The sequence below is a fragment of the Salvia splendens genome, chromosome 21, assembly GCF_004379255.2.
Source record: "Salvia splendens isolate huo1 chromosome 21, SspV2, whole genome shotgun sequence".
Classification (NCBI taxonomy): domain Eukaryota; kingdom Viridiplantae; phylum Streptophyta; class Magnoliopsida; order Lamiales; family Lamiaceae; genus Salvia; species Salvia splendens.
The window spans coordinates 23069391-23137376 of NC_056052.1; the positions used below are offsets into that span (position 1 = coordinate 23069391).

General features: G+C 39.5%; 10 protein-coding genes across 17 annotated transcripts; 8 read left to right on the plus strand and 2 right to left on the minus strand.

Moving 5' to 3' along the window:
* Positions 1–2944: 2944 nt before the first annotated feature.
* On the plus strand, positions 2945–5767 carry LOC121783754 (4-coumarate--CoA ligase-like 6). 3 transcript variants are annotated; one of them, XM_042181926.1, is made up of 7 exons: positions 2945–3808; positions 4091–4227; positions 4314–4503; positions 4577–4722; positions 4802–4869; positions 5372–5474; positions 5552–5767. In XM_042181926.1, the coding sequence occupies exons 1-7, from the start codon at positions 3136–3138 to the stop codon at positions 5663–5665; spliced, it is 1431 nt and encodes a 476-aa protein (XP_042037860.1). In that variant the 5' UTR covers positions 2945–3135; the 3' UTR covers positions 5666–5767. The 3 variants fall into 3 exon arrangements, with proteins under 3 accessions (XP_042037860.1, XP_042037861.1, XP_042037859.1); XM_042181927.1 differs by having other exon boundaries at positions 2945–3448; XM_042181925.1 differs by having other exon boundaries at positions 2945–4227.
* A 2827-nt stretch (positions 5768–8594) lies between these two features.
* Positions 8595–10466, plus strand: LOC121783920 (putative F-box/LRR-repeat protein At4g00320). 3 transcript variants are annotated; one of them, XM_042182107.1, is made up of 2 exons: positions 8595–10099; positions 10299–10466. In XM_042182107.1, exon 1 carries the CDS (start codon positions 8699–8701, stop codon positions 10097–10099), a length of 1401 nt encoding a protein of 466 aa, XP_042038041.1. In that variant the 5' UTR covers positions 8595–8698; the 3' UTR covers positions 10299–10466. The 3 variants fall into 3 exon arrangements, with proteins under 3 accessions (XP_042038041.1, XP_042038042.1, XP_042038043.1); XM_042182108.1 differs by having other exon boundaries at positions 8595–9211; XM_042182109.1 differs by lacking the exon at positions 10299–10466 and having other exon boundaries at positions 8595–9211; positions 9534–9607.
* Positions 10467–13325: 2859 nt separating this feature from the next.
* Positions 13326–14829, plus strand: LOC121784392. The gene is made up of 4 exons (XM_042182538.1): positions 13326–13835; positions 14144–14328; positions 14544–14616; positions 14809–14829. Exons 1-4 carry the CDS (start codon positions 13326–13328, stop codon positions 14827–14829), a joined length of 789 nt encoding a protein of 262 aa, XP_042038472.1.
* Positions 14830–19275: 4446 nt separating this feature from the next.
* LOC121784393 lies at positions 19276–20135 on the plus strand. Its single transcript, XM_042182539.1, has 3 exons — positions 19276–19467; positions 19549–19965; positions 20127–20135. The coding sequence occupies exons 1-3, from the start codon at positions 19369–19371 to the stop codon at positions 20133–20135; spliced, it is 525 nt and encodes a 174-aa protein (XP_042038473.1). The 5' UTR covers positions 19276–19368.
* Positions 20136–25793: 5658 nt separating this feature from the next.
* Positions 25794–28739, plus strand: LOC121785259. 2 transcript variants are annotated; one of them, XM_042183648.1, is made up of 4 exons: positions 26265–26396; positions 26489–26571; positions 27188–28134; positions 28211–28739. In XM_042183648.1, exons 2-4 carry the CDS (start codon positions 26564–26566, stop codon positions 28555–28557), a joined length of 1302 nt encoding a protein of 433 aa, XP_042039582.1. In that variant the 5' UTR covers positions 26265–26396; positions 26489–26563; the 3' UTR covers positions 28558–28739. The 2 variants fall into 2 exon arrangements, with proteins under 2 accessions (XP_042039581.1, XP_042039582.1); XM_042183647.1 differs by having other exon boundaries at positions 25794–26571.
* A 162-nt stretch (positions 28740–28901) lies between these two features.
* Positions 28902–31940, minus strand: LOC121785261. Its single transcript, XM_042183649.1, has 4 exons — positions 31638–31940; positions 30956–31068; positions 30774–30858; positions 28902–29310 (listed from the first exon to the last, which is right to left on the minus strand). Exons 1-4 carry the CDS (start codon positions 31857–31859, stop codon positions 29221–29223), a joined length of 510 nt encoding a protein of 169 aa, XP_042039583.1. The 5' UTR covers positions 31860–31940; the 3' UTR covers positions 28902–29220.
* Positions 31941–34644: 2704 nt separating this feature from the next.
* On the plus strand, positions 34645–43201 carry LOC121784674 (protein TOPLESS-RELATED PROTEIN 2-like). The gene is made up of 25 exons (XM_042182874.1): positions 34645–35409; positions 35794–35973; positions 36063–36176; positions 36286–36444; positions 36601–36781; positions 36873–36999; positions 37095–37204; positions 37350–37488; positions 37664–37773; positions 37889–37958; positions 38065–38138; positions 38221–38316; positions 38389–38484; positions 38634–38761; positions 39553–39787; positions 39880–40047; positions 40143–40250; positions 40350–40493; positions 40766–40876; positions 40960–41142; positions 41270–41398; positions 42025–42120; positions 42232–42417; positions 42545–42717; positions 42806–43201. The coding sequence occupies exons 1-25, from the start codon at positions 35330–35332 to the stop codon at positions 42990–42992; spliced, it is 3384 nt and encodes a 1127-aa protein (XP_042038808.1). The 5' UTR covers positions 34645–35329; the 3' UTR covers positions 42993–43201.
* A 223-nt stretch (positions 43202–43424) lies between these two features.
* LOC121783613 lies at positions 43425–46433 on the plus strand. The gene is made up of 5 exons (XM_042181740.1): positions 43425–43874; positions 44541–44863; positions 45469–45548; positions 45632–45690; positions 45946–46433. The coding sequence occupies exons 2-5, from the start codon at positions 44552–44554 to the stop codon at positions 46248–46250; spliced, it is 756 nt and encodes a 251-aa protein (XP_042037674.1). The 5' UTR covers positions 43425–43874; positions 44541–44551; the 3' UTR covers positions 46251–46433.
* A 704-nt stretch (positions 46434–47137) lies between these two features.
* On the plus strand, positions 47138–49070 carry LOC121783475 (myb family transcription factor PHL11-like). The gene is made up of 6 exons (XM_042181560.1): positions 47138–47593; positions 47978–48054; positions 48117–48168; positions 48383–48440; positions 48520–48589; positions 48680–49070. Exons 1-6 carry the CDS (start codon positions 47470–47472, stop codon positions 48980–48982), a joined length of 684 nt encoding a protein of 227 aa, XP_042037494.1. The 5' UTR covers positions 47138–47469; the 3' UTR covers positions 48983–49070.
* A 333-nt stretch (positions 49071–49403) lies between these two features.
* Positions 49404–58291, minus strand: LOC121784731 (protein ENHANCED DISEASE RESISTANCE 2-like). Of its 3 annotated transcripts, none has more exons than XM_042182949.1 (24): positions 58051–58291; positions 57578–57679; positions 57128–57484; positions 56784–56858; positions 55902–55955; positions 55096–55161; positions 54859–54962; positions 54504–54571; positions 54302–54418; positions 54085–54125; positions 53870–53970; positions 53347–53442; positions 52720–52784; positions 52561–52632; positions 52271–52426; positions 51789–52015; positions 51651–51690; positions 51395–51549; positions 51183–51284; positions 50982–51026; positions 50760–50900; positions 50386–50481; positions 49900–50001; positions 49404–49682 (listed from the first exon to the last, which is right to left on the minus strand). In XM_042182949.1, the coding sequence occupies exons 3-24, from the start codon at positions 57269–57271 to the stop codon at positions 49545–49547; spliced, it is 2205 nt and encodes a 734-aa protein (XP_042038883.1). In that variant the 5' UTR covers positions 57272–57484; positions 57578–57679; positions 58051–58291; the 3' UTR covers positions 49404–49544. The 3 variants fall into 3 exon arrangements, with proteins under 3 accessions (XP_042038883.1, XP_042038882.1, XP_042038881.1); XM_042182948.1 differs by having other exon boundaries at positions 57882–58291; XM_042182947.1 differs by having other exon boundaries at positions 57128–57769; positions 57882–58291.
* Positions 58292–67986: the final 9695 nt, after the last annotated feature.

Below are 67986 nucleotides of genomic sequence, written 5' to 3' on the forward strand. Positions count from 1 at the left end.
ATATATATAAAATAATTTAAAATTTATAAAATACAAAAATTCAAACACTCTTTGATAAATTGTAAACCATCTTTAAGACTTCCGATTATTTATTAGTAAATTTAAAATTTTCAATTATTTTCTTAATAACTTATATTATATTAATAAAAGGAATATAGTATGTACAAATTGAATGATTACTTTTATTATATTTTTATATATTACTTATTCATTTTATCAAATTATTATTAAATGAGATGGAGAAATAGAATTCCTAGCATTAACTTATCATTTTTATTATTAACCTAACTTATCATTTGTCAAAAATTAAATGGTTGAGTAAACCATCTCATAATGACACTTTAGCGTGGAAGATTCACTAAATATTTTCTCATAAATTAGGACAGCTCTACTAGAGCTTGTGGAGTAAATTGGATGCGGAATTAGGCTAACCGATATGTGGTGTCGTATCTAAGTCCAACTGCTGGCATTAACTTATCATTTTTATTATTAACCTAACTTAGTACTTATGAGTAAATCAATGCTTACTAGTATATTGTATGGGTGATTATTATTTTTATTTTATTTTATTTTATTTTATTTTTATTTCTGGTCAATACTATAATTTTTAAAATAGGAATATATAATCACATTTTAATTTATTTAAAAATTATTATATGATGGTCAAAATCGGTTCTTATGTGGCAAAATCAAGTATGATTTGACGACAAAATCACATTGATTCGTATAAATCGGTGTTGTTTTCATAAATACATGATGCCCTTTTTTTCAAATCGTCGTTTTACCGTCACATCATACTTGATTCCGTCATATTAGTTTTTTGATTTTGACCACTGAGAAACAATTTCAAAAAATTAAAATGTTATAATTTTATATTTAAGTTTTTAAAATTATGAGCCTGACCAGAATTAATTTTTTAATTTAAATAATGCTAATAATTATCTTTGTATTATATAGAGTTTGAATTTAAAGAAAAGTTTTTCACTTATGTCATTTTCAGTTCTCAAATTGTGAAATCTCTAATGGGCAAAAAATTAAAAATATTATTGTCGATCTTCATGATAAAAAAGTTAAAAAAGTTATTTGTTCTTATTTTAAATAAATATTCTTATTTTAAATAAATATTCTTATTTGAAGTTTATCATTTATAGAGAGAGGGCTGAGAGGCACAGCTAAAATTGTTCTTATAGTAAAAATAAATACTAAGTACTCCATCTGTCTCATAATAGATGTCACACTTTCTTTTTTAGTTTGTTCCATAAAAGATGTCACATTTTCTTTTTTGAAAAAGATCTATATCACATTAATATAAATATACTATTCTCTCTTTCCACTTAACACACAAAACAACTTCTCCTAAAATACCATGTCATTCCTCAAGTGTACCATCTATTATAGGACGGAGGGAGTAATATATTCTAAGCTATTTGCTAGTAAAAATCGATTGTGGATATATTTCCTCAGCTTAATGAATAGAGATCTGGGTTCAGACCTTAGAAGTGGTAAAAAAATTACTCCATCAGTCCCATAAAAATATGTGCACTTTCCATTTTTGTCTGTCTCATAAAAACATGTGCAATCCATTTTGACATTGACTTATTTACAACTTATACCATCATTAAACACCACTAATAATGTAGGTCTCATTATCCACTAATATTTATTTAACTATCATTCTCATTTTTTCTTACTTTATCAGTTTTGTCTTATTTCTCGTGTCATGTTAATTGTCCATATTTTAATAGATAGGAAAGAGTAGTATTAATAAAAAGAGGGAACATCTTTTTTGGTCCATAAACTTTGTCAAAGTATCATTTTAGGTCCGTGAACTTTGAAAATATCATTTTAGGTCCGTCAACTATGAGTTAATATCATTCTAAGTACATTTTTACTATTTCCAAGTTTTTCTGGATCCTCAATTCCTTGAAGGGTATATATTTTTAATAAAATTATCATATACTCATTTTTTTATGAATATCTTTACTATATATTTTTTATGAATTTCTAAATATTATTTAACCTTCAATATTATCACTTAATTTTATGACATGCAAGAAATGTTCTTTATACAACTTTTAATAATTAAAGAATTTCAAAATATTTTTAAAATATGTATACTCCTAAAATTAATGTCCTAGTCAATAAACGATACTTGAATACTGATATATTGATATTATTTTTAAATAATATATTAATATTCAAGTATGCCTATTGACTATGACATTAGTTTTACGAGTATACATATCTTAAAAATATTTTGAAATTCTTTAATTATAAAAAGTTGAATAAGGAACATTTCTTACATGTCACAAAATTAAATGATAATATTGAAGGCCAAATTATATTTAGAAGATTCGTTAAAAAATATGAGTATGTGATAAATTAATTAAAAATATATATCCTTCAAGGTATTCAGGGTATTTTCATCCATAAAAACTTTGAAATAGTAAAAAAGTACTTCGAATGATATTAACTTATAGTTGACGGACCTCAAATGATATTTTCAAAGTTCACGGACCTAAAATGATATTTTGACAAAGTTCGTGGACCAAAAAAGATGTTCCCACAGCTTAATGAATAGAGATCTAGGTTCAGACCTTAGAAGTGGTAAAAAAATTACTCCATCAATCCCATAAAAATATGTGCACTTTCCATTTTTGTATGTCCTACAAAAACATGTGCATTCCATTTTGACATTGACTTATTTACAACTTATACCACCATTAAACACCACTAATAATGTGGATCTCATTATCCACTAATATTTATTTAACTATCATTCTCATTTTTTTCTTACTTTATCAATTTTGTCTTATTTCTCGTGTCATATTAATTGCCTATATTTTTATGGATAGGATGGAATATTATTTATAAAAAAACTGAACAATATATGTTGGTTTTTACTTTTTAGAATGAGCACTCCATACTTTGGCATCAATGCAATTTTCTGATTTGAATCCTAATTTGCTCTTTTTTGGTTTGTTCTGACTCTCGCGAATTTAAGGAAACACAAATTTATATCGAACTTATCTTGTGCTGCTTTCCGAACACTTCTTTGTTTACTAAAATTGGCCAAGAACAAAAACGGTTGCCACAATTTAAGCATTTTGGGCTTTGATTCTCTCTCTTCCTCCAATGGCTGCATTGTCGAAAGCCCTCGTCGAGTTGCAGAGCACAGAAGAAGAACATGGTGGGATCAATGAATCATCCAAATCAAGAAAGTTTCCTTTGTATTCCCCTCAAACAGGGGTGTATTCCAGCAAATACCCGTCTATCAACCTGCCTTCTGACCCTCTTCTTGATGTTGTTTCCTTCATTTTCTCACATAAACATGATGGCCAGCATGCACTCGTTGATTCACCATCTGGGCTTTCTGTTCCATACTCAAAGCTCTCACCTTTGGTGAAATCCATGGCTGCCGGTCTTCATCATTTGGGCGTGAAGCAAGGTGATGTAGTCTTGATTTTGCTCCCCAATTCTGTTTGCTTCCCTTTAGTTACCTTGGGTGCTATGAGTCTTGGTGCAGTTGTGACCCCCATGAATCCTTTAAGCAATTTGTTAGAGTTAAAACAAGTTCTTGATTGTAATCCAACTTTAGCGTTTGCTGCAAATGATAAGGTTGATGAGTTAGTTGATGCCTTAGCTGGATGCCCTGTAGTCGGGGTGCCCGAAGCTTTAGACTTGAACTCTCTGTCTACTGATGATTCTGTTTTTCATAAGCTGATTTCTAGTGATCCTGCAATGGCACCAAGGCCTAGAATTAAGCAGCAGGACACTGCTGCGATTTTGTACTCGTCGGGCACTACTGGTAGGTCTAAAGGTGTTATGTTGAGTCATGGGAACTTCATAGCCATGATTGAACATTTTGTGAGATTTGAAGCAACTCTTTATGATTATCCCAGTTCAGAGAATGTCTACTTGGCTGTTATCCCAATGTTTCATGTGTATGGACTGTCGTTATTCGTTTTGGGATTGTTGTCGTTGGGGGTTACTATTGTTACTATGAAAAGATTTAATGCTGATGAAATGGAGAGAGCTATTGTTAGATATGGTGTCACTCACCTTCATTGTGTTCCACCTATACTGGTAGAGTTGACAAAGAGAGCTAGGAGAGGTGGTGGTAGTAGTTTTCGGAGATTGAAGCAGGTTTGTTGTGGGGCTGCTCCTGCGACCGAGAAAAGCATAACTGATATGATTGAGACACTCCCCCATGTCGATTTCATTCAGGTATTTCCTTCGATGGCCTTGTCTTTCTTAGTTTACTAAAGTTGTTTGTGCAAAATTAGTACTAATGATAATGAATTTTTGTTCAGGGTTATGGCCTGACAGAATCAGCTGCTTTGGGAGCTCGAGGATACAATGCAGTTGGAGCTCATAAATATACGTCTGCAGGACTTCTTTCGCCTAATGTTCAAGCTAAAGTGGTAGACTGGGTCACAGGTGCTCACTTGCCCCCAGGATCCGCTGGCGAGCTTTGGTTGCGTTCACCTGGAAACACGAAAGGTAATCCTTATCTCTTTTTTGGCATTATTGTTATAAACTCAAAGAAGTTCTATGATGTCAATGTTCGATCCAGGGTACTTGAATAACAACGATGCAACCATGGTTGCACTCGACAAAAATGGTTGGTTACATACTGGGGACATCGTTTATTTTGATCAAGACGGATACTTATTTGTGATTGACCGCTTGAAAGAGGTCATCAAGTACAAAGGCTTCCAGGTTTGCTTCCATTTATGCAACTCGAGTCACCATTAACTTTGATATAGAGTTACTGTAATGTCCACTCTGTTATATTCAGATTGCTCCAGCTGATTTAGAGTCAGTTCTGATGTCACACCCGGAAATACTTGATGCGGCCGTTACAGGGTAAGTTCAAGCTGTTGAATAACACGAATCTCAAAGTGATGAAACTGCCTAATATGGTGTTTTCCCTACTCATTTTATGTTTGAATTTGATGATGTTATCTGTTTTGGGATGCTAATCCCGTTCGGGTCAGAATAAATTCATTTATGTTGAGTATCACGCGCATTTTGGTAATTTTCCCTACCAAATCTTGCTTTTGAAACCTGATGAAGTTTGCATATGCAACAGCTGCTGTGATTCTGAAATGTTTGATTCATTTGTTTGAGGGATCCTTGCTAGTTTATGTTATGCTCTGAAACAAACCTCACAAGGCCAGATGATTTAAATGGATCTCACATAGATCAGTGTGGTTCAGTGAAGTTCTTTTTTCGCTATTTCGCAACGCCTAGCCATCAAATTCTCAGACATGTACAAGATGAAAGTGCAATAGTTATCTCAACTGCTCTAAGACATAGTAGCTCCTTAATTTCTGCTAGTAACATTCTGATCCTTTGTATGAAACAGAGGCCGGGATGAAGAAGCTGGAGAGATCCCTGTGGCATTTGTTGTCCCCAGAGAAGGGAGTATTCTCTCTGAAGCAGCTGTGATGAACTACGTCGCTAAGCAGGTCACCATTTACTGATAATGTTATAGCTTTTGTTGTTGTTGTTGTCGTCGTCACAATTGAGTATTTTTTTTATGCAGGTTGCACCATATAAGAAAGTGAGAAAGGTCTACTTTCGGTCATCTATACCGCGATCACCAGCCGGAAAAATACTCCGGAGGGAGCTCAAGAACTTGTTAGTTTCGAAGCTTTAGGTCTATTCATGAAGCAGGAGATGATAATGGAATGTTTATTCATGTGCTGATTGAGATCAGCCTCACATTTCATTAATAAAATAGGTGCATTGTTTTTTTCAATTGACATTGCAATGAAGTTAAGACTCACATTATAGTTAAATCAACAATTGGAAATTTATGAAGATTAAGAGTATTTAGAATTATTCAAAATGTAGCTTGATTTGTTCCGGTTTCAGACTATACACCGACTAATCGGGATACAAGCTAAATAATAAAATTAATTTATTACTCCATATTTTTAACTCCAAAGCATCCTATATTATATAAATATATACAAAAGTTAAAGACATTAATTACCTTCATAGGAAATAGTTGCACGTAGTCACGGGCGGACACATATATGATTAAGGAGGGGCTTAAGCCCTTCCCCAACTAATTTTTTTTCATTATTTTAGTTATATAATATTATGATTTTGTTGGTATTTTGTGTAAAATTAAGTGTAAAAGCTCCTACCAAAACAACAAAATATAGGAAAATTATTATCTCATACAAAATTTGAATATATAGCCCATACTGTAACATTTTTCTGTATCCGCCCATGTATGTAGTGTTAACCCATCAATACCTAATCATGTTTCTATTGAAACATAAGTAGAACTGACTTTATTGAAATTTTATTGAGCTATAAATTTCTAAACTTTAATCCTGAGCAAATTGGATTCATGTGTATCTTAAGCAATTCATATGTGTCCTAATTACAGCTTATTACATGGCATGACAAAATAAAAACTAAAATAAAATTAAAAGAAAAGTTTAAATCTGAAAAATCATCTAATTATTGTCCGAGTATCCCATATTCATGGAATGAAAGTGTACATAGAACTACATGATGATAAAAATGTTCAAGTGTAATGAAAGATAAACAGACTACTTTTGTTTTTTAAGTTTTATTTAAATTTTATCGTGGTATTCAGGCCACCCGCAATGGGGCGCCCGATGGCGTCCATCGTCCTCGGGCGCGGACGATTCCCTCATTGTGGGTGGCCGTCATCGTCCGCGCCCTACGTCCGCGGCCAATGCATAGGGCACGCCCTACGTCGTGGACGATGGCCTATCGCCCGCACCATCGTCCGCGCCATTGTGGGATCGGCGGACGATGGTCGCGGACGATGACACGCGTTTTTCATGGCTATTTAAACATCGTTTCTCATTCACTTGTTCGTACGAACAACGCACCTCTCTCATTTCGCTCATCTATCACATTTCTACCTCTCTCAAATACCAAAATGAACCACGACGATGACACCACTAGTTCTAGCTCATCGGAGTCGGGTAGTTCGACCTTTGCCACCTCGGAAGCCTTAGATGCAGCCGCTGAAGAGGCAATGGCGGAATGCTTAGCCCAACTACAGCGCGATGCGGCGGCAGCGGAGCAGATCCACAGGCCTATTCGACGTCGGAGGTCTGTCCGACGCGACCACGCGATAGCTCACGAACGTTTGATTGCAGACTATTTTGCCGATCAACCACGGTGGGGACAGACTGTTTTCCGTCGTCGGTTTAGAATGCCACGTTACCTTTTTCTCAGCATTGTCCAGACGTTGTCATCACGTGATGAATACTTCACGTATCGGGAAGACGGCGTCGGCAGACCTGGCCTTACACCGTTGCAAAAGTGCACGGCTGCACTCCGTCAGTTGGCCTACGGCACAACGACGGACATTTTCGACGAGTACCTCCACGTCGGGGAGACAACAGGCCGGGAGTGTCTGAAGAGATTTTGTAGGGGAGTTGTGGAGGCTTACGGCGACACATATTTGCGGAAGCCGATTGCCGCTGATTGCCAGGGCCTGATGAAGATGCACGAGACGGCGCACGGCTTTCCTGGGATGTTAGGGAGCATCGACTGTATGCACTGGCAGTGGAAGAATTGTCCGACGGCGTGGAGAGGCCAATTCACAAGTGGATACAAGGGCAGCCACCCGACGATGATCCTCGAAGCCGTCGTTGACCATCGGCTCTGGATCTGGAATGCTTACTTCGGCGTAGCCGGGTCGAACAACGACATTAACGTCCTCAACTCATCCACCCTCTTCACCGAGCAATGCAATGGCAACGGCCCGGCCATCGAGTTCACTGCCAACAGTCGCCAATACCACATGGGGTACTACTTGGCCGATGGCATATACCCACGGAGGCCTGTTTTTGTGAAGACGATCAGCTGCCCAATTGGTGAGAAGAGGGCTTTATTTGCGCAAAAGCAGAAGTCGGCGCGGAAAGATGTCGAGCGGGCATTTGGTGTGCTCCAAGCACGGTGGGCAATTGTGAAGGGGCCTGCTCGTCTCTGGTTCAAGGAAGTCATCGCCGATGTCATGTATGCGTGCGTAATCATGCACAACATGATAGTCGAGCATGAGGGTGGGAGCATCACCGACTGGAACGATGATGACGGTGCATCTAGCTCGTCCAGCACGGCGACCGAGCCCCCCGCTAGAGGATTACCGCCGGGCTTCAATGAGGTTCTAGCTAGACAGACCTCAATGCGCAACCAACAAGACCATGTTCAGCTCATGAACGACATGATTGAAGAAATGTGGGCTCATAACCGCCGTCGCTGAGTTTTCATATTTTTTTAATTCGTATTGTAATGTATTAATTTCTATAAATGAAATGAAATTTTTTCCCAATTTTTATTGTTGTTTAAATATTTAAATAAAATGAAAATTCATAAGGTGCACCTTAGGGCGCCACATTGCAGGCGAGGGGTAGGAGGATAAAACTGATGACGTAGCGCGCCTTAGGGCGCCTCATTTCCTATGGCCTCATAGGAATTGATTTCAGTCGAATACTTGCACCAAAATGACTAAATTCACGTCTTTAATAGTAGTAACTAATTTAAATTGATTAGAAAATGAAGAATCCAACCGTTTTTGCGCGGCAATTAAACTCAATTAGAACACTCTTCTCCTCTCTTCTCTTCTTGTCAAGAAAAAAGAAAGAAAAATCTTCAAATCACTGAAATTGCCCATCTGAATTTGGGGGTTTCTCCTATGGCGAATCACGAAGGGATCCATCTGAATTTGAAGGCTTCTCCTGTGAAGAACTACACAGGGGGGGTTGCGGCTGATGATATCCCTGATGAAATGATTCATCGCATTCAATCTTTCATGGATGCCCGTCTTGCCGCCCAAACCACGGTGTTGTTCAAGTCCTGGCGCCGCGCATGGCGCACGCGCCCCGACCTCGATTTTCGAGACCAGGATTTCCCATTTCCATGGATCCAGTTCCAGGCATTCGCACGCACCACTTTGCAGAGGTACGAAAATCGCAATCAAAGGATCAACTCTTTCCGTCTAGAGATGGGTACTGTTGTAGATCATCATCTAGCTACAGAATTGATTGTGAAAGCGATCAGATTGGGGGCTACTAATCTCACGCTTCGAATTCGAAGAACCGCTGGTCACATAATGTATATTTTACCATATGAGGTTCTTGATTCCGAAACCCTAGCTGGATTATCTGCTCATGATTGCCAAATTATTCTCCTATTTGGGCGGAAAGAAGTAAGTTGGTCCAATCTTAAAACCCTTAATTTGTCCCATGCGTTTATATATGGTGATTTATTCTATGATTTGATTTCGAAATGCACATCTCTTGAGAAAATAGCGTTGGATAGAAACGTAAGCTTTCCAGCGTTGTTTAGAGCACCGAGACGACTTAGCCCATCTTGTGAGAGTAAAATCAAACTGCTTAAGCTCAAGTCATTGCAATTGATTGGTTTGGATAGAAGAGACTACATATATAGGCATGAGTTGTGGCCTAAATTTCCTTGCCTGAAAGAATTGGAGATTCGGGATGTTGACTCTAATAACTATGACTGGACAGGCTTAAGAATCTGCAGCCCATCACTCGAGCTCATAACCATCTACACGTATCACAATAAGATTAGGAATGGGGCGTTTGATGTTCCAAATATTCGAAAATTTAAGTTGGTGGGAAATTATTTGCCGCAGCTGGATGAGTTCGAGACGAGTAGTAGTAACAGGGAATGGAAGTCAGATATACATGTACAGTGTTATACGTTTACTGCTTCATGGTTCTCTTCGTTGAGCAAACTCTTGATAATGTTGAGCCCATCCCGAATATCTCTCTCTGTACGTATGGATTCTAAATATTTTCCCCGAAAGAGTGTATATAGTGGAGATGGTGGTTTACCTACCAGAGTAGAGAATTTGTCGATAACGGGTTTTTATGAACTATGCTTCTCTCGCTTCTCTGCTTTCCTAGAGGCTTTGCTCCAGAGCTGTCGTCCCAACTGCATAAGCGTTGATACACGCTTTACAGGGAATGTGAATCTTGAAGCTCTGTTTCAACGGCTGGGCTATCGCCCATGTGAAACACATGATTCAAGTGGTGATCAGCAATACCTCATTAAGTTCCAACGGATATAGGTACCAAGCTTCCTATGTTCAACATCATTTTGCTTAATGATGAGTTGGTTTTTTAGTAATTGGTTGATACACATTCATTACTTTATTTTGTCAAAGTGTGTCTGTTTTAAGTACTTGAATTTGTATAGTTTTTCATCCCTCATCAATTTGCTGAACTTTTCAAGAATGCTAAATGGGAACTATGCATGGTTATTTGTAGGTGTGGGAGATATGGAGAAAGGAGTTTGTGCACTACAAGTCATGGACCAATGAATGTTAAGGGAATTATGTGTTGTGTATATGCCAACTGCAAAAATGTGACAGTACAATATCAAGAATCATCATATTAAGTCACACTTACATATAGAAAAGGGATTTCTATTTTTCACATATGTTTCCGTATTGTGTCCCAATGATGAAATGGTAATTATGTCGCCCCTAACTTTGTTGTCTATAAATAATTTCATTCCAACTTCTACCTCACTCCGCATTCTAATGTTAGTTGGTACAAATATTTCTCTTCGAGCATCATATTAAGAAATGATTTCACTGAAATTGTCATAAACTTCATTAAAAGTTCATGACTTTACAACGTGTATATATTGAAAAAATAAAGTTATATTCAATTGATAATATTTTGTAAAGATACTAAAATAATTCTTGCCGATGTATGTGATTCAGACGTGCCCTAATTGCTGCTTTTGTGGGTATTAGAGCATCTCCAATGTCGGCGTCAGCGTAGGCACGCCGATTTTTCGCGGACGCCGGTGCTGACGCGGAACCATTACAGCCGGCGTCAGCGAAACCGGCGTCAAAATCGGCGCGCCTACGCCGATTCTTGGACTGACTCCGATTCTGACGCCGACTCTCACGGCGCCATTGTAGGCCCCGAATCGGCGTCAGACCGGCGTCAAAATTTTATTTTTTTTAAAAAAATTTTCGAAACACTATATATACGCGTTTTGGACGTCATTTTCATTCGCACCACTTGTATTAACGAGTACTCTCTCTATCTTAATTTTTGTACAAGATCAACAACGAGAAATGGAGAACAACTACGAAGGTACTCCAGTAACGACCGGGTCTCAGACTCCCCCGACTCCCGGGGGAGGGTCTCAGACTCCCCCGGCTCCCGTGGGAGGTGGTTGGCCTCCGATGACCGGGTACTACAACATGTACCCGTGGCAGCAGATGATGCCACCGATGGTCGCCGGGGAAGTTTGCCGGCTTGGCAGGGGTACCCCGATGCAACCCCCTATGCAGATGATGCCGGGGTGGGCACCCGGGATGCAGCCACCGGCGCAGCAGATGATGCCACCGCCGCAGGGGATGCCCGGGGGGGAAAACTTCTATCGGCCGGCTTTTGATTTTTCCACCGGTTCTTCGCACACATCGACCCCAACGGATGCACAGTACACACCGTTTGAGAGCTTCTCCTTAGAGGAATTGGGTTTTGATATTAACGAGGTTCCGAAAACCCCCATTCCAAGCCGGGGAGTAGGGCGGGGTCGGAGCGCCCCTAAGAAGAAGGGCAAGGCCAAGAAGGTCGGCGAGTCGTCGCAGCCGGTTGAGGATAGCGGGGTCCGGAGGAAGTGGACGGACGCGGAGAACGTTGCGCTGGCCAAGGCGTGGGTGAGTGTCTGCGATGATCCTCTCGTTTCGAACAACCAGAGGATCGTCAACTTGTGGGCCAAGGTAGCCGCAGCCTACAGGGCATTTTGCCCTGAAGGGAGACCGCGCACCGGGGAGGAGTGTCGAAAATGCTGGGACCGAATCAGGTCTGCCGTCGCTCGATTTTCGGGTTTGTACGTCAACGCCCTCCGCATGCGGACCAGTGGCCGAACAGAGGAGGACTGCAGGAGGATTGCGGAGAGAGCCTACCCGGATCCCGGGAAGTACTACGACTTCACCTACTGGACCTCCTGCCTTGTGCTCCACGAGTCGGAGAAATTCCGGGCAGGTGTCGAGGTTGGCTGGCCGAAGAAGCAGAAACTGAACTATACCGGTTAGTATAGCGGTAGCAGCGGTGGTTCCCACGACCTCCCCGAGACGGCCCAGGAGCTCCCGACCCCTCGTTCGTTCGGTCGCCGACCTCGCCCGGTTGGCCAAAGGCGGGAGCAACGGGAAGCGAGGGGGGGCACCCCAAGTTCCCAGGAGGTCCAGTCGTCATCCCCCCTCGGCAGGTCCATCGATGAGCTCAAATTCTTCGCGCGTCAACAAACGCGCGCTCAAATGGTGAAGACCTTAGCCGACTTTCGGACGGCGATGGACCCCAATGAGAAGACTTATCTTTGCGTATTGCTCCGGAGCATGCGTGAAGAATTGGATGGGTTTCAGAGGGATACCGACGGGAGTAGCGGCGGCGTTGGGGGCGACGGAGGCGGCAGCGGCGACGACGAAGGGCTGGGCGACGACGGAGGCGAGGAGTGATTTTTTATGTATTTTTTTTGTACTTTTTAATTTTTGTATTTTTTTTAAATTAATGTACTTTTTTTATAAATTATTGTACTTTCTTATAAATTTTAATATTATTATTCAATTTTCCTGTATTTGTCTCGTAAATTAAATTTCGTTTGTTGCTACGATTGTAAATTAAATTATATAATTGTTATTAGTGATGTGGATAGGCTATGTAAGGGCTATGAGAGAGCTATTGCATGTCCAGTTGCATGTCCAGATGATGTGGCAGGAGGATTTTAGTGCAGATGATGTGGCAGTGGGAAGGCTATGGGAGGGCTATTGCATGTCCAGAACCATTGGAGATGCTATGATAAAAAAAAACTAAAATAAAACTCAAAAGTATAAGTTTAAAATGGAATAATCGTCTAATTATTGTCCGATTATCTCATGTTCTTAGAGTGAACGTATAACAGAACTACATGCTGATATAAATGCTCAGGTGTAATAATGAGACAAACATATGAATATATGATGTTTTTTTAGAGTGAATGAAAAAATTGATAAGATGAGCATATAAATAGATTCAATAATTCCCACTTAGGAATCGAATTCGCTCAAATCTTTATTCATGAGATACTTATTACAGAGTACACCAAAATGACCAAATTCACGTCTGTTATAAATAAAATTTAAATTGATTAAAAAAATGAAGAATTCAAACCGTTGTTGCTGAAGAAAAAGGCGCGGCAATTAAACACACTCCTCACCTCACCACGCTTCTCAAGAAAAAAGAAAGAAAAATCTTCAAATCACTGAAAGTGTCCATCTGAATTTGGGGGTTTCTCCTATGGCGAATCACGAAAGGATCCATCTGAATTTGAAGGCTTCTCGTGTGAAGAATTACACAGGGGGGGTTGCGGCTGATGATATCCCTGATGAAATGATTCATCGCATTCAATCTTTCATGAATGCCCGCTTTGCCGCCCGAACCACTGTGTTATTCAAATCCTGGCGCCTCGCATGGCTCACGCGCCCCGATCTCGATTTCCGAGACCAAGATTTCTCTCGATCTACCGAGTTCTGGGAATTCGCACTCAACACTTTGCAGAGGTACAAAGATTCCAAGCTAAGGATCTATAGTTTCCGTCTAGATATGGAGACTGTTGGAGATCATCAGCTAGCTAAAATAATGATTATAACAGCGATCGAATTGGGGGCTACTAATCTCACGCTTCGAATTCGGAGATGGGGTCTTGACTCTTTGTTTAATTTACCAGATGCGGTTCTTCATTCCGAAACCCTAACTGTTTTATCTGCTCATGAATGCCTAATTGATCTCCAATATGGGAAGAAAGAGGTAAGTTGGTCCAATCTTAAAACCCTAAGTTTGTCCCATGTGGTTACATATGGTGATTTATTCCTCGACTTGATTTTGAAATGCCCTTCTCTTGAGGAAATTACTTTGGATACCACCAGAATCGTGTGGTTTCTTCGTGAACCGAGACGACTTACTCCATCTTGTGATAGTATGATCCAACTGCATAAGCTCAAGTCTTTGCAATTGATTGGTTTGGATAGCTGTGACAACATATATAGGCGTGATTTAAATTTCCTTGGCTGAAAGAATTGGTGATTTGGGATCACAACTCTAACTATGATTGGAAGGGCTTAACAATCGGCAGCCGATCACTCGAGCTCATTACCCTATACAGGTATGGCAACAAGATTACGAATGGGAAGTTTGATGTTCCTAATATTCGCAAGTTTAAGGTGGTGGGGGATCATTTGCCGCAGCTGGATGAGTTCAAGACAAGTAGTAAAAGGGAATGGGAGTCAGATATACAAATACAGTATGATCATAGTATTACTGTTTCGTGGTTCTCCTCGTTGAGCAAACTCTTGAGAATATTGAGCCCATCCCGAATCTCTCTCTCTGTGTTTGGGCTATTCAAGTGTTACACAATTATATTTTTATTTTGGAGATGGCTTACCTATACCTGCAGTAGAGAATTTGACGATGTGGGGTTATCCCCTAATGTCTGTTTTCCTATACTTTGTTCTTTAGCTGTGACCCCAAATTGGTAATCGTTGATGCACGCTTTATGGGGGAGGTGGATCTGGCAGCTACATTTCAACAGGTGTCGGCAAATCTTTCAGCTCGTTCAAGGAATCCTCCTCACTTCCAACTTAGATAGGTACTACTAAGCTTCTTCTTGCACCCAAATCAAGTAACAGGGCTATTATTAACTTATGTTAGTTAGCACATGATGTTATTATAGCTTTTGTTGTTGTTATTGTCACCTGTCACAATTTAGCATTGTTTGCTGCAGGTTGGAGCTTTTCTGGAGTGAGAAAGGTCAACTTTCGTTCGTCTATACCAGCTGGAAAAAAATACTCCGGAGAGAGCTCATGAACTTGTTGGTTTTCAAGCTTTAGGTCTATTCATGTGCAGATTGGAATAAGCTTCACATTGCATCAGCAAAATATGTGGGCTACGCGGACGATGGCACGCAGTTTCGTTTTATTTATAAATAGAGTTCATTTATAATTTCATTTCACGATTTCACTTTCGAAACTTATTACATTTACATAATTACTACGAAATGGATTCAAGTCCCAGTAGTCCTATGTTTAGCGGAGAGGCGCATTGGCCGGGTACAGAACCCGGCGAATATCGTTCGTTCGACGTCGACACCCAGTACGATCCCAATTTCAGTACGGAATCGTACGGGTTGTCTGACATGAAGCCGTCTCTAAACTGACCAAGCGCTCTCTCCCGCCGTGACGCCACAGCGGCTGATCCCGAACCCGCCGCTTCCGCCCCAGCCAAAAAGAAGCGGAACCGGCAGCGGGCGCAGAAGTTGCCGCCTCCCGGAAATTGCGATGAGTACGCCCCCGGCCGTACGAACTACACCGACGATGAAACCCTCATTTTGGCCCGGTGTTGGGTAGATATATCGGAAGACCCGATTTTCGCGAACAACCAGAGGCAGATCGCGTACTGGGAGCGCATCGCCGGCCTCTACAATGAGGCCAAGCCGCCGACTGCGTACAAGCGCAAACGTGAGCAAATCCGCAAGCACTGGGATCAAGTGAAGAAGCAAGTGAACTTGTACGCCGCGGAGTTCGAGAAGTTCACGCGGGCACAGGGGAGCGGCGAGAGCTTGAGCGACGTGCGCGCTAAAGCGCTGTTGTCGTACCGGTCGATGTACGGCGACTTCAAGCACGAGGCCATCTGGGCGCTCTTGAGGGACAAGCAGAAGTTCCTAGGTGGAATTCTGCACACTGGTGCGCCGAAGAGGACGAAGACCACCGAAGCTGGTGATTACACGAGCAGCGGCAATCACCCGGTTGACCTCAACCGGACGTACGTGGATGAAGGGAGTTTCGGCACACCGGTGTCCTCCCGGCGTCCTCCCGGCGTCAAGGCTGCGAGGCCAAGGGGAAGGCGGCCGCGACCTCATCCTCGACCGCTGCAAACCCATCTCTGTTCCCGGAAACGCTCCCAACCCAGACGGCCACCGCGTTTGAGTCGTTGGCAACAGCGTCGATGGTGAGGACGTTATTGCAGACGCACAAGGCCCTCAAGAAGTGTACCGACCCCGACGAAGCCGAATATCTCCGGGCGTTAATCGATGAGCTGCGTCGGAAGTTGGGAATTGCACCGACTTAGTTGTTTTTTTTTGTAAGTTGAATGGTGTAACTTTTTTTTATTTACTCGTTACTTGTTATTTGAAAACATTTAAATTAATTAAACAAAACAATAAAATGATGATGTGGCGCGCCTTAGGGCGCCCCACTGCAGGTGGGGGGAAGGAGGATAAAACTGATGACGTGGCGCGCCTTAGGGCGCCCCACTGCTTATGCCCTTACCATGGAGTTGAGATTCCCATCTAATGTCGTTAAATCAACACTTACATATCGTGCAGTGTTATGAGAGTATATAAAAGCTATTCAACTTTGACAGATTAGAAGGTGTGGCTTGGTTTGAATTTCTGAATATAATTGATTATGCATCTCACAGTGTGATTTTCATACAATGAGTTGTTTTCGATGGATTAATTCCATGTATTTTACAAATTTGGAATATTCTACTAATACTTTGCCAGATTTTACAATTGTTTGTTTCCAAAATTAATTGCTAATATCACAAACTTTATTCGGAATCCATATAAATTATGAACTTTAATGTAGGTTACCGATCAAATTGGGGGGCTACCGATCTCACTATTCAAGTTCGGAGGTGCAGTCCGACTGCGATTCTGTTTGTTTTACCAAATGAGGTTCTTGAATCCGAAACCCTAGCTAGGTTATCTGCTCATGAATGCCTAATTAATCTCCGATTTAGGAACAAAGTGGTGAGTTTGCCCTATCTCAAATCCCTTAGTTTGTTCCAAGCGATTACAGTTGGTGGTGATTTATTCTTTGACCTGATTTCAAAATGCCCATCGATTAAGAAAATAAAGTTGGATTGCACAGTAAAATAACGCAAATGTACCCATTTTTATAACAATTCCATTTATGGGAAAAACGCCGATGAAATTGGCGTGTTTATAAGTAAAAACGCCAGTGGCATTGGCGTGTCTATTCTCAAACACGCCAACATAGTTGGCGTTTTATACTTGTGCCGTATTTTGGGCGTATTCTTTCCAATGATCATTACGTTAAAACACGCCATTGGTGTTGGCGTGTAGTATATAAAACACGCCAATGACATCGGCGTGTTTAAAAGGAAAGACGCTAATAACATCGGCGTGTTTAACCAAAAAACGCCAATTTGAGTGGCGTGTTTTAACAGGCTGATATAGCAGCCTCCACCCCCAAATCGCGAAAACATCACAGCACACCACACTCTGCGATTTTTCTCCGAGCAGCGCCAATCTCCGCGAATTCGCCCTCCTCTCCGTCATTTCGCACTTCATTCATCAATCGGTGCTATTCTTCTCCAGATTCATATATTTTCTTCGGTTAGTATGCTTATCTTTTACAATATTAGTTGAAATATTGTAATGGGTTGTGAATTGAGTTGAAATATTATGCATTTTGGATCGGTTGAATGACATTATTGTTGATTATTATGTTGGATTGTTTGGGTTTAAGTGAATTTGTGTATAAAATTGATTATAAACCTAAACCATAGGGTTGTTATAGCTAAAAAATGGGCAAATTGTTTTGGTTTATGTGGGTTTTGGTTGATGTATGTTGATTAGTTTGAATTGTTAAATTTGTTTATATTGTTAGGTTTGTCAAATTGAAATTGGACAAATTGAAATTGTTAGGTTGGACAAATTTGTAATTGAAATTGTCAATTTTGTGTAGATGAATTGTGTTATGATTTTGGGTGTGAAATGTTGTGTAGGTGAATTTGTGTATTGTGAATTATTTGATTTTGGTGTTCCATTTTGTGAAATTGGATTAAATTGTATGTAATTATTGAATGTTGTGTAGGTAAATTATGGCATCATCTTCGACTTCTGCTCGTCGGCTTGCGTGTGGTCCTGCGGATCCTTCTGTACTGTATCTTCAGAGACAACACGTCTCTAATAACATATGGGCAGGAGTTCCATCCGAATACGTACGCTGCCGACGATATGAAGGAATAATTTGGAATGTTCTCATACATCACCGTGTTTTGGCATTAGTGGACCAGATGGGGTTCGGCGGTTTATTGAGGTGTGGTCAGCCAAAGGAAATTGACCACCATCTGATCACCGCTTTGATTGAACGTTGGAGGCCAGAGACTCACACGTTTCACTTCCCAGTCGGTGAAGCGACTGTAACATTGGAAGACGTGGAGGTTTTATGGGGCCTGAAAGTTGATGGAGAGGCTGTGACAGGTTACATCCCCCCGACACAACCGAGATATTGGCAGGATAGGTATTTGAATTTTCTAGGATTCATACCGGACGCATCCGAGTTGAAGGAAATGTCTTTTAAGCAGACTAGCTTATCGCGTCAATTGAGGATTGAGCTGAATGATGAGCACGAACACAACATATATGCTCAGCGGGCTCGTATCTACTGTCTGCTATTACTTGGTGGTCTGATGATCCCGAATGCCACCGGAAATAAAATTCCGTTCTTCTACTTGCAATTTTTCATGGATATAGAACGGTGTTCTACCTATAGCTGGGGTGGTGCGACGCTTGCTTGCTTGTACCACAATTTGTGTGAAGCTGCCGTTGCTAAGAGGACGGATGTCGGGGGAGCCTTAACTCTATTACAGCTGTGGGCTTGGGAGAGAATCCCAAATATTAGACCGAGGATGCTAGATCCCGTGCATACAGACTATCTACCATGTGCAAGCGCGTAAGTTGTTCACTAATTCATTTTTTAAGCTTTATGTTCATCAGTCTTCGTGTTATTCGCTCATAATTTATATTTTGTAGATGGAGTGGTCCGGCGTCATATGTCAAAGCACCCGGACATTGTATTGAAAATTTCCGAGATCAGTTCTCCATGATGCATGCCAACAAGGTACTTCATATACTTATAAATTATTTTTTGTTTGTTGTTTTTTATTGAAATTAATTTGAATAAATTTGTGTTACATGTAGTTTATTTGGATGCCTTATCTCCAACGGCAGTTGCCGGAAAGTTGTGATGCCGGTCGTCCTGTATGGATATCGATAACAACGCTTATTTGCTGGAATCTGGCTGAGCCACACCTGCCACACCGAGTGTTGCGCCAATTTGGGATTGTCCAACCGTATATCCCGCAACTCCCCCGGTTCCACGGTACTGAGTTTGCGAAACAGGATCGCCGTGGAAAAGCTGGTCGAAATTGGATTGATTGGCACGCCAATTATATACAGGAGTGGGACAACAGACACTTTTTGGTGTGGACTGATCTGGAGTACAGTGATGAGCCCGTTGCAACCGAAGAATATATGGATTGGTTTCGGCAGATAACTGTTGTGTATTTAACCAAACCCGGCGTGCATGCTGAACAGGGCTTCCACGAAACGGCATCTTCTCATAGATTCGCGGTAAATTATTCATACTTAACCAAACCCTAGTTAATTATTAAAATTCATATTATGATATGTATTTAACTTTGATAATTGTAGGTGGAGACACTTCACAACGTGCGCCACTTTCTAAGTGGCCAAGATACGACAGAACATCCGGCTTTGGGAACCATTTCGAGGATGATTGAAGAAGGACTGCGGATATCCGGAGAGGCTGAGCGGATGGACTACCGTCCTTCGCAGCGCTCTGCAATGGACGTGGACGTACCCGTAAGGCAAAAGGCAAAACGACGAACCAAAAAGAAAACCGCCTGCGGAGAGTCGTCATCTCAGCCCGTACACCGCTCCGATGACGATTTTGTGGAACCACCTCCACCTACATCTGCAGTTCGAGGCCGTCATTCTGTCAGCCACACCGGTGGTACCGGCGACGACATTGGCATCAGTGATGTCCCCACTTCTCCACCGCGGTCGTCTGTGCAAGATGACATTTTTGGGGTGGATCTAGAGAACGCTGTTGTTCAAGATACTCCTCCCTCAAGGATCCCTAGATCTACATCCAAAATTGGGAAGGGGATACGGGGTTTGTTTATGCGGAAACGGCGAGATGATTAAACTAATTTGATACTTTGTATTGATATTGGTTGTTTTTCATTGATTTGAACTCGTTATATTAGACGATTTGATCCTCTTTTTACACGTATTCATATTTATATTTTGAACTCTTTATATTACTTATTGAACTCTTTATACTCCCTCCGTCCCATGCTACTCGCACTTTTCATTTTAGGCCGTAAATTTGGGATTGATTTTTTTGTGTAATTAAAAAAGAATTTTAGGTGTAATGAGACATCACTTAATAAAAGAGCTCTTAACTTAAACTAACATATTAATTGAATGCATTAATTCTAACTTAAATTATAAATAGTGTAAGGACTTTGTGACGAGCCGAAAAGCAAATGTGCGAGTAGCACGGGACGGAGGGAGTATTACTTATTGGTCGACGATAGGAACAAACACGCCATTCCCATTCCGGCCTTTTAGTTGTACTAAGATTTTGTATAAAACGCCAATATTATTGGCGTTTTTACCTTGCTTAAAATTTTGCCAAATTTCCCAACGTCGTGCCCATTCTGCATAAATACGCCACTGACAGTGGCGTGTTTTAAAAGACGCCAATAATATTGGCGTTTATAGTAGAAAACGCCAACGAAGATGGCGTTTTTACCTTGGGAAAAATTTTGCCAATTTTTCCTTAGTTGCAGCGGACATTCTGCATAAACACGCCACTGTCGTTGGCGTGTTTAAAAAGACGCCAATATTATTGGCGTTTTAAGTGGAAAACGCCACTGTCGATGGCGTTTTTACCTTGCTCAAAATTTTGCCCATTTTTCCTACGTATGAGCGGACATTCTGAAATAGCACGCCACTGTAGTTGGCGTTTTTAGTGGAAAACGCCAACATCGATGGCGTTTTTACCTTGGGAAAAATTTGGTTTCGGAAAATTTTGAAGAGTAACACGTTACAATGCTCAATTCAATAAATAGCCACAATTATAAAGAATAAACAGAACAATGTTCAATTCAACTAAATAGTTGTTACACATTCAATTGTCTTGCCTTCTCCGGGTAAAGAAGCTACGGATACCCTTCCCGATTCTGGCGGTGGAGAGTCTAGACGGAGGAGTATCTTGCACAACGACATTCTCTAAATCAACCCCGAAATAATCGTCTCGCACAGAAGACCTAGGTGGAGAATGTGGGATATCACTGAGCCCAATGTCGTCGCCTGTACCACCAGTGTGGCTGACAGAATGCCGACCTCGAACTGCAGATCTTGGTGGAGGTGGAGGCATAAAATCGTGATCGGCATCATCAGTGTGGCTGATAGAATGACGACCTCGAACTGCAGATCTTGATGGAGGTGGAGGCATAAAATCGTCAGCGGCATCATCTACCAACTGAGTATCCATCCTTGAAGAAGCATTCGGGCAGTTGCGTCTGTCGTGCCCTGGTTGACGGCAATGTTTACATCGGCGTCGGGCGCGTGGCTGGTCAGCTTCACGGACATCCATCTGATTAGGAATCCTAGTAGTACGATATCGACCTCGACTTTTAGGCATTAACTGGGCTCGTGAACATTGCAAAGTCCATTCAGGCACAGTCCAATAATCTTGGTGTCTGATTGGATTGAACACCGTAGAATACTGGTGTACCCAAACACTTGTGCGGTATACGTTATCAACAAGCGACAGCATGGGCTCGTTTCTAAACCGCGCAACTGCCGCTGCATGTGAACATGTAAGCCTCCACATCTGCCACTTTTGACATTTGCAGTTCGACTCCAAGTACTTTACCTTCCATTTATTACCGCCCTTTCCACCAATTCGACGCTTTGTTCGAACCACGTAAAGCCCTGCAATTGTGTTTGGGACTCTCACATTATGTAATTGACCTTTTACATCATTTTTGCACACCTTTTCATGGGCCCACGGGGTAAGTGGTGTGGCACACTGTGTTGATGCAATTGACCGCTCATTAAACCATTCTATTGTCCTCCAAAATATCAGATCAATGCAAGCTTTAATTGGGAGTTGTCTAGCGCCTCTCAACACATTGTTGTAAGATTCCACCATATTAGTGGTCATCTCACCCCATCTTTTGTGTTTTTCATACGCCAAACTCCATTTTTCTAACTCCACGGCATCAAGGTACTGCACAGCCTCGTTGTTGATGGTTCGAAGTAAACGACGTCTGATCTTAAACTTGCGTTTCTTTGTAGCAATACCAATTTTCCAAACAAGTTTTTTTACCATGATGCCTTTGTGATTCTGCAAAACATTTTTTCTAACATGTACCAAGCAAAATCTGTGATGCCCCACATTGGGTTCTTCTTTCCATATGGGAGAATTCATTGCATCTATGATTCCCACATGCCTATCAGATATTACACATATTTCATGCTTGGCTACGTGAATTCTAATACGTTCCATAAACCAATTCCAACTTTGTATGGTTTCCTCATCAACAATGGCATATGCAATAGGCAAACATTTCTTATTAGCATCAAATCCAACGGCAATAAGAATTTTACCTCGATATCGTCCATGTAGATGAGTTCCATCAACGGTTAAAACTGGTTTGCATAGTTGAAAAGCCTCCACAGCTGGACCAAAAGCCCAAAATACGTACTTGAAAACCTTGTTCATACCGTTGCTTAATCTTTCATCATGTAACCATTCGACAATTGTGCCAGGATTTTGTCTTTGCAACTCATACAAATAACCTGGTAAAACTTTGAAATTCCACGCCCACGAACCATACACAAGCTCAATAGCTGTCCTCCGAGCATACCATGCTTTCTTGTAACTAACTTTCACATGAAATCTATTTTTAATATCCGCCACAATTGCTTTTACCTTGTAGCAAGGATCGTTTTCTATCTGATGTCGAACACTCAACGCTATCATACCCGACGAAAGATTAGCGTGCCCATTATAATTACGATCCCCCATGCAAGTATGAGCAGTGCTAAACACTCTAATTTGCCAGTGTTCATCATGCTTCCTCAATGTTGCTCGGCACTCCCACAAACATGGCGGTAAGGACTTATCTTTCGGATTTCCTTGTGGCCACTTACAAACTGCATGCCATCTCTTTCCTTTACTTTCAACAACTGTATATTGTCGGATTTTTTCCAAATGCCAAAAAGTCACAGCTGACTTCAATTCCAATTTGGTTTTAAATTTAGTATGCAAACCGACATTGCTCGGATCTTTTTCACTCCAATAATGCACATTGAGATCATCAGACTCAAAGTTTTTTGGATCAAAACTATCATATGGACCTGGTAAGGTGCGAAAATAGTTCATACCAGGCTGTGGGAACTGTGGAACTACTCTTTCTCGTACTGCTCTTCCTCCAATTGATGTTTCTCCAACCACTGTTTCTCCAACCGGAATGGATGTTCTTGGAGCAACAAATTGGTCCTCATCCGACGAAGCACCATCTGAATCTGTACTATCCGGATCGACATCTTCAGAATCATAAGGTGATTGTGGATCAAGAAAGTCGGCTTTATCAGGACCAATTATGTCCTCAACCACATTACAGTTGTCACTGTCCCCTAAATGCACGCCTCCAATATCAAAATCTTGTGTTGTATCGAAGCATGGTTCTTGGCCTCTCGTTGACGTACCAACATCAAAATCTTGTGTTGCAGCGACATATGGTTCTCAGCCTCTCGTAGACGTACCAACATCATTACTCATGAGATGATGACTATGTTGTTGAGTAATTGGCGAATACTCAACATACAATTCAATTTGACCTCCTGTAGTCATACTCTCACTAAACATTAGTGGCATGTATACTTCTTCTAGTAAAATACCTATATACGTGATTGAAGATCCATAGAATATATGACGTTTCCATACTATTTGAAGTTTGTTTTCAAATATGTTTATCCCCATTCTTTCACAAATTGTTTCCACAAGCTTTTCGTAGGAAATACTTTCATCCAACATAATCAATCCTTTTGCAAAAGGAGGATCATATGAAATAACTGTTCCGGGAATTATATTTCCACCCCAATATAAATGGACACACCACGTCATACTATCTGCATTAATGTCAAACACAAATATTGGTCAAAAATATTTCTTTACAGTACACTAAAATATATACTATCATAACAACCTATCAAATATGGGTAAAAAATTAGATATACTACAACATATAATACCATAACAATTGGTCAAAATATTTCTATTAATTACAATACAATTTATAATACTATAACAATCCATCAAATAATTATATAAATTACACTACAATATATACTATCATATAATCCATCAAATATTGGTAGACTAATGTTTGGAAGAATGAGTTAAAAATTAGCTAACTAACCGATTGCGAGTACTAATATTTGGAAGAAATGAGCCAAAATAGAAATCTACACGCTTCAATCCACCACCGGGTTGACCCGACCAAGACAAGCGTTTTCGCGTTTTTCAGCTTTGGGAAGGTTTTTCGCGTTTTGGGGAGGGAGGAAATGTGATTAGGGTCTGCGATTTTGGGGGAGATCTGAGAAATATAGTTCAACCCAAAAACGCCAATCAGATTGGCGTTTTTTACGTTAAACACGCCAATGACCTTGGCGTTTTATATCGTAAAGACGCCATCAAGATTGGCGTGTTCAAATTTAAGTAGTTTGGTAAAAATACGAGCAAGATACGGTCCTTATGTAACACGCCAACTATGTTGGCGAGTTTGCGTATAGACACGCCAATTTCACTGGCGTTTTTACTTATAAACACGCCAATTTCATCGGCGTTTTTCCCATAAATGGAATTGTTAACAAAATGGGTACATTTGCGTTATTTTAAAGGCCAAGTCGCCTATAAACGCGATTTTCTCGTGTGATCAGCTTACTATTTCATGGTGGTTCTCTTTTTTGATCAAACTCTTGAGAATGTTGAGCCCGTCGCAGATTTGTCTGTGTGTGTGTGCGTGACCTAAATAGGTACGGAACTTGGAACTTGGAACTTACTTTTCTACGTTCGAGATCATTTCGCGAGTTAAAAAATAAGACTATTGGTTGTGAACGGATGAGGTATTTCTATTAAATATAATTGTCTATTAAATATAACTGTATAGCTGTCATATCATAAATTTGCTGAACTCCTCAAGAATGCTAAAAAGGAAATGTTATGATTTGCAGGAGTGGGATACAAGTCATGGGCCAATGAATGTTGAGGTATTCAAGTGTTGCGTATATACCAACTGAAAACTGCATTCAAATTGGGCCTATATCTGTTGATAGCTCTGTAATTAGTGGGCCCACCTTTGTTGATGCTGAAAAATGAGACAGTATAAAGATAACATCAAACTAAGTCACACTCTTCTTACATAGAGAAAAAGAAAATCTATTTTTCAACAACCATATGATATGACATGCTTCCGTGATGTTTCCCAATGATGAATTGGTATTAATTTCACTCCAGCTTTGTTGTCTAGGCATAATTTCACTCCAACTTTTACTCCACCCCACAGTTTAGTGTTAGTCGGTACAAAGTTTTGATAGTATTTTTTTAGAGGAACCCACCTGCTTTTAATTTTGATTAAAAAAGTGGTACCATTCAAATTTTAAATACACTCTTTATCTTGTTGATTGCTAAATTTAAGGTAAAGTTGGGAATAAAGAAAAAAGAAAAAGAAAAGTTTTGGTAGTGGAGACTAGTGGAAATTTTTTAGCCTACAATGTGAACTGTGCCCTTTACCACTTTAGCTCACTACTCCACCATAGGTTAAGTTTCTTATAATAATCTCCAAAGGTGAAGAATTCAAAGACCTCTCTCTCTCTCTCTCACACACACACACACTCACACACACACAATTTGAAAGTAGAATTTTGCTGTATTGCTATATCCAGCTCTTAATTATGACATGCTAAGTTCCTAGTGTTGTTAACAAACAAGAGTAAATGGTTATAGTATTATTATATTGTTGTAGTAATAATCATGGAATAAACCAAACACAAACAACGAAAATAGTAAAGTGATTATGATTATGCGCCGTTATCGTTATGAACTAAAAGCAATTTGAATAAACCGAAGTTGCTCACTCTTTATCTCTCTGTCTATTTCTCTCGAAAACATCACAACAAGCTGTGGACGCTACATAGCTATCAAGCTCTCTGACCTCTCCTCCTCCACTCTTATACTACTGCCAAACTCCTCAAATTCAACCTCCCAAATTTTCTGCTTTCTGCATTCTTCTTCTTCTTCTTCTTCTCTTTGCTTTTTTGTAGAGAGGGAATGGCAGAGATCAGTCCACAGCAGAAGGAGGAGGTGGCGGCTACACCAGACGCTCACAATGCGGCCATGAAAATCCAGAGGGGGCAGGACATGTACAAGGCTAGTGGTGAGGAGAAACCCTCCAAAGGTGAAGTTCTCGGTTGGTACATGTACGGACTCTGCTCCTACTTCGTGCACACCGTCCTCATTCCCATTGTCTTCCCGCTTATTATTAGCCAGACGGTGTCGGATCCGCCGCCGCCGCCGCAGGGCTGGGGGAGGAGCTATCAGGATGTCAAGTGCAAGCAAAGCGAAATGCTACTGTCAGTTTTACTCTTCTTCTTTTTCTTCTTTCCAATCTCTGTTACTGTTATTAAACCCTAGGTTAACATTTTCTTTTTCTTTCTCCTCAAAACTACTAATCTTCCCCTCTTTTTTGTTGTGCATACGCATGTTTTAGTAGAGGCTGCTGCTAGAGCATGCAATTTGTTGATATTGTAGTTTTTTCTTCATTTTGTAGCTGTTTTACAATTTTTTTGAACGTTTATGCTGTTGAAATTTCAATATACAACATGAATTTGAACAAGGAATACAAAAATCACTTGTGAATTTGAAGAAAAGCAGCCTAATATCGCTGTCAAGCTAACCCGCCACCTTAATTTAGCTGAGTAGGTCAATTATGTTTGCCTGATTAGGCTGGATTTTTGGAGTAAAAGTTTGTGAAAAATGTTTTCAAGGATTTGAGGGGGTGAGCCGTTAAAGATCTGTTCTTTGCTTCAAAGAACATAAATTAGATTGATAGAAGCATACTGCAGAAAGGCATAGATATGCAGTTGTGAAAATGTTTTCTTGAGATCTTATGTTCTTAGCTAGCTTTTGATGTATGATATCTGGTATTCTAGTGAGACTAAAGCTTATAATCTATGCTGATGATGGCAGATATGAAGAACTGGTGCACAGGGCAATTAAACTCGGTGGCAAGAATTTGTCCCCGCTGGAGTGGACTTCGATCTCTTGGTTCACAGGATTGATTCTGTCAGCGCCTATACTGGGCATTGTGTCGATCCTCCTTGATTACAGCCACTATCAGCAGCTTATAGCTGGTGCAGCCACAATAATCGGTGCTATCTTCTGCCTCCCAGCGGGCTTTTTCAAGAAATCATGGATCTTTCCACCGTACATCGCTATCATTGTGGCAGCAAACACCATTGTTGGCGCAGCTCATGCCCGGCACCTTGGCCTGATGATCCGCGGATTCACAGGCTCCATCATACCACGACAACAGTTTGCAAACAGAAGATCCTTCGCCAGCTGGCTGTCTCTTTACTCAACGGCAGCTGGCTGCTTGGGGGCTGCAATTATGTCTTCCTTCACATACCACATGTTCAGCCACAAAGACCACTTCACTGCTTTGTGGGTTGTTTCCATATTCAGTGGCCTCATATGGGGTCTAGGAATTATCCACATTTTCAGCACGGACAGAGCCACAACAACATACAACAACGCACCATCAAATTCTGCTCCTGCAACCCATGTGGTGTCCATCTTCAGATATCCACATGCAGCAGGGAGTCTTGCCGGAGTTTTCCTATCATCTTTTATAACAATGTGCATTTTCGGAGCAGCATTGCTTCATGCCATAGGATACAGTTGCTTCAAAACAAAGAACATATTGTTTCTTTGGCTAACATATTTCATGGTTCCTATCATTTCTCTTCCACTGGTGCATCCACTTCAGCAAGCCATGAAACTAGACGCCGAGAAAATGCAGCTTCTTGGCCTCATATTGTCTACTTTGGCATCAGGCTTTGGTTTCTATTATAAAGGAGCCATGTGGACTAAAGGCCATCTTTTTTTCTTTGCAGCCGTACAGGGCTCCGCTACAGGTGCACACCGATCCTTTTTTTGAGTCCCTGCTGTTTTTTCACATATGAAATGCTAAAAAATGATTCACTTTGACAGGTTTCCTGCATGCTTTTGGGAGGGTTCTGTGGTTGGATTGTTCTCCTGCAGGTAAAGAAGGTGCATTTTCTGTGTGGTTTTCATGGGCACGAGCACTGGGAGCTTGTGTAGGATTCGCAGTTGCAACTTCCATACCTCGAAATGTAGGCAGATCGTTTGGAGCAGCGTTCTGCGCAGGGATCATAGGGATGGTTATTCTGATATTCGGAAATATCAGCAGCTTCAAAGGAGCGAAAGCAGCCGGGCATGTCATCCAAAGTGGGAGGAATTCCCCTGCGCGTGAATTCGATGAAGATCATTCCAAGAGTTCTGCTTTATCTGAAGCTAAAGGGAGGACTGAAGTTTAAAGGCTGTTCACCCTTTTTCATTTCTTTTTTGTTTGTTTGTTTTTCTTCCTTCTTTTTCTCTTTCTTGATGTACTTAATAAGTTTGGATCTATTTCATATTCTTTTGTAAAAGAGGCATGGCCTGTGTGGGGGCTGTAAAGTTTACTTGTGATGCTAATATAAATTATCAGGTTTTACTTTTAGGATAACGCGCGCATGAGTCAAATTATATGGATGTATTTATGATAGTACAATATATTCAAGATACACTCCATATGTCTACACGTAAGAAAATTCCTAAAATGAATCTTGGACTCTTGGTTATAACAATAGAGCAGACAAGAAGAATTTTCTAATCTGAAACCTTTTAAGAATACAATCAAATAAGCTGCAGCCCACTTATATTTCTCTGTTTTTGGCAGTCAAAACTGTCTTGTTGAAGGATGCACACTAGAACCATGAAGACAAAACCAATTTAAAACAATAAAATAAGTAAAAATGCAAATCCCTCTATCCAGTAAACCGCAAGACTGCAAAATCCCGGACTAAATCTATCAATCAGTTGGAGGAGCCTTAACTAACTGACTTACAAGCTTCTATGGAAATCATGAGATGAAGTATGTTCTGATGATGAGGGCAGCCTTCCTAGAAACAATGAGGCTCTCCTGCAGTGCGAACTTTGCTTCAAGCGCAGAAATTTAGCTTCTTCATTACTTTTGCATAAGCAGCAGGAACAATACCAGGTTGTCTGAGTCGTCGTTTTGACTTCTTAGACTGCAATAACAGAGTAATTTTATTATACTATGATAAAGAATACTCCACAAATTAATTACTTCATCAGTATGTAGTTGGTTTTGGAGCATTAGTGTCCTTGTCTACGGATAATTCAATATGAAATATCTCTAGACCACAAAGCACAATCTCTTGTTGAGAAAAGAAACATGGAAAAAGTAAAAAAAAAACAGAAAACTATTCCAATAATTGCTGCTACTACTTGATAGGCACCAGGATGAAGTAATATGTGTGATCCTCATATGATGTAAATGGAAAGTTGCAAGAGTATTTCGTACTACACTACTAGTGCCCCTACTGAGTGTTAGTAGGGGCAGTAATATGTGTGATCCTCATATGATGTAAATGGAAACTATTCCACCAGTCGGATAATTGCTGCTACTACTTGATAGGCACCAGGATGAAGTAATATATGTGATCCTCATATGATGTAAATGGAAAGTTGCAAGAGTATTTCGTACTACACAACTACTGCCCCTACTGAGCGTTAGTTAACTTGGCTCACCATGCATCAATTATTTATAACTAAAAAAACATACATTTAATCTGACAAAACTTGGAAAGAAATTAAGAAACCAATTCTAACAAGACTGCCAGTGCAGATGTGTCATGTATTCCTCAAAGTGAAAGAAAAGTCAGTGACTCTGACTGATTACATGAACACCAGCCACTGCTTTTAGGCTTATTAGGGTTATCATGTCTTCTGAAACTTTGAGTAGGAAAGTATATGCTATAGTTCAAAACTGGATAGGCCCCATATATCAACAGTTTTGTCGATTTCTCAGATCCAAAGGAAAGCCAAGGGAAAAGTATAGTAGAGGGGTCAAATTAAATTAATCAAACTTCTTTTTTAGTACATCTATAACTGTGAACAATACCAAGGTCACATCGAGTGTGAGAATCAAAGCATGGTGAGTAAACATTAAATAGGAAGAACAAAGTCGTCCAATCATCAAACTGAATCAACACAACAATACAAAGCCTTAGATTTGGTTTCAGGGACAGATATTTGGTTAAATTGGGAGAATATAATATAGAGTTTGAAGTGTTATAAGTAACCCCCTCGAGATAATCTATATGAGTTGATCCAAGTGGATAAATAACCACAAGATACTATGGCACAAGCACCAATGAAGTACAGAGCAATAAACCCCAGAATATGAAATGTATACATGAAGTTGCATTAATTCTTAACATACTAAATTCCTTAACAAATAGTGTGAACATACAACACCCTATGATATCAACTCAACAGAAAGCTTCAACTCTTCCAAAGTTGAGAAAATCTATGACCACAGAGTGATATTTTATCAGGTCAAGGGCTCTATGAAAGCTAGGAAAAGGTTTCAAGTAACCTGTTTCACAACATCCGTACCTGTGATATCTACTCTTTGCCTTTCTCCGTTAATTTATTAAATTATCTAAAAGGGGCTTAGTATGCAAACCTTTGAAAATGCATTATGCCTCTTCCCCTCCTTCCATCGCCTGATCTGTCCATCATTCATTAGCCTAAATCTGCCTTTATAAGACCTAATAATTAAAAACCATCACATAATCAGTGTTTCTTGACCCTGCTCCTGAATATTAATGAAAAAACATGCATCTATATAAAGCATTATATACATACGAGTAGCCTTTGATTTTCACTTTTTTTACTTTTGAAACTACTGGAGTCATTGGCTTCCTACTCTTCAACTTTCTCTTCCTCTGCTTGGCAGTGATATACCGCACTTGGATCAACTAAAAAATATCATTTCAATATGAGAAATGAGAATATATAAATAAACAAATTCGTTCAATATATCAGCAGCGAGAAAAAATTGGAGAAAACACAGCAAATTAATACACATAAAAAGTGTCGGAAACTTGTGAAACCTCATCTGATGTCAACCTTAGATTAGAAGTTCATATGGGATCAGAATTCAATGGAGTTGGAGGAACTGACATATGAACATATTCCAACACAAAGTAACAACCTTTACAGAAAAATGAATCACATTCTACCTTCAGCCGATGATGGATATTGCAATTAGCATTAACAAGTACTACTTGATATCGATAAACATCTCCTAAAATTTCAATCAATTACAACCCACGCTAGATTACCGCCTAGTGTTAAAAAAAACTGCACAACGTACAATGAAAAAGACAATTCACAATGGGGGAGCAATGTCATATAAAATTCGCAAACATATTCATATTCTGGGATGGAAATGACCCAACATCAAGCATAAATGCCTGCTTTCAATAACCAGTAACACATATACAAAAAAACAATATAAGAGCGATGGTTAAAGTGGCACACTTACAGAGTGAGGCGACTGTGAGATAGGAGAGGGAAAGGCGGAGGCGCTGATGTGGGAGGAAAAGTTGTGTCCAATTAGGGAAGGAGTGATGATTGGGGGTTTGTGGAATAAATTGGGAGAAGTGTGGATGAGACGAGAAACGGGGGAAGGACGGAGGTGGCGGAGCTGATTAGAGGAAGCAAAGGCTGTTAGGGAGCGGAACCTCCAGCACCATCTCTGCATCATCTCTGTGTTCTTCTTCCAATGAGGTGAGCCGAAGAGCGAGAGTGAGAGGGTTTTCAATCGCTGGTCAGTACAGAAAATGGAATTAGTGGGGTGTGAAGTATTATTTGTGATACTTTGGGGGCGTGATTTGGAGATATGTAAAACTGAGTAGTATCCCTCCCTCCGCCGATAGGAGTCTCATTTGAGTTCGGCACGGATTTTAAGAAATGTAAGAGAAGGTGAGTGAGAAAATATAGTGGAATATGAGGCTCATTTTTATATATTAGTTTTATAATAGGATGCGAGTGGAATGAGTTAGTGAAAAATGATGTGTACCTATCATTTACAGTAAAAGTGAACCGGGACTCCTAATGGCGGACAGACTAAAATAGTTACTTGGACTCTAAGGGTGGAAGGAGGGAGTAAATGTTTAGATTGGATTAGGGTAGTAGTAGATGTTTAGATCGGAAATACTCTACTAATCTATGAGAATGGGTGAAAGTTAAACTAGGAGTAGGAAGGGTTTAGGAATAAAGTACTACTAATAAAAAGATAAAATATGAAGTAGTAATAAATTGAGATTGACTTTTTTATTTTTAGTACTCGTATGAGATTAATTTTTTTTAGTACTCGTATGAGATTAATTTTGTTGAATGGACTGATATAAAAAAATGAGAGTATTTTTTATGAATTGAGGGAATAGTATTTATTTATGATTAATTGCATATAAAATAACTAAATGAGGATGCTTGGACAAATTCTAATTAAGTTTGGATGGTAAATAAATTAGTCGGTAATTCGTATATTAAAGTGACGATTTGAATATCTAAATGACAACCAAGAACAGTAGAAATTAAATAAAATAAATTTGGTAATAAAGACAATTGAGTTTTTGTAAAACTAATGATATGTTAATCAAATTTTGTAGGCGCATGACAAAATAGAAATTAATACATATTTTTCTTGGTTTTATAGGTACTTAACAAAACAAATTAGTACTACTAACAAACATGCCTATGCAGACACTCTCGAGTTTTTATTCGAATTTATGATACCTTACTAACTAAATTACACTACATTGTCATAAAATAAAAAGATTACTAATGGAGTTGTAGTGACCTTAAGGTCACTGAGCTCAAATTTCGTTATCCGCTAGGAGACTTTCGACCTTAATCCGCAAATCCAATCAAACAAAATTAGTCGGATTCTGCTAAAGATGGATTCAGTACACTTGTGGTCAAAGCCAAAAAAACAGATTACTAGTGATAAACAACTCCTCGTATTACTATTTTATAATTAAAACTTCAAGAAAGTATGACCCCACCGTAAATTTTTAACAGTGTGTGTCAGGATTAGGTTTAATAAAAAAAAACTTTTGTTAGATTATGGGGAAAAAAAAATTGTTAGATTATGGGATAAACGTCCATATGGAAGTTGGGTAACTCAAGTCATCATAAAAAAAAACTAAGTATTATTAGTAAAAAACGAGATCTTGTTTTCGTTTGAGAAATAAAGTTATTATAATTGAAATAATAGACTATTTTTTGAATGAATAAAAAGAAATGAGAGAATAAAAAAGAGAGAAAAATTAAATGAGAATGCACTGGTAATAACCCCAGGCTCACTTTTGGCCCAAGTTTGGATTTACTTACTGGGTGAAGTATTGTTTATTAGTGATATTTTTGAGTCGAAAAATATGTTACTCTTCTCTAACTTTAATGAAAAAACATAATTTTACCCAAACTTGGCAGTTATATCACCAATTTAAAATCGGCAAAACTAAAACAGCTCCATTTTGTACATGGTGATTCCAGACTTGTATACATCGATTAAATTGGCTTCATATTCTACTTTTGCTCTACACAAATTAGTTAGTGAAATTGGATAAATCGAATTAAAATGCCAAAATGGAATATGTTCAAAGTAGTTACTGAAATTGGATAAATTGGATTAAAATGACAAAATGGAATACGTTCACATGCAGACTTTCCATGCTATATTACCATATTAATAATAAGATACAGTATCTTTTTTTTCATAAAGAACAAAATATATAGAATTTGAAATAAGTTTAATGTAACTATGTAAGCTTTTAAAGCAAAGACTTAAATGTGTTTTTTTATAACATACGACTCAAAAGACAATTAATGTTTATTTATGCTTACAATAAAATACGAATAAAATGGATTTGTGAAAGGACATCACAACCATCAACAAAATTTCAAAGTCACGAAAAATATTGTAGGTGTAAAATTACGACTATATTTATAAAACCTTTTTTCATAGTTGGGGGTTAAAAGATTGAGGACCGAACCCATTGAAAAATTGGAATTTATGATATTTTAATCCTATCTATGACATCATTGAAAACTTGGAATTTGTGTTTGTGTAACTATCGCACAACCGAATATGGAAACATATGCCAGAATTTTTTATTGGTCTGATCACAAGAATTCTTATCCATATCTATCGTTTTGTAATATCACATGACCCATTACTAAACATAGTTGAAATTTCAAACTAAACTTTTTTTCTCACCCAATGTTCCAATTCCAGCTGATACAAAAAAAAGGAAATTGAAGAAGTAATTTTTACCTACCCTCAAAATTAGCAAGAAGCCAAAGCATATCCCCACAGTTGTCTACTCATTTCTGTTACTTTAAAATCCCATTTATTGTATTAGCAGAATTTAAGGTAAAAAAAACTCTAATCAGTAATTATGCTGTGGGCATGTCGTGATTTAGGAAGGGATAAAGTAGTAATTATGTCGCATATATAACAAGCGGTTGCTGTTTCAGAGGGAGAAACATAAGTGTATATATATATAGGTGTAGATGTAGATGTAGATGTAGGTGTAGATGTAGATGTAGGTGTAGAGAGAGAGTACAAAGGAGGAATGTGGGTGGGAGTGTATCTGAGAGAGAGAGAAAAGACAGTATAAAGAAAGGAGGCTTCTTTACCTCCAAGAAAAACCCTACCTTGTGGAGCCATTAGGACTGAATCTAATTTGTTTCCTTTTCCTTTCTCTAATGAGAATTATGATCCAGATCTATTAGGAGTTATCTTTTCTATTAGTTTTTGTGGGTTGGTAATTTGACGGGCTAGGCAGTGAGGTTTATATGATAGGTTTCGAGAAATGATGAGTTTTGGATAGTGAAAGGTTATTTTGCAAGAAAGTTTGAATCTTTGATTCTGGGGTATTTAAATTTTCAATATTTATTTGTTTCTACTTTTTTGGTATGTACAAGTATGGTAAATGCGGAAGTATGAATGTTTAGGCACACAATGCGATTTGAATTGTGTTATCTTTTCAAAATTAATATCGCTATGGTGTTCTAGAATTGAACGTTGTGTATCTGAGACGAAAGGAGTGTGTAGTTTATCTGGGAGTTGGTGACGTAGCCGAGGTGCTTGCTTTCTGACTATATATGTGATTTAACCACCATTGGAGATTTGCGCTGGAGTTGTTGGGCGTGCCCGGGAGTGTCACGATGTCCTCTTTGAGTCGAGAACTGGTGTTCTTGATACTGCAGTTCTTGGACGAAGAGAAGTTCAAGGAGACTGTGCATAAGTGAGTTTTTTTATGGGGTTAAAGCTATGGTTTAAGCACTGTTGGTTTTATCTGGCTAATGGTTGATTGTGTGCGATTCATAGAACTATCAAATTAGGGAAAGTAAAACATTTCTCTTTGTTGATAATATTCAGTATAAATCAGCAATTTGTGTGATGAAAAAGGTTGTATTAATTTTAGGCTTTTTAGCATATATGGTACACAGCAACTTCCTTTTGGAGCAGTGTACTGTTAATCTAAGCTGGACAAGTAAATGCATGTATTTATTAAGGGGAAATGTAAATGGCTGCTGCCCAGAAGTATGTTACATTAGTATATGTGAGTAGTCAGTTGGATTTTATGTTAATATAATGTCTAGTAAGTCTTGGCTCTTTATTGTTATAGGCTGGAACAAGAATCTGGCTTCTTCTTCAATATGAAGTATTTCGAGGATCAGGTTCAAGCAGGTGAATGGGATGAAGTCGAACGCTACTTAAGTGGATTTACAAAGGTTGAGGATAACCGATATTCAATGAAAATTTTCTTTGAGATTAGAAAGCAAAAATATCTTGAAGCCCTTGATAGGTACAGCTTCTTCAGAATTATGATGCAATGCTTTATTATTTTGTGCATTTCATTAATGTTTCTTTTGCAACTTGTCTCTATATTTTCAGAGACGACAGACCAAAAGCAGTTGAGATCCTCGTGAAGGATCTTAAGGTCTTTGCCTCTTTTAACGAAGATCTTTTCAAAGAGATAACTCAGCTTTTGACTCTTGACAATTTTAGGTAAGTTGGGTTTTATGCATATATAGTTCTCAACCTCATTGCAGAAATTTTTTATTTGTTTTATGAGTATTTAAAATATTTTGTGTAATGAAGGTTTACATGTTTCTAGGCAGAATGAACAGCTCTCCAAATATGGGGACACAAAGTCTGCGCGGAGCATTATGCTAGTTGAACTTAAAAAGCTTATAGAGGCAAATCCATTGTTCCGTGACAAGCTCACATTGCCTGCATTTAAGGCTTCAAGATTGAGAACTCTTATAAACCAAAGGTATGGACTAGCTTTCACATGTAGACTATTTATCTGCATTTCATCTGGATAGATGAGTTATGTTGTGTTGCTTCTTGCACTCTTGGGTTTGATTATTATATTAGATTCTTTAAAAATCTTGGTACCGATCATGCCAAATTGATCTGCCATTTTCAGTCTTAACTGGCAGCATCAGCTTTGTAAGAATCCGCGCCCCAATCCAGATATCAAAACACTGTTTACTGATCATTCTTGTGCTTCAAGCAATGGCACACGAGGGCCACCTCCTAATAATGCTCCTCTTGCCGGACCGGTCCCCAAACCTGGTGGTGTCTTTCATCCTCTTGGGGGTCATGGTGTAAGTAGAATGGTTTCTGTTAATGTTATATTAAGAATTTAGTTGCACATTCCTTGCATTCTAACTTTTTATTTTTTATTTTTTTTTGTAGCTTTTCCAGCCAGTTGTCTCTCCTCCTCCAAACGCTATTGCTGGTTGGATGTCAAGTCCCAACCCTTCGATGCCTCATGGAGCTGTCGCTGCAGCTTCACCCGGTCTCATTCAGGCATCTAGTTCTGGTCAGTAGTTAAAAATTTATATGTAACACGGTTACAGCTGGATACTTATTAAGAATGATGTCATAATGAGATAAGGTCTCCCTTATGATTCTCAGCTGCATTTCTGAAACATCCTAGAACTCCTCCTGGTGGTCCTGGTATGGAATACCAGACTGCTGACTCAGAGCATTTGTTGAAACGTCTTCGAGCTGGACAACCTGATGAGGTGTTGGAAAATATGACTGCTGTTCAATTTATTTGTCTCGCTATATTTTTCTGTGGCCAACTTTGCATCTGACTCTCTCCTTTATGCATACTAGAATACTTGATTGACCCATCTTCGTATTGTGACACACTGTTGATTTTACTAGGTTTCGTTTTCTGGTTCTACTCATCTGCCTAATATCTGTTCACCAGATGACCTTCCCAAAACAGTTGTGCGTAGTCTCAGTCAGGGGTCAAATGTGATGAGCATGGACTTCCATCCACTACAACAGACAGTTCTTTTAGGTTAGCCATTTTTTATCGGTCTTTTGTGTTGCTCTCCTCAATCCTTGATTTTATCCTCATTAAAGATCTTTACCTATTATATTGCTAAATTTTCCATGATGTCATGAAGTGCTGGTTGTATAATAGCGAATTTGCTATTGCTCAAGTATTTAACTGAATGCAATCTTGATTGCAGTTGGAACAAATGTTGGTGATATTAGCATATCGGAAGTTGGTTCCCGTGAACGGTTAGCTCTTAAAACATTTAAGGTTTGGGACATATCAGCTTGTTCAATGCCATTCCAAGTGAGTTCTATTGCTTATGTAATGTGCTTAGGTGGCACAATTGCAAGTTGTCCTTCATTTTTAGAGCTCATTTTTTCCTGACTTCTTAAAGACTAATTCCACTCGACTTATTCAGACAACCTTGGTTAAAGATGCCACCATATCTGTCAATAGATGTGCTTGGGGCCCGGATGGATCTATACTTGGTACAGAAAATTGTCATGTCAACAGAGCACAATTATTTTTGTAAATTTGTTAAAATCTACTTCTGCAGTTGCTGATTTATCTCGTTATAAATTTTTTGTTTTTAAGGTGTTGCCTTCTCCAAACATATTGTTCAGATATATACATATAGTCCTGCCGGAGAATTAAGACAGCATTTAGAAGTGAGCATTTTTCAAATCAAAACCCAATTTCAGATTATCTTATGTAGTACAAGTATTACTAATGACTTATTCAATCTTGTAGATTGATGCTCATGTAGGCGGTGTTAACGATATCGCCTTTGCTCATCCAAATAAGCAGCTTTGCATTGTTACATGTGGAGATGACAAGACAATTAAGGTATATAAATTTGACTTTCGTGAAGTCTTGCAACAGGATGCTTGGGGTTTTACTTGGTAAGTTGTGTCACAGGTATGGGATGCTGTTGCTGGCCGTAAACAATATACATTTGAAGGTCATGAAGCTCCCGTTTATTCTGTTTGTCCACATTATAAAGAAAATATTCAGGTATATGATTACATTTGACTTCCTTTTATGTTCCTGTGAAATCTCCCATTGAATATTGAATCCTATAAAAACTCTATTGGTATTTGGGGTCTGTTGATACTTGATATATAATAGTATACCAAAAGTTAACTATTCCTATTTTTCTGCAGTTTATATTCTCTACAGCCATTGATGGAAAAATAAAGGCATGGCTATATGATTCCTTGGGATCAAGAGTAGATTATGATGCCCCTGGACTTTGGTGCACAACAATGGCATACAGTGCTGATGGAACAAGGTGGTTATTCCCTTACCGATATTTCCTTTTCTAGGCATCCTGGTGCACCTTAAGTCCAGCACTATTATCATAGTTATCTATCCTTTGTTTCCCTTTTTATGGGTGACACTGTGACAGTCAGTAGGTTTGCAACTTTGCTTTCTGACAATCTGAAATTGAGATAGAGTCAGTATGGTAGATACATTGTATACATCTCTTTCTTTTATGAAGTTTGGGGAAATTAGGTAGGGAAGGGCTCACGGTTCTGCAAAATATCTTGTAGATGGAGAGCTCCAATGTCTGTGGACTATGCCTATAAATAACATACCCTATAAATTGCAGTATTCTCAAGGAATACCTAATTTGAATAATTAACTTGACTCAGTAAATGCAACAAAGAGATTTGGTCAGAGACTAAATGGAGTATATCTTAAGTTTGACTTCAACTGCAACTTAGTATTGTTTTTGGAACCCAAAATTTATTAGATTTTCAAGTTTTTTGGTGTTAAGGAAGATTTTGGTGGGTTTTTTACGAGGTTGAGCAATTTTTATTAGTTTATATTATATACAATGCATTGTAGAAATGTTGTTAGAGACACCCAATTTAAATAAACATCTTTTTTATTGAGATTTATGTCTCAGTTTCTGCACTTAGACTTCCCACAGGAAATTCCCGTTTTGTTCCTTTATTTTGTCACTTTTTTGAGGGGTAATTGCAACGTGTCCTATGAGCATTTTTTTCCTGAAAGTTTGTCGCTTCAGGTAGAAAATTGATATTATTGGTTAATTATTTATTGGAATATTCCTTCCAGGCTCTTCTCGTGTGGAACTAGCAAAGAAGGTGAATCTCACCTAGTTGAGTGGAATGAAAGTGAAGGCGCGATCAAGAGAACATACTCTGGTTTTCGAAAACGTTCTTTAGGAGTTGTGCAATTTGACACTACAAGGAATCATTTCTTAGCTGCTGGTGACGAGTTTCAGATAAAGTTCTGGGATATGGATAACACCAACATGCTTACTTATACGGACGGTGATGGCGGACTTCCTGTTAGTATTTATTATAGTCCTGTACGGTTTTGAGTTGTTATTGTGTGGTACATTAAATGATCATAAACTTTTCCTTTGATGCTTTCCTTTAGGCCAGCCCTAGATTAAGATTTAACAAGGAAGGCTCGTTGCTTGCTGTTACGACGAGTGACAATGGAATTAAGATATTGGCCAATTTTGATGGGCAGCGCATGTTGAGAATGCTGGAAACCAGAGCATTTGATGGTTCTCGTGGTCATTCTGAAGCAGTAAATACCAAAGTAAAAAAATTATATTTCTCTCTCTATCTAGTGCTTTATCCATTTTCTTTCTTATATGTGATTCCAATTTCTCCTATGCTACTTTATATCTACAGCCTGCAATTACTGGTGCATTAGGACCCATTGCTAATGTTTCCGCCTCTGCATCCCATGTCGTTGAAAGAACTGATCGAATTCCACAGTCTATGTCACTTGGCAATCTGGTAATGTTCAATTCAATGTTTATTTACTTTCCTATTCAGTAGGTGCATTTTACAATCTTGATCATGGACTTATTTACTCATTTCATTTGCATGAAACAGGCCACTGTTGATAGCAGCAGGGCTGCAGATGTAAAACCAAGGATTGATACTACTGAAAAAAACAAAAGCTGGAAATTCTCAGATATCACTGATTCATCTCAATTCAAGACTCTGAAGTTGCCTGACTCTCTCCCACCTAGCAAAGTATGATGTTCTGAAAATATGTTTGGTCTAATAATATTTCTTTGATCTCAGGAATCTGGAAAATTATTATTGAATGGGAACGATATTAATTGTCTTCTTTAGCCATTTTGGGCCCTGTCTGATGTAATTTTTATTTTGTAATGCATGTTAATATACTTTTCTTGAAAACTGCTTCTGATTGTCGATGAATATGATGACACACTCTTTGCCCGTGTTTCTTTGCTTCCTATCGTCCTTTATTCTTGTTGCCATTAACAAGCGTAATATTGTAGATTGTACGCCTCCTATACACAAATTCTGGTTTAGCTGTACTTGCATTGGCTTCAAACGCTGTCCATAAGCTTTGGAAGTGGCAGCGCAATGACCGGAATCCCACTGGAAAGGTCTAATTTTATTTCCAGTTCCATCATGAGACAATGCCAATCACGTTCATCTTTAATCTGGATTCTTTGATATGTATTTCCAGTCTTCTGCGACCAGTGTGCCACAGTTGTGGCAGCCTAGTAATGGGGCTCTCATGTCTAATGATGTAAATGAAGCCAAACCAGCTGACGATTCTGTTGCGTGCATTGCCTTATCCAAAAATGATTCCTATGTTATGTCTGCTTCAGGGGGAAAGGTCTCATTGTTCAACATGATGACTTTTAAGGTATATAAGCATATTATAAGAAATACATTGGACCGTTTTCATCGATTAACCAAAACTATTCATGACTTTAGATAGTTTGATTATTTTGGTATTCGAGTTACTAATATTGTTCGATTTATTTTTTCAGGTCATGACAACTTTCATGCCACCACCTCCTGCAGCAACTTACCTGGCTTTTCATCCTCAGGACAACAATATAATTGCTATTGGAATGGAAGACTCAACAATTCAAATTTACAATGTTAGGGTCGATGAGGTAAACTCTCTCTCTGACCTTTGATGAACAGATTTTTTTAATAAAATAGAGCTAACTGCTTATTACATTCATAATAGCAATCAACTGGGGAAAATTGTATTACTGAACCTTATACTGTCAAAAAGGGTTGTTTATCAAGTTATTCCAATTTCCAAGTCAATCTTTTGGGCATCTATCTACAATGAGGTTCACTTTCACTACCCTGTATTATCAAGACCTTTCTGGCAATGGAATGGCTATATGTTAACCTTTTATGAGCTTTTAGGAATTTTTGTTTTCTGATTAGCAAAATATTTTATGGGGCTGAAGAAATGTTATACTCCTACTTACTACTATAATCGATAGGTTACATGTTAAAATCAACCTAGTCTCAAGAACTTGTTTTATGCAAACAAATACAGTCTTTTTTAAGGCCTATAAAATTATGATTTGCAAAAATAGTCTCTTTTGTTGTAGTACTAGGTGGATGAGTGACAGTATAATGTTATGTAACTTATGTTATTATTCTAACGAGTAATGATGTTTTGCATCAGGGATCATCGCTTGCCTAACTACTAATGCTTGCTGTTTCTGATTAATTTGGATGTGTTGTTGGTTTACCCATCTCTTTGTGCGATACTCAATAGGTTAAAACCAAGCTCAAGGGTCACCAGAAACGGATCTCAGGGCTTGCATTTTCACAAAGTTTGAACATATTGGTATCATCAGGAGCTGATGCACAGGCACGTCTTCTCTGGATAGAGCTATCTTTACCTATTTTAGCATGTTTCTAGATAAACCCTTGATTTTGGTCATACTATCTAAGACAATATGCCCTTATATACTGAATGCAGCTGTGTGTCTGGATTATTGATGGATGGGAGAAGAAGAAATCACGGCCTATCCAACCCCCTCCGGGCCAACAAACTCCCCTGGTTGGAGAAACCAAAGTTCAGTTCCATAACAACCAATCTCATCTGCTGGTTGTTCATGAAAGCCAAATAGCAGTTTATGATGCTCAACTTGAATGCTTACGTGCGGTGAGTTTCTTGCTCAGTACCAGTAACTATGTTATACGTATCATATTAGTGACAAAAATAACTCTCACCCAATACTATATTTAGCTTTTCGAAAGAAACTAAGCTTTAATCATCATAATTCGTGCAGTGGTATCCGAGAGATTCACTCTCGGCCCCCATTTCAAGTGGTATCTACTCATGTGATGGTCTGTTGATATTTGCTGGATTTTGTGATGGTGCTGTTGGAATATTTGATGCTGAGAGCCTAAGCCTCCGATGCAGGATAGCGCCATCTGCTTACATCTCTTCCCCGGCTTCCAGGTACTCAACTTGAAGAAACTAGTGATATTTGACTCTGGTTAAAACATAATCAGAATATTTGACTGTTTAAACATGTGTTGTTGTGCAGCACCTTCCCCGTGGTTATTGCAGCGCATCCATCGGATGGCAACCAATTTGGTCTTGGCATGAGCGACGGTGCAGTTCATGTGATGGAGCCCTCGGATGGCGACGCGAAATGGGGCAGTGGATCGGCAGCGTCTCAGGAGAATGGCATCGCGTCGAGCAGTCAGCCATCGGAAACTCCATCGAGGTGACATTTTGAAGAAATACGAGAGACAAAAGCAACACGGATAGTTTAGCCTAATGTAAAGTCATGAGAATTGAGGGATCATTTTGTACGTCGTTGTTTAACCACATCACAAGATTACCCTGCTGCCATTGTCGCATTTCATGCTCCATGATTTCTACTTGTTTCATGCTTTCTAATTTTAAAAACAAATCATAGATCCTAATCTTTACATAACTCTCTCTCCCCTACTCCCCCCTCTGTCACATATATTATATCCCTAGCGCAAACTACAGATCTTGATGTGTACAAATGTAGCTGTCATCATCCTTGGCTGACTCCTCCGATCTTCCACCACGATGACGACGGGCATCTGAAGCTGTCGGAGCATATGTATAAATCCTTAGAGATGAACCGGAAACTCCATGACCGCTTCTGCTCCTTCGAGTTTCATTAAACATGAAACATTTTATTTTTGACACGAGATTTTATGTAGTGTTGTCGTGAGTCAATGGGGAGGGAATAAAACAAGAGAGATAAAAAAAAGTAGAAATAATGTTGTTTCTATTTTAGGAAACTGTTTCATTTTTAATGGGATAATTTAAAAAGGAAAACATTTTATTTTTAAAGAAATAGTTCAAGAAATAGTTCAAGAAATAGTTAAAGAGAGATCATTTTTCAAAGAACAACAAAAAGAATAATGAAATTTTGAAAATTATCTAATTTAATTGTAAATAAATCAAAATTTCTTTCCAGACAAAACTACTACACCTAATTTAATCGGGCAGAACTTGTATGGCAGCAGTTTTCACCCTACTTCTCCATTGTAGTTTCCATCTTCTCACTCTCTGTTCTTCCTCACACTCGGCAACCGAAGCTGCATTTATGCTGTAGACTCAGGAGACATAAGGTATCTCTGCCGGCTTGGTTTAAATTCTAAGATCTATTCTGGATTCTGTTCAGTAATTGCTTGTTTCTTTTGTTAACAAATGAGATATAGAGATAAATTGTCTCCTGCTCTTCACTCCGCGTTCAAAATGGTCTTATTGAAAATGGATAGATGATAGACTGGTAATGCATTGTAAATACAGTTTTGCTCATTAAACCAACAAATGTTGTCCGTTGATCAGTGATCATATCATGAATTACGTGAAAAATCGTATTTTGCGGTTATTTCTATATTGATAGGATCAAGCGGATGGTGCTGAATTCAACGCGTATAATGTTGGCCAAGAGTTTCACCCTGAAATTTAAATAAGGCGAACTTGCGCTATATATATTACTCATGTTTGCTCTCCGAACTGTTCGATAAATGTCCTCAACGAACTCTATTTCTGATTAGCTCATGAAACCACGATCAACTAGTCATCTCCTGTTTGCCTGAAATTGTTATGTCATTATGGAACTGAACTGCTCATTTATTTGAGATTTGGATTACGTGTTGTTTCTATCGTGTGTAGTGTTCGTGTCTGAGAATGTGCTGAAGAATTAATGTCCATGGAAACTTTTTCTCGACAATGTGATTGTAAGAGGTTCTTCAGTCTCATTCATGTAAATTTTTACTGTTTAATTTCAGAATAAATATACATGATGCATCACTTCATGTCCAAGGCTTCGAGGAGGATATTGTATTCGGTTGGAGCTCTATATGGAAATGCCCCATGTTCTTCCATGGCCACAAAACATTATTTTAGTGTAGTACCAACTCTTCAAAGGAATTTTGAGAGTATGCAACCAACGCCCAGAAATTTCTGGAACTGGGGATCACTGGAGTTCTGCAGGAACTTGAGCTTTGCGACTGGGTTTGCACCTTTGAAGGCAAAGCCTTTGGAGACAATCCTTGATGTTGAAAGGGCTAAGAAGAAATCACCTGAAGAACTCGCTGACATTTGGGATGATGTATGTTTCTAAAAATCAAATCTAATGTTGTTCTGACCCCTTTCTGAAGCTTTGCTTTCTCCGTGCATCTTTACTTCATTCAAGAAAGCATAAAAAAATTGACAATTGCAAATTTCTGATTATGACTTTCCCGTGTTTTATTTCAAACACAGTGCTGTTACTGCATTTCTGCTATTTTTTCTTGCCGCATAAGGGAGCAGCTCAAAATTCGTTTAAATATTTGATTTAATTAGTTCATGCTTGAAGACTTTAGTGCCTGCTTGCTATTTTAATACACAATATCTATGTTGCAAAATAGCCAAAGGTTTGAATCCTCCATGTTTAAGAGATGTGGAGCATGTCGCCATGTCCTGATTTTGAATAATTATAAATCTCAAGTCTTTTGGGATAGTATTACCCATGTACAGTAAATTGTAATAGTAATTCAAGCATTTAATTTTTCAGTCTCGATGACATAATATCCAAATATTCCTGTGGTGTTCTCTTACTCGCACATGCTTTCTTATAAATTGTCTAAGTGAAGTCTAGTAGTAGTTTACTTGTTAATCTTTTTCTTGCTAGTGATTACATGCCTTTCTGCTCATAATCTGGTGCTGGTATTGCAGTTTCATTTGGGAAGGGGTCATATTGGTATATCAATGAAAGCAAAATTGTACCACCTGTTGGAACAAAGAGCGTCAGATTGGTAGTAGTCTACCTTGTTTTTGTTTTTTGTTTTTCTTATATGTCTTTGTCCAAAGATTAATGATCTTGTCGCTTTCTTTGCAGCCGATATTTTGTGATTCCAGTGTGGAAAGGAAGTGGGTACACCACAATGTTTGTGCAAGGTTAAGAGATTACTTCTTTGTGGTTTGTGCCATAATGTTAAGGGCGGCCTAAATTGTTAAAAATTAAAAGTAATGACTCCAACTTCTTTAATGGTCTTTATGATAAATCACAGTATGCAGATTTTACTGAACCCCGCGTTGAGTTGGTGTGTCTGTAGGACAAGAGTTGAGCTTAGCTTAATGCCATACATTGTTTTAGATGTTCATAATATCCGTATTGTGATTCCTTGTGTATCGAACTTGTTTGTCTTACAGTAGAGATGCCACACATGCTTTTCACTGGTCTTGAAGATTATAAAGCAAGAGGAACCCAAGCTGCTCCATACTTGACAGCGTTGTATTACAAAGAATTTGCAGAAAGCAAGGACTTGGTGCTTGTTCGTGGCGACATTGTCTTCACTAGCAAGCTGAGTGATGAAGAAGCAAAGTGGCTCATGGAGGCTGCACATTCGTTCTACCTGAATGATGTCAGGTATAAACTGGTCGAGCGTTTCAACAAACAAACTCGCGAATTTGAGTTCAAGGATGTTTTGCAAGCCTTAGAGATGCCGATACTGTAGTCCAATAGAAACAACCATGCATTTTTGTTAGCTATGAGGACAGGAGGGGCAATGCCAATATTGAAAGACCAAATACTGCTTTGTTCTTATATTTCCAATCTTTATATCATTGTTTTTATTTGTAATTTAGAGGTCAGGATTCAGACCAAAAAATTGATGAGTTATTGTCTTATTAGTGAGTAACAAAAATGACTGCTTCTTGGCTGCTGTTGTTTTTATGGATGTACTAAAATGTTTCATACCATGTATGGAGCAGCTAATAACGTTAATGCGTAAGTTGTTACAATACACATGGTGCCTATTATATAGTTAGAAATATAAAAACAAATTGATTGAGCTGAATTTAACACATAATAAATGAATGTATAAAAAATTATTATTATTAGTTTTTTTTATAATTACTTTCTCTCTCTCATAAAAGTAAACTCATTCTAGTATGTCCATAAAAATAATCCACTTCATTTTTTGCTAACTTCTTTCAGAGTGGGCACATTCTCCAATAAATTTGTCACTTGATTTTCCTTTTATTTTATCAATTATACATTAAAATTTATGTTATCCCAAATATTAATTTTTTCTTGTTGTTTGGGAGAATGGTGCATTTGAATTTGAATACAAGGAAATTTGATATGCTATGAGTCTGACAGGCAATGAACACCCAATGGCTGTCTTCAATTTAGAAGGAATATTCGTTTTCTCAGATCTGCCGGCGGATATTCCGCGCTGCCTTACACGTGTCAATGGTTCCACATTCTCATCGACTTGAAACAACAAGGAGACTTCCTACTCCGCGTCACACCAGATCAAGATTCTTCATTTTTATATTACTATATTCGGCAATCATGTTTTTTCAGATTCCTCGCCGAATTTATCTCCCCATCTCCTTTTTCTTTAGTGCCCAACAAAACCCACGTAGCATAAATCCAAAAATTCGTGAATCATGATATTTTGTGTGCCTATATATGCCTATACACATGAATGCATGTTTCTATTTTATTGCACAAATATAAACAGTTGAAAGTTGAAAATCACGGGCTTGGTCTGTTGTTGGGCAGTCTTAATTCAAGGAAGGCTGATCTCATCTTTCTTCGTCTCTTCCTCGTACTATAACTTCATTAATCTTTACATAAAAGATGTAGTGTAATATATGTCAACACAAATATATCTGTATACTCCCTCCGTCCCATAGAAATAGGCACTATTTCCTTTTCCGTTGGCGATGGATAGAATGTATACTGGCGGAGGAGTGCTTCTGACGAGAGACCCAAAGCCGCGGCTGAGGTGGACTGCTGATTTGCATGATCGTTTTGTCGAGGCTGTCACCAAGCTTGGTGGCCCTGATAGTTGAGTACTCCATTTTGCTGCTCCCTCACTTCTACTTCAGTCTACACTCTGTGTGTGTGTGAAATTTTTTGATTTTTTTTAGAATTTCATTTCTTGATTCTCTTTGCTGATCAAGTATGTATGTTGGAGTGGTGTCCCAGCAAGAAAAACAGAGATTGTTGATGGCGTAAGGGATTTTTGGGTTCCATAAATGAAGGATATTTGGCAATCTAGTTGATTAAGAATTTCATGAAATTTAAGGGATCACTCCACCTTTCTCTAATTTGGCATACCACTACTTTTGTGTTGTGGTTGGGAAGGCATAAAGACTATCTAGAGCCAATTTAAAGCAATATGCAAATACAGTAATTTGTTTGTTTAATGAAAGTGGATGCTGTTTTCAGAGGCTACTCCAAAATCAGTTCTGAGGGTGATGGGGCTCAAGGGACTCACATTGTATCACTTGAAGAGCCATTTACAGGTAAATTAGTCACTCGTTACACCAACTTCCTTGTCATTTTAATCGATTCATCTTGGGTGCAGAAGTATAGGCTTGGACAGCAGCATTCCAAACAACATAACACAGACAACTTTGGTGAGTTTCCTTATGCTAGTAGCCTAGTTTCATGACTATCTATCATAGGAGATCTGATCTTCACATAGGAGATTCACTGGAATATCTGAACAACGAGGCTCATTTTTGAGAACATCAACTTCAATTTGTATGATCATTCACACAGTTGTGTAACACTTACCATTTTGCTTCATGTAGCTCTAATTAGTTGGCTTTCTGCTATACTTTTTTGTAGAAAATCCCTTCATTGTAAGTACAAGCACTAATTCATTGAGCATGAACATTGAACAAGGGTAGGTGTTGCACAACCTCAATCCATACCTTTAGATGATTCCTCTGATTGAAAGTAAGAAATTTAAATATTATGTACAGAGAAATCCCCCTTGTTGAAGCAGTTAGGTGCCAGATTGAGGTGCAGAAAACACTAGAAGAACAGCTTGAGGTAAACTTGTTCAAGAAACATAACAACTCCGTTCTATCTCTAGCTTAGGTTTTCATTTTGATGTAGACGAATTCGTATTCCTACAAACAGGTGCAGAAGAAACTGCAGATGAGAATAGAAGCACAAGGGAGGTACTTGCAAGCCATACTCAAAAGAGCTCAGCAGAGCCTTTCTGCTAACACGAATCACTCTGATAGCCTAGAATCGACAAAACCTCAGCTAACGGACTTCAACTTGGCCCTATCAAGCTTCATGCACACGGTGAATGGAGACAGTGGGAACGGAGATATCATCGAGGATACAAAAGACGTAAAGATCAAGCTTGAAGGGCCTTCCATTGAGTTTGATCTCAACTCCAGAAGTGGCTACGACTTCATTGGCATCACAGGATAAGGATGAGGATGCATTTTGCTAGTATACACTAGGCTAATATTGTACTCCATATTTTTGCATGACAAATGATGATGATTTCGGACGGGAAGTTGATTTTTTGAAGGATATTTTTCATGCAAACAACTTTGTTGATGATGTCAATTTTGAGGACGATGCAAATTTTAATACGAAATTAGATAATAAGACCTACATAATTAATCGTGTAATGTGTGGGTGACGAACTTCCTAAAAATAAAAGTGGATTAATTTTAAGGGCCGGACAAAATTAGCAAAAAGTGACTATTTTTTCAGGACGGAATGAGTATTATGGTGTACGTGTACCATACAGTGAGGAACAATATCACCAAATCTAAAGGCTTAACTCAAATCCCAAGTCCAGAACATCATAAATTTACAAATAATATGAGGATGCTAAAAATGCTAAAGTAAAATCAAGACAATTTCACTGCATTGAACTCAATTGTCAGGAAAAAATCATTTCTACATGGTGAGAATTAGTGATATTGAATATTGAATGACTATAGTAGTAGTAGTATATGTACTTGAATAGTAGTAATATCGTTTATGTATCCATGTTTTCACTTTTCAGAGAATCTGAAGGATCGGTCTCCAGCACCGGCACAATAGCTGATGATAATTCTATATGAGAGACTCTCACAGCACCTATCAGCCGCTCCGGCAACTCGTTTGTACTGTTGGCCTGACCATTACACGCAATCACATCATCGGTATGATGACAACCATTTCGTCATACAGAATTTAGTACTACTACAAATTAGATTAGTTATTAACATTTTCAATCCTAAATAATCATATCATCCTGATGCATAACCAAATTGCCAATCACAAGGCCGGGACTCCATTTCTAAGTTTCTTCCTCACAGATTATCTGAGCAATTGTAAATTGGATTTAATACCTGTATAAGAAAAGCCATGTCAACCACAAGTGTCGTAATAACGCCAACCACAAGGCCCAGGACTCCATTTGCCACAGTGGAGGAACCGATATCAATATCAACCTACACAAAAAATTATAACCAAAGAAGTGGTGAGATCAGTCGATAAAGGTGAACGAGCAACGTTGCTCTAGTGCGTTGTAAGTATATGCTAAGGCCACTAAGAATCATCCTACATTATCCAATATTACTTGTCTTGATTTCAAATAGGTGGAAAACCAAAGGCCACTGATTCTTTTGGTTTCAAGTGGTCAAATGCAGGATGTTTATGCCACCTAATGATGTTGGGTGTGATTTATACAGCTCTTTCTTCTCAATGCATCAAAATATACAGTGAATAGATTTCTAATTCTTTCAATATCCTACCTCCTAGCACTAACCATCTTACCCACCAAATTATAAATCCTCAAGGTAAACAAGCTCTAAAAGTACAGAAAATAGCCTTACTTCCAAGTACTTCGGACCGCGGATATAGTTGCAATCAACTGCTTTCCCTAGTAAACAAGGAGTGCTGCCGACACTCTGGCGTACAATCCAAGAACCCTGTATGATTTGTAACATTAATAAATTTAGAATGACATTAGACTGCATGGAAATAAGAACAAGATTTTTAATATCTGCAATCAGTACAAAGCCTGGCATCACGAATTATTCAGTAGGTTACTAATGGTTATAGCATCAAAGGCATTAACGAGTCAAACAAGTACTAGCTCCATAACATCAAACATAGTTGGTTTCAAACAAGTGTTTTAGCAATAGGCACTAGTAGCTCCTCATCTGAGGGACTAGGATTCCCTTGCAAATGAACAGAAGAACGCTACCTTAGGTACTGAAGGAATAAGCTTCAGTCTGCTATTGCGGAACTCATCATCTCCATCAACAAACCTCTGCAAAAGAGATCCCGGTACTAGTTCCTTGGTCACAAAATAAAATACCATGCTGTAATGTGTCGATCCAGGTACCTAGGAGAGAATAAACTCATTAACTGTTCAAACGACCATACAAAATTAATAGGATGGTAGTCAGCAACATAATCAACTCACTTGAAGATTAAACACAATAGAGAAAAGTCCTTTATCTGAAGCAACCTAAAACAAAAGAAACTGTATTAAGTTATATATCAAGAGCAAGAATGAACAAACAAAAAAATAATCAAATAGGCAAACCAATTCCTTCCAAAAGGTTTGCATTATCAGAAAGGAATTCAGATCTACTGAAAAGATAAATCCACCATTGAAACTCACCTGAGCTGCACAACCTGGGCGTCTAGCTACATGATCCATTCTTTTTTTATCTTTAAACCAATCTACAGCAACTAGATCCATAAGATGTTTTCCTGCAGGAATCTTCAGAAAAAAGTTGCAGAATTCCCATAAGACTCTTTGTTAAGCAAATTTAAGCAGCCTAGACTGCAAGTAGAATGCATCTATAATTACAACAAACAAGAAAGTATTACTTTTGATTTGTCATAACAGAACCGCTTGCTACGAACTCTGAAGTTATTTCCATTAGACAATGTCCAACAGTTGCGAGCCTTGTCATGATCATCACGTCGAAGGTTACCGGAGAATATGGACAAATCTATTTGGTCTGTGGACTCTTCTTCATATCCTAAAGTTTATCAAAAGTAAAAAGAAAAACTTTTGAAGTGAATCGCAGTGCAGCATTAGCATAATTACATATCACTAAGATAATCATTAACGTAGATATACCAGTTCTTTTGTCTTCAATCTCAAAGGTAGACGGCATAGCCTGCAGATGTTACAGAAACCCAAATTTTAGTATATACCTTAACTATAATATAGTACATATCTTAACTATAATATAGAAACATAAGTCATTTCAGGAACCTCTTGATCAGCCTGAAGATCTTCATCGTCATCAGAGTATTCATCCAGTAAAACAGAATTTCTGTTTGCTGCATGTATTTGATCAAGTGAAGGACTGTGATGATGAGCAGATGACTGGAGTTTCTTACTTTTCTTTGAAGAGCTGGATACTGATGTCATATTAACCATAACAGGAATGCGAGGAGCCACAGGTCTGTCATCAGTTTGAGAGTAATATTCTCGCAACCCTACAACAGAAGCGAACCAAAATATCATAACTACAGAGAGCACACCAAATTTACAGAACAGAAAATCGAGATTAAAGATTAGGGTCAGGAAAAGAGATATTGCTCAACCGAACATAGAAGCACCAATTTGAACTTAATTTGGCTACATGAGCATTACAGAATTATTTGAGAAGCTGTGTAGAAATAAATCTGAAAGTGCAAAGGATAAAATCCTCTGCATCTCAAGAATCTAAATCATATAAAAAGAGATCTCACCAGCAACACTATTTAACATTTGAAGGAGACAATGCTGCTGAAATGATGATACATAACCCACTCCCCAGCCTTTTAGATCAATTTGCATAAGATGCTGGACCTGTGTCCTGGGCCTCCCATTACGGGGTTTCAGAGGTGAAATATTGTACCCTCCACCTGCAATTGGTTCAGGTGAATCTTTCAGCATGACGATAACATAAAATAAAGATTGTAGAAAGATTCAGTTACACTAGATAAGAATGATCGAAGAAACAATTGTGTATATAGTAATAAAGCTAATCTGAATTTACTTTCAATATGAGCTCGCACAAATCCAGGTTGAGGACCACAATTCTCATGCTCCCTAGAACGGAATAGCACAACTGCAAAGTAACATAGATTAAACCAGAGAGATTTGCACTAAAAAAGATTATAAGCACATAAAAGAGGTCAGACACTAAAACTTTTACCATAGCTCCCGTCATCATTCCGACGCCAATAGCGCACATAGCAGAGGTCACGAGGCCATACAAACCTGTAATGGATTACAATACTTTATAACGACTGTTGATGGTGCAGCATGCAGATGCATTTAAGTAATATACACACAAGTATTTTTTGGGATGGCATATGTGTTATTACACCTTTAAATAGGGAACAGACCATTGAACTATACAAACCACATAATGCCACCATGAAAAAGGCCGAAAAGACATAATTTTGTTTTTTGGGATAAATTTGGCTCGTTGGCAAATAAAAGAGAAATTGAGAGATCAATCAATCCTACTAAGGAAACAACAAGGGCACAAAAGCAAGGTTTAATCTCCAATACTGATCTCAAAAACCTAAAGCGAAAGATTTTTTTTAGATCTAAAGCAATGATAATTGTTAAACCATTTGATATATGAATGTTAAAAGTAATGGGTAGTGAAACATAGAAACAGAAAAAAAAATTTAAGAGGTATAAAAAAAATGAAAATGGCTGAGTATAGTATCATTAAGAAGGACAGTCAATTGCAGCAATGCTCAGGATACAGCGCTGAAGAAAATGTAAATACTAACACTTTTTAGAAGAAGATATGATAAGGGCACATTACAGTGGGAACCAGTCTAACTGAAGCCTGTGGTAAAGTATAGCTGTATGTCCATCTACTTCTTCCACTAAGCTACCATACTGGAAACTGCAATCCCACCTACATGCATAATACACTTCCGTTAAAGCCAAAGATCAAAGATTATTATTTCTGACCTACACATACTGAAAATGTAAATTGTCAATTGAGAGATGATGCATTACTCCAAATTGAGACAAACATTATTTGTATTTCAGCATAAAGAATATGACCAACTCTACATACTTCCCATAGTTTTTAGAAAATGCAACCTAAAAAGGATACACAAATTGACTTAACCCAATAAAAAGTTATGAACAAGTCATGAATTTTCACTATTGCAACCTCCTTGAAGATCATACATGATAGTACTTAGGCAAAAATCAACAATCCTTGACTAACCTGTAAATTTTCCTTCTATTAAGCATTTCATATCACAGACCGCTTCCAACAAGCAACATAAGCACAAACTTAAAAGTTCTCAAAACTGAATTTTAAAGTGACCTACTCGCATCGTGTCGTATCCATGCCCATTATTAGTTCAAATATTTCTTCACAGGTTGCTTCCACCACCCCAACAGCTTTCATTGCTCTACTGCAGCTCTTTGGCTACATAAATAAACTTTGTAAGGAACAAAAACTTTTAAAAAAATCCATGTCGAGCCCATACAAAACAACTTCAAAAATATGTTGGGCAGTACAACACAAAGAAAACATTCTTACAAGAATATCCACTTCATCAAGCTCCTCAAAAATCCGAAGACCTAAAAGTTCACATGAAAAGAAAATACAGTATTAGAAGTTAGAAACTTTCCCATATATAAAATAACTAATCAAGATAATATTATTCCACAAATTATCCCACGACTAACTACTAAAAGGTTTGTAGGAGTCAACAACCCATTTATCAAATTCAACTTAAGTTAAGATATAAACACACCGTTTTGGCACTGGAGAAGGCGCCAATGCTTTCTAGAAAATGCTTGGTTGTTTGAATTTTGATTAACCAAATCCGAATCAAATTCCTTTGTCCAGTCGTAAACAGACTCCGGGGGGCCTGCTTCGTGAAAAACCATTTGTTAAGTTTCAGTAATATTACAATAATTCTATGGAATCAAGTGGACATGTTAAAGAAGGAAGACCATTTCCTATCGTTGTTCTACGTAACAAACTTCGATGAGAATCATCTTCATCTTCTGCAGCACTATACCTAGAAAAATAAATTATCAAACAAATTTAGAAGGGGAAAAAGCATCAGAACAGTATAGAAATAAGTCAATAACTGCAGCAAAAGCCCTCCAATATTCATTGTATACGAAATAAATATATGCCAGGATCAGAAACCATCCATCACCTGCCGAATAACCCTCATGCTTAGCAAAAACCAAAGAAGATTTTACAAAATATAGAAAAGCAATTATTGAATGTGGAGTATAGTAGAAATACATTCATCTTTTGCAGATAATACTACTAAAGCCTCATTCAGATAATACTTACTGACTATCATGCTCTGATGATGAAGCATTCCTCCCATTATCTACTCCCGATTTATATTCGAAAGAAATGTATTTGTTACCATTAGTAGCTTGAGATTCTTGATGCTGCATGTCGAGAACAATATGTCAGCTTTTTCGGCAACTAAAACACACAGTGATGTATGGTGTCTTTTAAGAAAAGTCACTTCAACAGTTATACAATAGCAAATTATGGAAGAGTCAACAAGATAGGAGAAACCTGATCAATAACAGATTCAATTTTTTCTTTCCAAATGAGTGCCTCCTGAATGTTGAAAGCTGCCATCTGGAGCCAGGATTATCAATATAAAAGGGTGGATTCAAAGAGAAGGAAGATGACAAAGTTAATTGCTGGAAATAGCACCACGTTTACCTAAATTCACAATTTCATACGACCTAAGCATCGTAGTTATAACCACTTAGAATTATTTCCAATTACAACATCCCCAAATTTTATTTACAAAACCTGCATTGTTTCATTTGAAACAAGATGTCGTGTTAAGAGTACATGCTGGATATATTGTGTTGATAAAAAGCTGGGATGCTGTATGCGGAACCACGGGAAGCAAGTTCAAACAGAATTTAGACGGCTCAAAACAACACAACTATATTAATCTATGCATATCAATGTTGACTTCGTTCAGTTCTTGTGTTCTTAAACAACTTAGCAAATCTTCCCCTATGAGCATTGCTCGAAAGTCAATAAACCAGAAGCATCATGGTCATTCTTTAAAAACAAGCGTTTGCACAAGAAAATTATGTCATGACTATTCATCAATTAAGTCCTGTTAATTGAAATTCTTGTTGCTCAGAATGTCTCATATTCTTGTTTAACTAAAAATATATTCTGAAGGACTTATCAGGGTGTGTGAATAATAACTCCTCTCAAGTATATCCAAGCAAAGGCTTTTCACATGTATGGAAAACAATATTATGATAGGATCCCTAATGACTCACAGGAAACATAATAGCAATGTTGACGAAATATAACAACTGCAGATATCCCCATATGCAAAAGTAACGCACCGTAATTCGATTATATTTCTCTTTCTTGTTGTAAATAGACAGAACGTACACCATCTGCAAAACATTAGAGCATGTTATAAGTAGGCACCTGAAGAAAGTATTTCTGAACATACTGTGCACATGCGCCAAAAGGAAAAAACCCTTAAAAGGCCAAGATAGATGGAGAACGGGAACAAAGTAAGCATTCAACCATCAAGTAACGAAAAAGATCAGAAATCATAAACGTAGCTAGTAAATTATGCCTGATGCTGGTGGACTCAGCTTGACCTACTAACAATGGACTTCTATGGCATACTAGCTGAATATGCTGCATACTCTATTATTTTAAAAAGCCAATTCAGTAAATTATCTGCCACCCATTACCATTCCCACAATCGTATTTGTCATCCAAAACCAGCACAATGAAGTATAACTAAATTCACACTCTCAGAGCACAGTGGAAACAACAAGGGACATGATCTACCGAGGGCCAGGCCTTAGTACCAAAATAGAATACCCTGTCAAGAACATCTTGAGCCCTGATCTAATGATCAAATTAATTTACAAGTACACATTTTCTCCATTGAAGTACCAAAAACCAATGCATCTTCATCTTATAGAGGGAATTCCTCCCACAACAATATTTCAGCATGTAAGGACTCAAGTTTTCTGTCGTAAGAACAACAAACTGAACCACAATGTTCTTAATTCTCACAATAACTGAAACAAGGATATGTTGAACAAAATCATCCAAGAACAACTCTATTTTTAGGACATCTCCTTAGAGAGTGAAATAGTAATTAATTTTTCCATTGTGAAACCAAATCATGAGATCATACAAGGTAATAATCTAATATTCAGCAAGGATATAAAGAAGATAAAAAATTGGAGATTTAAGCTCACATGTCCATTATGAGTCTTCAGTCCTCGGTCCTCCACCCTACAGTTGCCATCTATAAGAAGCGTCTTGGTAGGCACCTTAGCGCATAAGAAGGACAAGCAATACAAAAATAAGTTCACTATTGATTGTAATCAATAGAAATGGCAAATAGTTTCCCTCTAAAATAGAGAAAATTGGTTAGCTCCAATCTGTATCAACTAGGCAGTAGGATTTCCTTTAGAATTTGAACTGCAGCTATCTTAAATGAATTATTAACATATGCTCCTTGTTGGTGGAGGAAGAGGAAAACCATATCACTATGAATATTAGATACGAGAGGCAAATACTTGTTAGAAAATAAATTTACCACATTGTCTTGGGGTTTCTTCTTGTAATACGCCAACAACCTAGACTCTAGCACAAAATATCGCATGTGAATAAACGATCTTCCAATCTTCCGACGCCCATATCTCACCATCCATCCTTCATAAACAACCTTCGGGTTTGACATCTCTGGAAGTTGCAAAATTTTCAGCAAACTTCCCCCAGACCCGGTGTGCCTTCTTAATCTCCGAACAAAATCTTTGTATACTCTTCACAGTTCCAGCAGCAAATACAAACAATTCTGGAAGCTCAGAGCTACTCTTCACTTCTCGAAAGCTAATCAAGCCTATGCTGCTCCAAAAGGATCAGTTACCGTTGATAAAATGGAAAGGTCCCCGATCTTGGAAAACCGAATAAATTTTGATTCAGACGAAGAAGAAAACACTAATCGCCATCTCACGAAATCAACTTCTTAAGTCTAGAACAGTTATACCTGAAAACTAAATTACCACATCTAAACACAAAATTGACCGCAATTCCTGTCAAAAACCGCACCAACTGATCACCGATCGCCTCCAACACCAGCGATCTGCTTCTGCTAAGTCCAAAAAACACCAACAGCTCACAATTAGAGCTAGGAATATGCCAAACCAGGCAGGCAGCTACCGCGTGCAGGTGTAAGACTCTCCACGCCCATACATACATTCAAGCACGTCATTTACGAGAAAAATACCAACACATACAAAAATAAATAAATAAATAAAAAATAAAACCAGAGAGAAAAATTGGACCAATACATTAGTGGCGCCCGTGCCAAAATCTTCACAATTCAGCAATTAACACAGGCAAATCCGCAATTAAGTGGTGGCGTGAATAAACGAGTGCGTGTATTTATGTGTGTGAGAGAGAAACACACGTATACATCGTAAATCCAGAGAGGAGAAAAATTAGGGGAGTTAATTTTACAGCTAGTGATCTGAATATTTTTCAGACGCGGTAGAAAAACGCCGGCAAGTTCAGGGGAGTTTGAAAAGCAGAGGAAAAAACAAGGAATTTAGGAAAAAAGAATATACTACTCCGCCATTTTTTGGGGGTTTTTTCTTTTTTTGACTTTCATTTCAACCTGCAGTGCAGTGGGATTACCAAATTAAATTTGTTTTTAAATTCGGAAGTTGAATTGAAAGTGGACTGTGAGTTGAGAATGGAGTTTTCTTTTCTTTATGCGAAGGGATTATTTTTTGTCTTATGAATGAGCTACAAAATGAAGATACTGTGATTAACATTCCTACTCTTAATTAATATTGGAATGACACATTTTTAATCAAAGTTACATAAATATTTAGTTAGTAAAAATAAATTAAGAAGTTGGATTATATGTCGGTTCACAGACAAGATCAAATCATCAAATGTAAAAATTGAAGGATGTGATTATGCCATTTTACATGTTAATTCATCCACAGTTCGTTCCTTTAACGAGTCTTATTTATTTTATCTTTCTCTATTTCTTTATTTCATGATTTATTTATTCTTATTCAATTTAAAGATGAAATTCGTTACAATCCTAAAATTACATTTGTTTGACTACCAAAAATTAGATAGCAGAAATCCTAGAAAATGTTTCTGTAATACCCGAAAATTTGTGGAATTTTATTCTTTTAATTAAGGATGAAATTTTTCTATGTTTTTGTGTTTAAAATATGGTGTGGAAAATATTTTGTGTTTATTTGATTGTTGTGGATGTGGGATTTTCTACCTAGACAAATTAAAATTTGGTTTTATTAATTCAGCTATGTTTTAAAATTCTAATTAATCGATTTAAACCTCTCTCTCCCTCCCCATTTTCGAAATCCCTTCCCCATCACCCCATGATGTTCTCAACTTCCTCCACCCTCACATAACCGATCCTTTTCTTCCCCTTTCCTTTTCTTTTCCCTTTTCGGTCACTCTCTCAATCTCTCCCTCTCTCTCTCGCAAAGTTGCTCTCTCTCACTGGTAAGTCTCCCTCCTTCTCCCTCTCGGTTTTTATCTTCTTCCTTTCACCCCCTCTTATCACCTTCTTGGATTCCTCAAGGTGATACCCTCCTTCGTCGTGAATCGGAGTCGGAAAAGGAAGTAAAGCTTTTGCGTTTCGTTTGAACCATCCGGGGAAGGTAACCCCTAACCCTTGTTTAATTCGAAAACTCATGCATATAGGACGTTTTGGTTGGTTTAGATGCTGAATAGGGTTTGTGGCTATGTGATATGGTTGAGCATGTTTTTGATAGTAACTGGCAGTGGGTTCCGACCCCTTTTTAACTAAGCAAACGATCTCCGTTGGGTACGAAATTTTGAACTGTGTAAAGGTTAATGTGTCTTTTGTGTGGTGTGTAAATTTCAGCCTCTTTGGATGTCGTATGAATTTATTATGATTTTTGCAAGTAAACTGCGCAGTTTCGCGAGTTGTATGTTTTTGGGAGATGTTTTCATGTGCAATTGGCGTGATTCTGAGTGATATGTTTTTGTGATGAATGTGGGTGTGTTTGGCCAAGAGATGGCTCGGAGGAATCAGTGTTTGGTTCGAGAGTTTTCGTGTGTGTTGGCCGAGAGTGTTGGGTTCAGCCTAGGGCAGATTTGTGGAGAGTCTGGAAGGGATGATCCCAGGTGTCTGGGTGTGTTTTGGGATGTAGAATGCGTGGTGTGTTTGTCGTATAGGGTTTGAGAATCGGGGGTCAGAGGAAAAGGGGTGTAAACTAGGTGCCGAGCAGACGGCCGAGGTGGTCGGCCGAGGTGCCGAGCATGCGGCCGAGATGGTCGGCCGAGGTGCCGAGCAGACGGCCGAGACGGTCGGTCGAGGTGCCGAGCCGGACGGCCGAGGTGGTCGGCCGAGGTGCCGAGCATGCGGCCGAGACGGTCAGCCGAGGTACCGAGCAGGCGGCCGAGACGGTCGGCCGAGGTGCCGAGCCGGACGGCCGAGATGGTCGGCCGAGGTGCCGAGCTGTGCCGAGACAGGTGCCGAGCTGTGCCGAGACAGGTGCCGAGCTGTGCCGAGACAAGTGCCGAGCTGTGCCGAGACAGGTGCCGAGCTGTGCCGAGTCAGGTGCCGAGCTGTGCCGAGACAGGCGGCCGAGGTGCCGAGCCAGGCGGCCGAGACGGTCGGCCGAGGTGCCGAGCCAGGCGGCCGAGGTGCCGAGCCAGGCGGCCGAGACGGTCGGCCGAGGTGCCGAGCCAGGCGGCCGAGACACCGAGCCATGTCGAGACGCCGATCCTTTTTCCGAGTTTTTCCGAACCTTTTCCGAGCCAAGTGAGCCGTTTGCACAGTAAGGGTATGCCAGGACTTGGAGTGCTGTGTTCGTGTGTCGTGTGCGCGTTTTGGGTACGTCGTTTGCATGCGGGGTGTGTTTCGAACGTGTGACTTTGTGTGTTTGTTTTGTAATATGTTGTTAAGTGTATGTACGTGTAACGTGCTAGATGTTGAAGTCGTCCACGTAGGATTCATGCATTGTCGTTTAAAGTCTCGTCTCTTCTGACTCTAATCATGATATTATTTATCTTTCAAAAGGGTGATCTTTTTCGAGGAAAGTGTGGTTGAAGGGAACTGTTTTAAAAGCTAAGCAATCGAGGTGGGCTTTTCTACCCTACTTTTATGTGGGTTATCTTTAAATACGGACTTTGTTCCGGAAATGTTTATGGAGGTGAACTGTTTGTCTTGCCAATTGTTTTGTTTTGAAACCTATCTGAAGTGGTTTACCACATATGTTTAATCGAATTCGGGTCTGTTGGGCTGCGAACCCTCAGGCTAGTGTACACGAGACCGGGAGCCATCTGAGAGCAAGTTGGCCGGTCTAGTTGACCTGGGGTGTGGCCACGCCCCTTGTCATGGTTGGATCAGATAGTGTATGATTGAGGGAATAAGGGTGACAATATCGGAAAATGACTGCGCAGTCGAATTTATGAAAATATATTTTTGTGTACTTGGGTTATTTTCATTACACTCAAAACCCCAATGTTACACTGTTATGGCATGACAAACTATGTTTTTGGCGTGTGTCCACTGAGTGCAATAAGTACTCAGCCCTGCATGTTGTTTTCTTAATGTGCAGGTTGAGCGGCGATGGGGAGGACGAATGTTGAGCAGTTAAAGCCAAAGTGTGTTTTTATCTTTTGGATGGTGTCGTGTCGTCATACCCGGCATCATCTGTCTTTTGGTCTTTTCCGCTGCTTGTAAACCGTCACGATGTTTTCATTTAAAACTCTGAATATTTTAACTCAAGAATGTCGTCACAGTACTTTGTTTTGAATTGAATTTCCTTTTATTAAATGTTTTCGGGTCAAATATTCTCGTTCCCCCTTTCTTCCCCGCTTCTTTACTCCTCCCCTAGTCGCGGTCCACCGTACTTCCTATCCTTAGGAAATGCGGGCGTGACAGAGTGGTATCAAAGCCAAGGTTTTCTCTTTCTGCTCTGGACCCAAAAAAAAAAAAAAAAAAAAAAAAAAAATTCTTTTTCTGACTGGAGTAAGTTTTCAAAAGTGTCATTGGCTCAACATCCGACTCATCGCACTCAACCTGAAATGAGGTAATGAAAATTTCGAAATTTTGGAAAGTATGGAAGTGGAGGAAATTGTGATTTTGGTGTTGAAAATGTTTTTATGTAAAGTTTAAGTAAATGTTGAGACATGTGGAAGGGTACAAAGTGATGTGGAAAAGTTGGAAATTATTTGAGTTATGAACTGTTATGGTGTTATGAACTGTTGATGTATGATGAACTTATATGAAAGCATGTGGCTGATGTGTGATGATATGATGACGTGAATGTTGATGTGAGCTTTTATGTGAGTATGTGTTGGCCTTTTGAATGTTTGAACTTAGACGTGATAGAATTTCACTAGTGCTTCTTGGACCTAGTAGATAAGAACGTTTGGCCTTTGAACACCAGCAGGTTTGGAGTTAGAACATCGATACGTCTGTATACACTTATCTCCCTCTCTTCTTCGGTTATGTACTCTGTTTTTATACGCGAGGCGGTTGTTTCTGTTTTTTTTTTTTTTTTTTTATAGATGGCGCGTATGTTCCGAACCCCGCGACGGAGTGATCGCGATAGACTTAGGGCACAGAGGGTGCTCAGAGATTATAGAGTGTACCGGAAGAAGGATCATGTACCGTTGATCGAGTTCGTGGCACACTTCGACACCCTCTGGAGGGCAGCTCAGGAGTTCGGAGTGACAGAGCATGACGGCATTGAGAAGCTAATAGAATTGCTCCCCGACAGCTGGAAAGAGTGGGCCGAAAGAACGGCGAGGAGGTACACGTGGCATGAGCCCGCTACCGATGACATGGTGGGTGACATGGCTGGCTTTCGGAAAGCCGTGTATTGTGCACTGGTGGACTCTCGAGAGGAACAGCCCCCACAGGATGTGGAAGAGAGGGTCGTGTATCAGGACAAGTATGTGAGCATGTACGAGGGTGAGCAAGGGTTTGAAGATGACTACGGGGAAGAACCCGAGGAGGCTCAGCAAGAGAACCCCGAGGAGGACGATGACGAAGACCCGGAGGAAGGGCCTATGGATGAGGATGATAGAGTCGTAGTCTAGAATTGGAATAGTTCGTTGTCTTTTCAGTTTTTGCTTTCAGTACGATCTACTCTTGGGAACAATGTTGGCCTTCTTTCTTTTAATGAGAATTTGATTTTGGTTTATATCCTATGTGTTGCATCTTATACTACATGAAGGTTTTATAAGAAAATTTTGAGAAAGTGGTAATTTTGGATGAGAATTGTAGTAACACTTTTGGATATTGAATCAGAATGCCGCCAAGACGTGCACGCCAACCACGACAAGGACCCAACGTGGAGGCACCACCTCCACCACCACCGCCACCACCACCTCCACCCCCGCCTCAGCAGGAAAGATTCATAGTTACGTTCTCCAGGCAGAATCCCCCAAAATTCGATGGACAAGGAGATCCATCAAAAGCCGAAGAGTGGATACGCAGCCTCGAACGTATTTTCAGGGTTATGGAGTGCACAGATCAGGAGCGCATTGCTTGCGCCACCTTTCAACTATCGGGTGATGCCGATTATTGGTGGGAGACTCGGCAAAGGACTATGAATCCTGCACGCCTGGAAGCGCTAACATGGGAGGAGTTTAAGGTGGAGATTGACAGCAAGTATGTCCCAAAGACGTACAGACGGGCCAAGGTGGTAGAATTCCACACGCTAAGCCAAGGCCGAATGACTGTGACCGAGTATGACCGAGCCCTCGCGCAGATGGCACGATATGCGCCCGAGTTGATGGACACCGATGAGAAATGGGCGGTGAAGTTCCGGGCCGGGCTCAGAGATGAGATAAAGGCCGCGTTGGCCTGTCGAGGAGAACTCTCCTACTCGGAGATCTTGACTTGTGCACTGGACGTGGAAGATGCACTCCCTAAACCAAGAGTTGTGGCGACAACAAACGCGACACCTCTACAAGCTCAGCCAGGTCATCAAGAGAAGAGGAGGTGGGATGGTGATCAAACTCAGTATGGTGGCAAGAGGCCACAACACATGAGGAACGCACCCTACAATGGCGGAAGACAGAATACCTTTCAACCGAGGGCAAACTTTCCGCCGAGGAACCCTCAATGTGGAAGGTGCTTCAAGTACCACGCCGGGGAGTGTCGAGACCCTAGGTGCTTCAACTGTGGTGGGAGTGGCCACTACATCCGAAATTGCCCAAACAAGCACATGGGAACGGGAACGAGACAGAACCAGCTAGGTTTCCGTCCACAATCCCAGGCACTACCTGCACCTCCACCGCAACAACGCCGCCAAGGATTACCATCGCAAGCAAGGGCCTACGCCTTGAAGGGGAAACAGCCGGCAAACGGGAAAGAAACCTTTGAGCAAGGAAACTTGGCAGGTATGGGCACACTTCTCAATATGCCTATAGTTGTCTTGTTTGATACGGGTGCGTCGCATTCCTTTATATCAACGTCTTGTGTGGATACTTTGGAATTACCTACTGTTAAGACCGAACCCACTATGAGTGTGACCTCACCGGTAGGCGGGGCTATAGATATATCCCGATCTTGTGCATGTGTGAACTTTGGAATAGGTGAACTCAGTTTAGTGGCTTATAATTTGCAAGTAATGACGACGGGTAGCGTAGACATAATCTTGGGTATGGATTGGTTAGCGGAGAACCACGTTACCCTTCATTGTAGAGATAGGGAAATCTCGTTTGAAACCCCCGGAAAAGAGCCGACGAAGTTTCACGGAGTCCCAATGAGCCGACGCAAGTCCATTATCTCTGCGCTGCAAGCCACTACAATGATGAGGAAGGGATGTCCAGCGTACCTTGTTTATTTGAATGGGGAGGAGAAGAAAGACAGGAAGATAGAAGATGTGGCGATAGTGAGTGAATATCCCGATGTCTTCCCCGATGCATTGCCGGGACCCCCACCCGACAGGCAGGTAGAATTCACGATCGATCTGGAGCCCGGATCGGCACCAATATCCAAAGCACCTTATAGAATGGCGCCAAAAGAGTTGGAGGAGCTTAAGGTGCAACTGCAAGAGCTACTGGAATTGGGATTCATTAGACCTAGCGTGTCACCATGGGGAGCACCAGTGTTGTTCGTAAAGAAGAAGGATGGAACGATGAGGATGTGCATCGACTACCGGGAGCTAAACAAACTAACGCTGAAGAACAAGTATCCACTACCAAGGATAGACGACTTGTTTGACCAACTTCGAGGGGCAGGAGTCTTCTCTAAGATGGATTTGAGGTCTGGGTACCATCAGCTGAGGGTTCGGCGAGAAGATGTACCCAAGACAGCTTTTCGAACAAGATATGGTCATTATGAGTTCGTTGTAATGCCTTTTGGACTGACGAACGCCCCGGCAGTGTTCATGGACCTTATGAACCGCGTGTTCCATCCATTTCTGGATCGGTTTGTCCTGGTTTTCATCGATGACGTGCTTGTTTACTCAAAGAACGAGGAGGAGCACAAAGAGCACTTGAGAACCGTCCTAGCAACTCTAAGGGACGAGAAACTATATGCCAAGTTCAGTAAATGCGAGTTTTGGCTCAAGGAAGTAAATTTTCTTGGACATGTAGTAACTTCAGATGGAATTCGTGTAGATCCGGCCAAGGTAGAAGCGGTGCAGGAGTGGAAGTCACCTTCTACACAAAACGAAATCCGAAGCTTTTTAGGACTGGCGGGCTATTATCGAAGATTCATCGAGGGATTCTCGAAGATAGCAAGGCCAATGACGCAACAACTGAAAAAGGGGGTCAAGATGATTTGGACGCCAGAATGTGAGGCGAGCTTTCAGTTGTTGAAGGAGAAATTGACCACCGCACCAATCCTAGCTGTGCCGGAGCCAGAGACTGACTATGCGGTATATACGGATGCGTCGAAGGTGGGACTGGGATGTGTGCTTATGCAGAAGGGGAAAGTGATTGCATATGCATCGAGACAATTGAAGCCCCATGAACTGAATTATCCGACGCATGACTTGGAACTGGCAGCTGTGGTACATGCTTTGAAGATCTGGAGACATCATCTTTATGGAGTCCGTTGTGAGATATACACGAACCATAAGAGTCTAAAGTACTTCTTTGAGCAAAAGGAGTTGAACATGCGCCAACGTAGGTGGCTCGAGTTGGTAAAGGACTACGATTGTGGTATAAATTACCATCCGGGAAAAGCAAACGTAGTGGCCGATGCTCTTAGTAGGAAGTCTCAATCTCAGCTGGCCACCTTTCTTACTATCGAGGAGAGTATAATCCAAGAGTTCAGTAAGATGCGCTTGGAAGTGGTGAGAATGCCCGAGACTGTGGAAGGGATAGTAGCCACGTTGGTGATGGAACCCGACTTAAGAGCCAGAATTGTAGAAGCTCAACGGCGAGATACGTTACTAGAAAAGATTCGCTCAGAAGTGAGGACGGGTGAACTCGGAAATTTTCGTGAGGCAGCGGATAATGGTCTCACATACAAGGGAAGGTTGTGTGTGCCTAAGGATGAAGGCCTGAGGATGGAAATCATGAGAGAAGCACATGAAACCCCATACGCTGCTCATCCAGGGAGCACCAAAATGTATCAAGACTTGAAAAGACAGTTTTGGTGGAACGGTATGAAAAAGCATGTTGCGGCATTTGTGGAGAGATGCCTAGCATGTCAACAAGTAAAGGCGCTACACCAACGGCCCTATGGGAAATTGCAACCCCTCGAGATTCCGGAATGGAAGTGGGAACATATTGCAATGGACTTTGTGGTAGGACTGCCAAAATCCCAGCGAGGGAACACGGTGATTTGGGTGATTATAGATCGCCTCACCAAATCTGCCCATTTTGTGCCGGTTCGTGCCACTTATGGATCCGATCAGTTGGCTAAGGTATATGTACGGGAAATTATACGCTTGCATGGAGTTCCAGCGACAATCACATCTGATCGTGATGCTAAATTCACTTCTAGATTTTGGACAAGCCTGCAGCGCGAGTTGGGGACTAAGTTGAATTTCAGTACAGCGTTCCACCCGCAAACCGACGGGCAGTCGGAGAGAACGATACAAGCATTGGAGGACATGCTACGAGCTGTGGTGCTAGATCGAGGCGTAGGTTGGGAAGAAGTGTTGCCCTTGGTAGAGTTCGCTTACAATAATAGTTACCAGGCGACTATCAAGATGGCCCCATATGAGGCCTTGTATGGAAAGAAGTGTAGATCGCCACTTTATTGGGATGAAGTGGGTGAGAGAAGAATTCTCGGACCAGACTCTGTAGAAGAGATGATAGAGATTGTCCGACAAATCCGTGGGAGGATCAAGGAGGCACAAGATCGACAGAAATCTTATGCGGATGTTCGAAGGACCGATTTACAATTCGAGGTCGGAGAAAAGGTCTTTCTAAAAGTTTCCCCTTCTAAGGGAATAACTCGTTTTGGAGTGAAAGGAAAGCTTAGACCCCGATTCATCGGTCCATACGAGATTTTGGATAGAGTCGGCGCGGTAGCATACAGATTGGCCCTACCACCAAGCTTCGGAAATGTGCACAACGTCTTCCATGTGTCACAATTGAGGAAGTATGTGTATGACCCCACACACATCGTTCACCAAGAAGAAATGATGGTCCTAAATCCCGATCTAAGCTATGAGGAGAAGCCCGAGGCCATTGTGGATCGGAGAGTGCAAGAATTGAGGAATAAGTCAATCGCTTCGGTGAAAGTACGGTGGAGGAATCATGGAATCGAAGAAGCAACATGGGAATTAGAAGATAAGATGAGAGAGAAGTTTCCAGAACTGTTTGAGTAATCTAACAAATTTCGGGACGAAATTTTTGTTAAGGTGGGAGGAATGTAATACCCGAAAATTTGTGGAATTTTATTCTTTTAATTAAGGATGAAATTTTTCTATGTTTTTGTGTTTAAAATATGGTGTGGAAAATATTTTGTGTTTATTTGATTGTTGTGGATGTGGGATTTTCTACCTAGACAAATTAAAATTTGGTTTTATTAATTCAACTATGTTTTAAAATTCTAATTAATCGATTTAAACCTCTCTCTCCCTCCCCATTTTCGAAATCCCTTCCCCATCACCCCATGATGTTCTCAACTTCCTCCACCCTCACATAACCGATCCTTTTCTTCCCCTTTCCTTTTCTTTTCCCTTTTCGGTCACTCTCTCAATCTCTCCCTCTCTCTCTCGCAAAGTTGCTCTCTCTCACTGGTAAGTCTCCCTCCTTCTCCCTCTCGGTTTTTATCTTCTTCCTTTCACCCCCTCTTATCACCTTCTTGGATTCCTCAAGGTGATACCCTCCTTCGTCGTGAATCGGAGTCGGAAAAGGAAGTAAAGCTTTTGCGTTTCGTTTGAACCATCCGGGGAAGGTAACCCCTAACCCTTGTTTAATTCGAAAACTCATGCATATAGGACGTTTTGGTTGGTTTAG

Coding starts and splice junctions, on each gene's coding strand:
- LOC121783754 (XM_042181925.1), top strand. CDS start 3,136: ATGGCTGCATTGTCGAAAGCCCTCGTCGAGTTGCAGAGCACAGAAGAA. Junction 4,870..5,371: donor CTTGATGCGGCCGTTACAGG/GTAAGTTCAAGC, acceptor TGTATGAAACAG/AGGCCGGGATGAAGAAGCTG. Junction 5,475..5,551: donor TGAACTACGTCGCTAAGCAG/GTCACCATTTAC, acceptor TTTTTTATGCAG/GTTGCACCATATAAGAAAGT.
- LOC121783920 (XM_042182107.1), top strand. CDS start 8,699: ATGGCGAATCACGAAGGGATCCATCTGAATTTGAAGGCTTCTCCTGTG.
- LOC121784392 (XM_042182538.1), top strand. CDS start 13,326: ATGGCGAATCACGAAAGGATCCATCTGAATTTGAAGGCTTCTCGTGTG. Junction 13,836..14,143: donor TCCAATATGGGAAGAAAGAG/GTAAGTTGGTCC, acceptor TATGATTGGAAG/GGCTTAACAATCGGCAGCCG. Junction 14,329..14,543: donor GAGTCAGATATACAAATACA/GTATGATCATAG, acceptor TTTGTTCTTTAG/CTGTGACCCCAAATTGGTAA.
- LOC121784393 (XM_042182539.1), top strand. CDS start 19,369: ATGGATTGGTTTCGGCAGATAACTGTTGTGTATTTAACCAAACCCGGC. Junction 19,468..19,548: donor CATCTTCTCATAGATTCGCG/GTAAATTATTCA, acceptor TGATAATTGTAG/GTGGAGACACTTCACAACGT.
- LOC121785259 (XM_042183647.1), top strand. CDS start 26,270: ATGGCAGAGATCAGTCCACAGCAGAAGGAGGAGGTGGCGGCTACACCA. Junction 26,572..27,187: donor AAGCAAAGCGAAATGCTACT/GTCAGTTTTACT, acceptor TGATGATGGCAG/ATATGAAGAACTGGTGCACA. Junction 28,135..28,210: donor CGTACAGGGCTCCGCTACAG/GTGCACACCGAT, acceptor TCACTTTGACAG/GTTTCCTGCATGCTTTTGGG.
- LOC121785261 (XM_042183649.1), bottom strand. CDS start 31,859: ATGATGCAGAGATGGTGCTGGAGGTTCCGCTCCCTAACAGCCTTTGCT. Junction 30,859..30,955: donor GTGAAAATCAAAGGCTACTC/GTATGTATATAA, acceptor TTTAATTATTAG/GTCTTATAAAGGCAGATTTA. Junction 29,311..30,773: donor GGCATAATGCATTTTCAAAG/GTTTGCATACTA, acceptor CTGTTATTGCAG/TCTAAGAAGTCAAAACGACG.
- LOC121784674 (XM_042182874.1), top strand. CDS start 35,330: ATGTCCTCTTTGAGTCGAGAACTGGTGTTCTTGATACTGCAGTTCTTG. Junction 36,445..36,600: donor AGAACTCTTATAAACCAAAG/GTATGGACTAGC, acceptor TGCCATTTTCAG/TCTTAACTGGCAGCATCAGC. Junction 37,959..38,064: donor CCCGGATGGATCTATACTTG/GTACAGAAAATT, acceptor TTTGTTTTTAAG/GTGTTGCCTTCTCCAAACAT.
- LOC121783613 (XM_042181740.1), top strand. CDS start 44,552: ATGATGCATCACTTCATGTCCAAGGCTTCGAGGAGGATATTGTATTCG. Junction 44,864..45,468: donor TCGCTGACATTTGGGATGAT/GTATGTTTCTAA, acceptor CTGGTATTGCAG/TTTCATTTGGGAAGGGGTCA. Junction 45,549..45,631: donor GAACAAAGAGCGTCAGATTG/GTAGTAGTCTAC, acceptor CTTTCTTTGCAG/CCGATATTTTGTGATTCCAG.
- LOC121783475 (XM_042181560.1), top strand. CDS start 47,470: ATGGATAGAATGTATACTGGCGGAGGAGTGCTTCTGACGAGAGACCCA. Junction 47,594..47,977: donor CAAGCTTGGTGGCCCTGATA/GTTGAGTACTCC, acceptor TGCTGTTTTCAG/AGGCTACTCCAAAATCAGTT. Junction 48,590..48,679: donor CACTAGAAGAACAGCTTGAG/GTAAACTTGTTC, acceptor TCCTACAAACAG/GTGCAGAAGAAACTGCAGAT.
- LOC121784731 (XM_042182949.1), bottom strand. CDS start 57,271: ATGTCAAACCCGAAGGTTGTTTATGAAGGATGGATGGTGAGATATGGG. Junction 55,956..56,783: donor TGAAGACTCATAATGGACAT/GTGAGCTTAAAT, acceptor AATGTTTTGCAG/ATGGTGTACGTTCTGTCTAT. Junction 51,550..51,650: donor GATTGAAGACAAAAGAACTG/GTATATCTACGT, acceptor GATAAACTTTAG/GATATGAAGAAGAGTCCACA.